This window comes from Nansenia antarctica (assembly GCF_963989245.1).
Source record: "Nansenia antarctica genome assembly, chromosome: 9".
Taxonomy (NCBI): domain Eukaryota; kingdom Metazoa; phylum Chordata; class Actinopteri; order Argentiniformes; family Microstomatidae; genus Nansenia; species Nansenia antarctica.
The window spans coordinates 11,676,833-11,748,921 of NC_137679.1; the positions used below are offsets into that span (position 1 = coordinate 11,676,833).

Here is a 72,089-nt window from a genome sequence, read left to right on the forward strand (position 1 = left end):
TCTGCTCCGGGCCAGGGGCAGTCATAATGCTAGAAGAAGAATGAGGTTTTTCTTTGCAGTAGAGAAACTGTACAGGGGGGGTAGAGGGGACGGAGAGGTTTCAGGAGGGACAGTTAAGGTGTAGCCTGAAGAGATGGAGGTCTTCAGTCTACGGTGGAAGATAGGGAGTGACTCTGCAGCCCTGACAGCAGTGTGAAACTCGTTTCACCAGCGGGGTGCCAGTTTGTAATAGTTTGCAATCGGGCCATTTGTAATAGCCATTAGTTTCACCATGTTGCTAGGTAATTTGCTGTGCCTCTTCCGTTGAGAAATGTGCTGCCTGAACATCTGCACTGGCTTTGATGAGCTCTTTAGTTCGCTTCAGGATCCGGCAGATGCAACCACCCATACCCCCCCCCCCCCCCCCCTCACCCTCACCACCACCCCTACCCCCCACCCTCATCCTCACCACCACCCTCCACAGCCTGTGGCTCAGAACAGAAGTACGAGGGGGAAAAAAAGAAAAGAAAAAAGATAATTGGTGCTAATTTAATTTTAATCGCATGCATGCCTCTTGTTAACTTTCACATACACGTATGTCCCTGACTAGAGCCAGGGCTAAATTCAGCGTTACGATCAGATTAAGTTTAAGTTTCTGTCACGTGACCTGGTGTGGGCTCATCCGGTGCTGTGAGCCTGTTATGGCGCTCTCATGTCTATAATATGGGCCAAAGGGAACAGATTGAGAGCTTGTTAATGAGTAGTGGGCTGCGTACTTAAAACTCCCAGCAGAGTTAGGGAAACAATAGATTCACTATAGGTTGATCATGACAAACATTCTACACTATTTCCAGTACTCAAGTTGTAAAAGAAAAATCAGGGGGGATGGTGGATTTTAGCATATGGGGACAATTTTAGCATCCCCACAGCGTCAGTGACTTCAGTGTCAGTGACTTGGTAAAAATGTAATTGCATGTGTGCGTGCCCCCTCGCCCACAGTATTTTACTCAATATGCTAAATGTTGAAATAGCAGTAATACCTCGTTCATTGATAAAATGACAGGTGCACAAAGTCCGACCATTTTGGGCCTTTTTTCTCGACAGCTGTCCCCACAGACTGTGGTACTAACAATGTACCACTTCACTACTCTATATCAGTTTTTCGGGAGGTGTGCAAAGCAAGTCTGTTGTCTTTGAACCCAGCGGGGTTTAAGACCCACTCCACAAACTGAGCACCTCTCTCTCCCGTGACCAAGACTACCAGCTAACTCAAATCTGGTGGCTGCTCTCAAATAATGCTACGAAATAATGATCAGACAGGCCTTACCCAGATGTGATCACTGTATTATTGCAGAATTGTATTCATCAGAATTCTCTATTAAGTCATGTTAGGTACACGTGAGACAAGTGGTCATGACCGAAATTCAGAATAGTGGAGGAGGGAAGGTTTATTTGTTTGAGTTAGCTCCATCTGTGACCAGGATTATATTTATATTGAGCCCCCCATGCTGCAGTCAGACAAGAAGCTGCTCTTCTTGTTGCTGTTTACCTCGGACGACAAGAAGCTGCTCTGTCGCTGTTCATTGTTCTGAGGCGGGGTCTTACAGGAATGGCCTCTGTCTTGCATATTCATTAGAGCAGGGGTGGCCAACCAGTTGCAGACTAAGAGCCCCCAAAAATTGTTGGGGTACCAGAAAGAGCCACATCATACATGCGGGCTCACAAAAGCTCTCACTCTCACTCTCACACACACACACACACACACACACACACACACACACACACACACACACACACACACACACACACGCACACGCAATACAGGAGTGAAAACCGCTGTTTGTCACGTGGTACAGGAGTATACCTGGCAACCTGAAAAAAATGTTTCTGGGGACTTGACACTCTAATGATTAGAGAGTGTCAAGTCCCCAGATTTTTTTTTTCCGGGTTGCCAGGTATACTGTACCATGTGACAAACAGCGGGTTTCACTCCTCTGGAGGGCATTTACATTAAAAAGAATGTTATTATATAATATAATATATATTATTAGTGTGCCACATTTTCCTATCAGGATTTGAATACATGGATTAGAAAAAAAAACAAAAATACATTCTCTTACATAATGGGTTTTATTCATGGGTTTATCTCCTATCCATACCATCGGTGGACATCATGTATTCCTTTGGTGAGTGTTTGAGCTATTTGGGTGAGGGGTCACATTTACAATCAGTCAGAACAATATTGTAGTAAGAGAGCTTAGAATGTCTTCTCTACTCGCTAAGACTGCGTCTGGAAAGCTTGTGGAAGCAGGGATATGAGTCAGTAAATAAGGTCATTAACAAGGTTGTTCTATATCTACAATTTCTTTAATGTTTTTCGTAAACATTTTCTTATTTTCTTGTCAAGAAAGTCTATAGGTGGAAATATGATGCTGCCATTCCCTTAATCAATTTGATACACCAGGATGACAGATCTAACTCAGTTAACAGCGACTATACACTGTCTGAGCAACTCTGGTCATTACTCAAACAGCTAATTAGTAACATGCCATGCTGCCATATTCGGGCTACAACAATCAGAATGGAATCAGTGGAGTGTTTTCATGCCTGTTTTCAAGCATTATATCTGGCATGAGTTACTATCTTCTATCTTCTGAGACGATAACACCTTGGTATCATGGAACCCTATTGTATAGGCTTTTAGGTTGTAAAAAAAAGAAGAAAAAAAAGGCTGTATTTCTGCCTATAGGTCACTTCTATTGTCATGTTTTAAGACAGCGTTGAGTTCATTATTCCTGGGAGGTAATGGAGTTTACGGTAGTTGTTGTTCTTCTAGAAACTGTTACACAAACTGTTTGAAAATATCCTGGAGAAGTGAGAAGAATCACATGAGTATTTATATAAATACTCCCCCTCTGTGATAATACACCAGTCCTCTGTATAGTGCCTCACATGTTGATACACCCTCTCATCTCAAAGATGTCTCCAATAATATATACAGTGCCTTCAGGAAGTATTCATCCCCCTGGACTTGTTCCACATTTTGGTGTGTTACAACTAGACTTTAAAATAGATTTAATTTAGATTTTTTTTTGTCACTGATCTCCATAACATACCCCATATCAAAGTGAAAATAACTTTTTTTGAAATATTCACAAATTAAGAAAAATTAAAGACTGAAATGTCTTGAGTCAATAAGTATTCACCCCTTTGCAAGTTACAAGACAACACCTCTACAGACCTCTTTGCAAGTCAATAAGTTGAATTGAGTCCATCTGAGTGCAAGCGTAATTACATTTACATTTTTGGCATTTAGCAGACGCCTTATTCCAAAGCGACTTACAATCAATACATTTGAATACTAAGCATGTGAATCATCAATCCACCATTCGTTGCAGGAAGAGTAATCTAGCTCAGGCCCGGGGCCATTGATAGAAGGAAAAACCTTCTCCCTATCACCTTCTTCTAAAACCTAGTTTGTTAGTTTTTTTTACACTGGAGAAACAGAGAAACAGTACAAGGGGGGCAATAGAAGTTCTTAGGGACACAGTAGAGGGGAAAGCGGGTGTCTTTAGGAGACGTAGTGGTGAGGGACAGAAGATGTCTCAGGAGGAGCAGTTAAGATGTAACCTGAAGAGATGGGTCTTCAATTAATAGTTCATTAATATCTTTTTAAATTAATATCTTTTTATAGGGTATCTGATTTGCATAGGAATCAATTACACACTGTGTGGGTTTCACTGCCAACTCAGCAAATTTCATAATTTTCTCTTGACAAATTCCCCTGCTGGTGACTATCCATAACATGATGCAGCCACCACTATTCTTACATGAGGAATGATGCGGAAACGGCATTGTGTGCAAATGTGCTGGATTTGCACTAAACGTAATGCTTTGTAGTAAACCCAAATAAACACATTTTCAGCCACTTTCTTTGCTCTATCACTTCAATTCATTGTTGCGAACACAACTATGGAAGTGAAATATTGAACAGTGCTGCTTGAAAGTGTATGAACCCCTTGTGCAATCATAGAGTTTTGTAGTTTTTACCATGAAATCTTTATTTAATCAGAACCAGTCTTTTTTATCTGACATAATAGGTTTATATTTACCAATTCCATATGTTGGTTTAGAGGGAATTATGCGTGTAGTAGGAAAACTAAATGATAAAGAAATTAGTGCATGTGCAAAAATAAGTGAACTTCTTCAGTCAATAGCTTGTGGCACCTCCATTAGCAGTGATAACAAGACCAAACTTGAGTGCTGATGCAGAGTCGTTCTGTTTATTTTGCAGACTTCCTTAGCAGGGTCTTGTGGTGTTATGTCAGAGCGGTGTACAGTAGTGATGACCTCTTTCTTGTAGCTGCTCCTAGTCTTTAAGAGCTCCTCTTTTAACCCGGAGATCTGATTTGTAGAGAGTTTAAGCTCATTTGTGTTGTTGGTCACCTGGTTCAAGGCACTCATCCTGTGAGGACACACGCAATTCAAATGTTGTGTAAATGTGAACAAAATTGACAATGATAAAACGAGTGACACTAATGATAACCCATTCACTTACCAGGGTGAAAACCGTCGGGTAGTAGAGACTCTCTGTTAGGCTTAGCTACTCTTTTATATGTAGATTGTCTTTCTTTAGACATTGCACTGTGAGAAAAGAAACAGTCACAAGTTCAGAGTGAGAAACAATCAAATCAAAGCTGGTTGATGGGAAATGTTTGTAACATACCCTTGAGAGCTGTCACCTCTTTCTCCTGAGATGTAGTTTTGACCTGTGGAAAATTATGCATTCTTTACTTTTCAAAAGCTAGCAACAGACTGATTCGAACATATTGGTGTTTTAAGGGAAACTGAGGGTCTGAAGGTCATTGAACTGAAGGTCCTTCCTGCAATCCACATCACATTTTTAATTTAGAAGAACTTCTTTCGAGTAATATCTCACACTGTGGCTTGACACTACAGTTACTTACGTCATCCAATATCTCATTACTATGGTCCTCCTTCTTAACATCTGCAACAAAGTTGATGGTTTGATAAACAGCAACAGAGAACGTAATGGTCAATCATGGTTGGGAGCTTCTACCCTCAATCCTGACAATATGTAATATATATCTTTAAGGTAAATAGTTAGCATGTTTTTTGCACACTAACAATATTGTGGGGTTGACTCACCGGTGGTCTTAAGCCCAATGCACACGGCGTGCGATTTTGTCGCACGACAACATTCGATTCTCAATTCTTTGAATTATTTCAATTGGTGTGAATGGAGAATCGAATGTTGTCGTGCGATAATATCGCATCGCACGCCGTGTGCATTGTCTCATTCAAAACAATGGAATCGAATTCGGCGGTGCGACAAAATCGGGGCCGTGTGCATTGGCCTTTAGTGTTATTAGGGACCATAGCATCCCCATGACGATGCTGGCCTTCGGCCCCCTTTTCAGTACTTTTATTCCATTCCTATGCAAATCTGAGACCCTATAAAAACAAAGATATTCATTTCGAATCACATTAACTATTATCCTTACAAACATGTTTGCATTTGATTTTAGGAGCGTCATAGCAAATGGGGTGAATACTTACAGTACTGACTCTACAGTATGTTCACTTAGAAATGATATGGTATTTTGTGTAGATCAGTGACAACAATAGTAGTATTGGAAAGAGGAAGCATTTCGTCTTCATTTAGCTCTATGCTCCAGTTTGGATTTGAAAACCAAACCATTACTATGAGGTTAAAGTAGAGATTCTCAGTTTTAATTCAGTGTTTTCTTATTTCTGATTGGTTTCACCACTTTTTATACATAGTCCCCTGTGTATAAAGGGTTAGGACATTCCAACCCTTTTTATACATAGTCCCCCTATTTCAGGGCACCAAAAATATTGGAAAATTGGCTTGACTGGTGTTTCTGGTTAGTCAGGTGTGTCACATAATTTGTGGAGGCAAAAGAGAGCTGCCAATGTCTAGTATTGATTGTAGACTTTGCATTTGCCTTTAGAGTGTTATTGGTGTCTGTCGACACGAGGACCAAAGAGACGTCAATGAAAGTCAAGGAAGCCATTAAGAGGCTGAAATATCAGATAAATCAATAAATCAATAAATCTATTAATCGTTCATACCACCCACAGATTAATCGACCATACCACCCACTGATTAATCGACCATTCCACCCACTGATTAATCGACCATTCCACCCACTGATTAGTCGACCATGAACATTCGAACATCGAAATATAGCCAAATAAATAAAAATAAGACTTTAAAAAAATCAACAGTTTCTAACATCATTAAAAAAAAGAAAGAAAGCACTGGTGAGCTCAGCAACCACAAACGGGTTGGAGGTAGGTGTGAATGCGCCAGACATCATCCACAGAATACGTCACCAGCCGTCACCAGCCAAACTGAACGGTGCTTCATCACACAGTAAGACAACGATCCCAAACATACTGCCATTGCAGCTGGGGAGGTTTTTAATGCCAATAATCTGAAAGTTCTTGATTGGTCAATTGGCTACAGTAGGCCTGGCAGAGCATCACCAGAGAATACACCCAGCGTCTGGTGGGGTCGATGGTCGCATACTTCAGGCAGTTATTGCGTGCAGGATTTGTCGACCAATACTAAACATGAGTGCCTTTTAGGATTAACATAACATGATATGATTTGAAAATTAAAATGTCGTTCTTCCTAAACGGGGAAACCGATCTAAAATAAAACAAACCATTGAGTTAAATGCTGAGAATCTCTACGTGACCCCAGGGTAATTGTTGGAATATAGAGCTAAAAGAAGTGCTTAACGATGCTTAATCTAATCAGTACTTCTACTGTATTTTAAAGTATTATTTTGAAGTCAAGTTCTAACACTACAAAATGTGGAAGTCCAGGGAGCTGAATAATACTTACCAAAGACAGTGTCGGCCTGCGCTCCTCCTCTAAGCTAGACTACATTACGTTTACCCTTGGGGGGAGAGGTTATTCATCTAATACACGCAGAGTCGCTGACACAGATCCAGTTATGTGCAATTTGATAACGTTTGTTACATTACCCTGTTGGTTCCCGAAATCTAATCACTGCAATGATGTTAGAATGTATTATTTATCAACCAACCAGCTGTGTGAGATGATGTCAGAGAGCTCTGAATTTGAAGAAACTTGTTCTCGTGGCCAAACTGTTTATGCAGATGAGCCCCATACTGTCCACTGTATATAACACTCCTGACTGTCCATGCCATTGCAGGGGTGCAGGCTGAGGTGCAAAGGCTTCACAGTCAGCTGTCCATCAAGTACAAGACTATTCACAGAATCTACCCCCAACATGACCTCAGCATTGTGGAGCGGTTTTACTGCAGTCCTCCCTAGAGCATATTTGCATTGTGTGGTTGCTTTGTGTTTAATGGTTTGAGGCATTCCATCTGCCATGCTGCATTGAACTTTACATGTTTAAATTGGATGTAAATATACACTCACCGGCCACTTCATTAGGTACACCTGGCTAGTACCGGGTTGGACCCCCTTTTGCCTTCAGAACTGCCGTAATTCTTCGTGGCATAGATTCAACAAGGTGCTGGAAACATTCCTCCGAGATTTTTGGTCCAAATTGACATTATAGCATCACACAGTTGCTGCAGATTTGTCGACTGCACATCCATGATGCAAATCTCCCATTCCACCACATCCCAAAGGTGCTCTATTGGATTGAGATCCGGTGACTGGGGATGCCATTTGAGTACAGTGAACTCATTGAAGAAGAAACCAGTTTGAGATGATGTGAGCTTTGTGACATGGCGTGTTATCCTGCTGGAAATAAAGGGATGGACATAAACGGATGGACATGGTCAGCAAGAATACTCAGGTAGGCTGTGGCGTTTAAACGATGCTCATTTCAAGCCTGCAAACTGTGACACTTTAAATAAATGTGAAACAATACTATTGTGCAATATGACAACCCTAGTCGTCCATCTGTACAGTATAGTACAGTGGATAGTGTACATAGCCTTTATTTATGTAAACCAGCTCCTTCCCTTCTTGTGAATTTTTTTTTTTACGTTTTTTTTTTTCTTCCCTTTCCTAACACCAGGGGAGCCACCCCTCCTAAATTTCGTTGTTTGGTACCTGTACTGTAGCAATGACAATAAAGTCCATTCATTCATTCATTCATTCATTCATTCATTCATTCAATTGGTACTAAGGGGTCCAAAGTGTTCCAAGAATATCCCCCACACCATTACACCACCACCACCAGCCTGAACTGTTGATACAAGGCAGGATGGATGTTGTTTACGCCACATTCTGACCCTACCGTCTGAATGTCACAGCAGAAATCGAGACTCATCAGACCCGGGCAACGTTTTTCCAATCTTGTTGGGCCCAATCTTGTTGACCCTGACCCTGAGCAAAATTGTAGCCTCAGTTTCCTGTTCTTAGCTGACAGGAGAGGTACCCAGTGCGGTCGTCTTCTGCTGTAACCCCGTCTGCTTCAAGGTTCGACACGAGTGTACTGTGAATGTTTCTGTCAGTGGAAGTCAGTGGTTTGTTTGTCATTACACTGTATTGTTAGTGCTTTGTAGAGTTCTGTGTGCAGTACAAGCAGGGAGGCCATTTCCAAACTTTTTCTGTCTCACTGTTCAGATGAATAATTCAGTTTACTTCCTCTGTCGTACAATTGTAACGCTACATTCATCATGACACTGGTTCAGTGTTGACCACAGTAACATTGAAGAGTTGTGTTTGAAGAGTTTTGTTTTAAGAAAAAGAACTCAGAAGAAAGAAACACAGTGCATTACCTGAAAGCAAATTCGAGGTTCTCCAGACAGGAGGATGCAATAGCATGCAAATGCTAGATACAATTACTCAGCATTATGCATTTCATTTTAGTGGATCAAATAAAATGACTCCTTCATTGAAATAAGACAGAGGGAGACACAGTCTAAAAAAGATGTACACTGTAGTGTGTAGTCTATTGACAGACAACAGATTCCACAAACTTTTCTTGAAACAGTGGACATTTAACCCGCCTTTGTTTGGGTTCCGGGACGAGACACTTTTTAAAGTGTGTTTCATTTCATTAACCCAGCGTCTGGCTTCCTGTGGCATTTCAGCCCCATGGAACCAACAGCTCTTTAATTGATAGGACCCCCAGAGAGGACGATTCCACCTGTCAAACGCAGTTCAGGGCCAATTCAGAAAATGCCTTGTGTCAGTACAGTAAGCTGCGATGTTCTCCTTATATGGGACTTCGGCATCACTGCACACTGAGCCACTAGGATATGACAGGTGTATTGTAACCAAATTAGGATCTATCCATGGGGGCTGGGGGGGGGTTGTAGCCGTTTTGGGGAAATTGCGTGACATCAACTGTAAACATTTCCATTCCTGATTGTATGATTGGAGCAGTAGCAGACTTGCGTCAGCGTCCTCTCTGTGCCTGCTCATGCAGAGAGAACAGTGTATGTGTTTCTGTCTCCGTTTGCTTTTGTTTCAACACAGCAGGTCACCTCCGGCTTCGGAGTAGCGCTTTTGTCACTTCAGCTTAATTATAATTGGTCCTTTTGTTCAATTTACACCGTGTCAGAGGAATGAATGAAATGATGATGATGATGATGATGATACATAGTTGAAATATTGCAGTTTTGCTAGAGTATGGTGCAATGTACAATCTCTGACATGAAAAATAGCATATCATTAGTGGTAGCAGCAGAAAGCAAGGTTAAATGCACAGACCACTCTAGAGTGGTCTGTGCATTTAACCTGGCTTTCTGCTGCTACCACTAATGATATGCTATTTTTCAAACGCAGTTTTCAGTCCTTAGAAGTGGTGTACGTTTGAGATAAAGTCATAAAGTGTACTGTCCCTTTAAGATTGTTTACCCAAATAAGTGACGTTCTCAAGATCTCAATTTGCCATTTTTGTTCACTTTTGGTGTCTAGTATATCACACCATTTTCAGTTTGGCAGGTGTTTCTACTTGGTGTTTCAGTTTGGCAGGTGTTTCTACTTGGTGTTTCAGTTTGGCAGGTGTTTCTACTTGGTGTTTCAGTTTGGCAGGTGTTTCTACTTGGTGTTTCAGTTTGGCAGGTGTTTCTACTTGAGGTTCTTCCTCTCATCTTAGTCTGCAAAGATGAGATTCCAAGTTGTACTTATGTTCATGCTAAGAGAGAGGATGGAGAATCTTTGTGTATAGTAGGCCTGGAGATTAACAATGATAGAGTGCAAAAACCCCAGACTATATCATAGTCTCAAATGGGGAATTCATCTGCATACAGTGGATGGGATGATATCATTAACACTAGAAGAGCCGTGAGGGGTCACGGTGACCCCTGTGAGTAAAATAAATAAATCTTTGTACTCGATGACATTTCAGGACCCTCCTTTCATGACTTTTCCTAGATATGTGCGTTCTACCACCCAGTATCCTTACATTTTCTAAATCACTTCAGGATAAGATAGTATAAAGCTGTTTTGCAGTTCTTCTGTGTAGATGGCAGGCTATCTAGTGATCTCTGTGTGTAAATAGCAGATTTACATTCTAAAAAGGGGGTCTATTTGACCCCCAAGGCGGCTCTACTATTAGGTCAAATAGGCACAGCTGTTGTAGTTGGCTACAACAACCATTGGCTGAAGTCAGGTTTTTAGACAGCGTTGGGGCGGTCACCCTCCACCTCCCCCTTTCCCTCCTCATCGACACTACCCACACATCTCATTAGATAGTTGGAGTGATCCACCATCTTCCTCTCTCCAGGGCAGGGTCTCCATGGACAGGCCTCATTGCTACTCTGCTCTTCAAGGTCATTTGTGGGTGTGAGAAGACAGATGGCCGCAGTTAGTTGGGTGGGAGTAGTGAGAGACAGTGATTGGGGAAGCTTCGGGTGTTATCTCGCAGTATAAAGTCAAGGGCACGCTCACTTTTCCCTCTGCCTTCTTGGGGATGAATTGTGAGAGGGCTTTATGAAAAATAAGGGAGGAAGAGATATGGGTGAAAGAGGGCCTTGAGTTTCACAGCTGAATTTTTTTTTGCCAAAATGGTATCAAAAGGCTTCTCCCCTCTTGCCTTTCACAGTGACAGTAAAAGGCAACAAACCAGAGACACATCAATAGAATAGAAAGAATCAATATAAGATCAGGTAGCTTGGCATCGATACCCGGACCCAAATAAAGCTGTGAAACGTGAGCGTCCGTTCCATTTCAGTGTTGAGAGGTCCTCTTTACGCTGCTAGCTGTACAGATGGTTCATTCTACAGTTTCAGATGCTCTAATTGGCTTGCTCTGCCGTGCCTTCTATTACCGGGATTGATTTGGTCCCATTGTGAGGTCACATCAGTGCAGTCGGCACCCACTTCCAATGCAATTTAGCAGAATATTGGCGCCAGGAGAATCTGGGCAACACCATATGGAGCCAGCCTGCCGTGGTGGGTCGTTTGTCACAAGGACGGCACCGATGTCGCTCTGCTTTCATTTCGCTCATTTTCCAATGTTGTGCTTTTTGCCTACCTGTTATTTGGTATCAAAGGGCACGAACTGAGTGTTCCTTCCTACTGTAAAATGGTTGTCCATGGCCCTTTATTGTCTCTTGTTAATTCTGTTGAGTCTGGGTTGTGTTCGCTGTGGAAAATGTGCATATGTATTGCTAGGGCGATATAAATGTTGGGTTTGAAAGATAACTTTACTTTGTATTCATGTATTCATCCTATATCTATACAAGCAGCACAATTGAGATTACAAATCACCTTTGCAGGGGAGACCTGTTTAAAAAGGCAGCAATCATTTTGCCCTAACCAATATTTTCCGGGTTCAGCTCCCCAAATTCCAAATGTTTCCTCTGACCACTAATGCCAGGAAGGGGAGGTGGCATGACCTAGTATATAATATCTAAGTTAGCAAGCTAGGTCATTTAGAGCACCTAGTGCTAACCCTAACACCTACTGTAAATATAAATAGCTAGCAAGCAAGCTACTTTACCCTAGTAAATCTAGGTTAGGGATACCAAGTAAGATACCTTACCTCATAAATCTGGCCATGTCTTGAGCAATTCAGAGATGTTTTATTGAAGGTATGAGGTGACGTCAGTATTGGAGGCTATTACTGTATCTTTCCAACCATATCTATCTTACCTTTTAACTACCTAACATCATTCTTTCTTCCTTTCACCAGTCACTACTGTTTCACTCAATGTAGTACATACTGATTAACCCAGTAAGACCCAGGTATAGAAGAAACCTCTTAATTGTTTTGATCTTTCTAGACCTCTCTCTATCAATCCTCTCATCTATCAATCCTCTCTTTCATACAGTATATTCATTCATCCATCCATCCAATCAAGCAACCTATCTCCCTTTCTTACAACTACCCAGAAAATCATCATCAACCCTGATAAAAGCTTTCTGATACCCATTAAACTTTTAAAACTATTACGCTTTTTGTAACTCGCAAAAATACTCATCTGGTTAACCAACCAACTCTACCACTCTCAACCACTGAACCAACTCCCTACCCTCTCCACAAGTACCCCTGGTTCATGCTGAGCAAAGTGGTATCACAACTTAAGTCCTCGACATGCCCTTTCTTCCTATTCCCACCAAGTTTTTCAAGAATTTTTTTTATTCTGTTCCTGAGGACTAGCTATCGTTAACTGCTGCCTCAGTACAGGCCTTTTCTCATCGGCACTTAAACCTGCCCTGGTAAAACCCCTTCTGAAGAAAAATAACTTTTCAGTCCTCAATTTTAGACCGATTTTGAAGTAAAATTATATTTTATTTTATTTTATTTATACAGTTAAATGACTTTCTAGATGCAAATTGTATCCTTGATACTTTTCAGTCTGGTTTTCGCCCTCATCATAGCACAGAGACAACACTGGTCAAGGTGGTAAACGACCTATGAATCAACACTGACTCCAAAAAGCTCTCTGTCCTTGTCCTACTGGACCCGAGGGACATCAAACACTCAGGGACATCTAAACCACTCCTCTCCTCATTACCCGTCTCTCCCCTCACCCCCCCTCCCTGCCCTCAACCCCCCAGTCCACTCTACCCCTAACTCCCCAAGACACTCCTCCAGCGAGTCACTCTCCCCTCTCTTCTCCCCAATCACACCATGCCTGCCATTCTCAGCTGATTTGAAGAACATGGAGAAGAGAGAGAGGTGTGACAAATATTTGGGTGATAGCGATTAAGCCGATGCCCCATGCCGGCTGCGAGGTCAGCCACAGTGCCTGACGATGGCCCCACACCACGTGGTAGATGAGCAGGGATGCGCCATCAACGAGTACAACGTCTGGTGGGTGGGGATTGGGGACAACGATTCCAAGACGCTGGACGATCACAGACTTGTTACCCTTCCTGAGGCATCCATACTCATCGATGATGGATGCAGAGACCGGGCCGAGCTCATAGTCAAAGAGGGCAGAGAGCTCCATTCTTCTCTTGGTCCCCACCACCAGCAGCCAGGTAAACAACGCCTCAAGGTTGCATATGATCTTCCCATTGACCTTTTGACCTTCACTCTTTTTGTGTTGAATTTCATTGTCACCACCTTATTTGAGATGGGCGCATGAAAACCCTCAGGTTGAAGCGATGAAGAGAAAAATGTGCTCATGTCCTGTCCGATCAATGCATCAATGAGATGCCCTTCATGCCTCCTACTCCCTTCCCTTGCTTGATGCTCCCAGAATATATCTCCACTGCACCATCTGACACATTGCTTCCGGCGAAGAGGTCATCCTTGGCAGTAACAGGAAGGTGCTGCATGTCGCGCAGATGCCATGTGATCCATCTTGAGTAGTGGTGATGACCGGCGGCAAAGAAATAGGGCAGCATCTCTTCAAGGCATCTCTTCAAGCCAGTCACCTGTGAGCTATTAGGGTTGGGGTGATGAAGCAATCCACCCATAGCTGGCCAGTGGGGTGCTCTCTGTCTTTCTCCTTATTCCGCCGGCAGCAGTAACCACAGTGGCAATGACACAGGTAAATCGAACAATGTTGCACAGCAAAAAACTGCAAGTAAAACTGAAGAAATTTGAAGAAATATTATGGCTCAACATTCACACCGATGACATTGCGCTCTCTTGATTCGAAATGCAGGTCCAATGTATTAAGCTTATATATAACCTCAAAATCGACTCAAAATCGTCCCACTTGACATTTAAATATGGTCACTTCTGGTTTAAATGGCCATTTTCAATTTTGAAAATATCAGAAATGGATTCTGCATCCTCAATAACCCCCGAAACCACTCCAACATTATCAAAATCGGCCAAGCAGTTGCTGAAATATTGTCCATATAGGCGATTCTGCTAATTAATACTCATTTTGCCTGAGAAACATTGCTACGGTGACACCTTTTCATTCCCAGGCTGACACTGAAAGACTAATGCATGCTTTAATTACTAGCAGGCTAGATTACTGTAACGCTATCCTTTCTGGCCTACCAAAGAAAGCTATTAGTAAACTTCAAATCATACAAAATGCTGCAGCAATGACAATAAAGACCATTCATTCATTCAGCATGAGTCCTCACTAAGACCAGAAGGAGGGCACACATCACACCAACATCAGGGCACACATCACACCAATGGGGAGGCCCTCAGGACTAGAGACATGGGGAGGCCCTCAGGACTAGAGACATGGGGAGGCCCTCAGGACTAGAGACATGGGGAGGCCCTCAGGACTAGAGACATGGGGAGGCCCTCAGGACTAGAGACATGGGGAGGCCTTCAGGACTAGAGACATGGGGAGGCAGCCCTCAGGACTAGAGACATGGGGAGGCAGCCCTCAGGACTAGAGACATGGGGAGGCAGCCCTCAGGACTAGAGACATGGGGAGGCCTTCAGGACTAGAGACATGGGGAGGCCTTCAGGACTAGAGACATGGGGAGGCCCTCAGGACTAGAGACATGGGGAGGCAGCCCTCAGGACTAGAGACATGGGGAGGCCCTCAGGACTAGAGACATGGGGAGGCCCTCAGGACTAGAGACATGGGGAGGCCTTCAGGACTAGAGACATGGGGAGACTCTCAGGACTAGAGACATGGGGAGGCCCTCAGGACTAGAGACATGGGGAGGCAGCCCTCAGGACTAGAGACATGGGGAGGCCTTCAGGACTAGAGACATGGGGAGGCCCTCAGGACTAGAGACATGGGGAGGCAGCCCTCAGGACTAGAGACATGGGGAGGCTCTCAGGACTAGAGACATGGGGAGGCCCTCAGGACTAGAGACATGGGGAGGCAGCCCTAGAGACATGGGGAGGCCCTCAGGACTAGAGACATGGGGAGGCAGCCCTCAGGACTAGAGACATGGGGAGGCCCTCAGGACTAGAGACATGGGGAGGCAGCTCTCAGGACTAGAGACATGGGGAGACCCTCAGGACTAGAGACATGGGGAGGCCCTCAGGACTAGAGACATGGGGAGGCCCTCAGGACTAGAGACATGGGGAGGCCCTCAGGACTAGAGACATGGGTAGGCCTTCAGGACTAGAGACATGGGGAGGCAGCCCTAGAGACATGGGGAGGCAGCCCTCAGTTTTTATGCCGCCAGCCTCTGGAATACCTTGCCAGAAAACCTAAGAATGGCTGAAACTGTGGGAACTTTTAAGCGAGATCTTAAGACATACCTATTTAATCGTATAGCTTTCATCATGTAGCTGTACTTAATTAAATCTTCTTGATCTTATATTTTTTGCCTGTCTCTTAAACTTTTATTCTCTTTTTTTCACATCATCTGTCTTGCTTTGTTTTGTGTACAATTATGAACCATGTTTTTATTTATCTTTCCTGGGATTCCTTTCTGTAAAGCACTGTGTGCTACATGTGCTATATAAATAAACTTGATTTTGACTTTGACTCATCCTACGCATACCCTTCTCTCTATCTAACTATCTATACAACCAACCAACAGACCACCCAACAATTCATCCCTCCATCAAACCAACCAAACCATTGGTAACTTCACCATCTACCATAATAAGACTCACTTTCTTTCAAAACGACTTACCATGTCTTCAAAATGACGTTGCAAGCTCACAGAGTTCCTTCTGGAACTTATTTTCTAGTTTGAGTGAACTATCCAATTAAAACTATGGTTTTCAGTACACAGATACTTTAAGGTAACATTTGTGATTCAATCTGCTGTTTTGTTTTTTAATGTCCTTTACTGAAGGAACCTTTGTCACAGTCACCACATCTTAAACGTGACCTCTTCCACTCTTCCACTCTCTCACTCTAGCTGACACAGAAACGGATGGGGCATTTGGTTAGTTCATGCAGCTAGGCTGTATTAGAATTCAAAAGTACTTTGCAGGGCTCAGAGGATGTGAAGGAACTGCCAGAGCCCATTTCATCAGAACACACACACACACACACACACACACACACACATACACACACACACACACACACACACACACACGCGCGCGCGCGCACACACACACACACACACACGCGCGCGCACACACACACACACACACACACACACACACGCACACATTACTCAGTTTCCGGCTGCTCCTTCCTACTTATGCTTGCTCAAACATACTTGGGAGTCTGGGACACTCTCTCCTAGCTCATAAGCTGCTGGGTGCCAGCAGTACAAATGCCTTTAATAAACTCCATCATGACAGGGTGTTTTATTTGTGTCATTATTTTCTCATCATTTGCGAAATGCAGCTTATTGAAGCATCAAATTAGGAACAAGGAAAGAAAGATCTCCTTATTCAAAATCACAGCCAAGTGTCTCTATAGTCTTAAAGTACAGACTGTACTGTACCGTATTAATGTTTTGTAATCAAATTGTAAACTTATAGGCCATTTTAATAGGCCAGAATTGCTTTTGCGATAGCGATTGTCTATGTTTGCGAAAGATCTCGGAGAGTTCCATAATAGTGCAGTGGGATTGAACTTATCTTCATGGTATGCTAGTATTTGCATTTACCACATAACCTGAAGAAACGTACTGTACCTTGGTAGGTATCAGGCTTCTTGAGGGATCTGTAGTGTGAATTAAACCTGAATAGATTTTCTTGTTTTTTGTATTGTTTCCTTTGAAGCCTTCCTGGTCTTGCTCCTATGCGGTGTATAAGCCATGAAGTCAGCAATGGAATGTGGAAGTTCTTGAGGATATCAAATATGGTTATATCAATCTTAAAGGTCCAGTATAGATATGAGCTTTAACATAATACTAAATGCCTGTGATGAATCAGTAGTGATCAAGGAATGACATCACATGATAAAGAACATTCAGTAGAGTGGTGTTTTTGTCACACACACAGAAAGAGAGAGAGAGAGAGAACTTCAATATCTACTGTAACTGAATTTCAACATATTTAACTGTAAACCATAGAGAAACGTAAACCTTCTTACTGTATGAGTAGAGATGAGACGCCACCGTGTGTAATTCTACACGATTAAGACAACTGAGTGCCAGCCTGGAAATATTACCTAGAGGCAGTTCTAAATACCTTTTTATCACACTGCTCTGAATGGTCATGGATGTAATAACACTTAACAGTAACACACCAGGTTCAGTAGATAGGTCATGAGTTCAGCCATTGAGTTTAATCCACATTGATCATTGTGGCTATGGTGGCTCCATACTGCCATCTACAGTGGTTTTGGTGTTCAACAGTACACTACTGCAAAATACAAAGTCGAATATATTATGGGGGACATATTGAGATATATGTACCCTGTCATACAATGACACACTCATTAATATCTGCTATTGAGTCCCTCATGGCGTTCAACGCTGACTTGACCGAACCTTATCCGACTAGCGACAGATAGGGCCACACCTGCCACAGTATTACAGTATACTCATTTTCAGAGCCACTGATGCAGACTCAGGGTAAATATTGATCTAGGATTCACTCTTAGGTGTCATGCAATTCTCTTTCAAGACATCGATTCTTTTTTACGATTTCATCTCTACAAAGACCCAAATGGGGCTATCTCTCTGGCAGTTGAAAACCGATTAAGGAAGTGAAGACCGGTAATGTCATTAGGCTTTATTAATACTAAGTACACAGACGGGACCATCACACCACGATTGGAAAACCAATAACAAATAGATATTAATACATGTGCAAATAAGCATGCCAATAAAACCATGTGTCACACAGCTAAGGGGGTCTGAATGCGAAGGGGGCCACTGACATCACGGTACGTCTGTTCCCACGAAGGGGTCAATACCGGCACTGCTACATAAGGCGACGGCAGAAAGGGGCATACAGTACACACTGTCTCTGAGTTCTCTCCTTTGATCCATACAGTTCCAGACAAGGGTGAGTAGTCTTTGTTCCTCTCTCAGATTTAGCGTGTCACCACTTAAGATTAAATGGAGGATACAGCTGGATATCTTGGGATTTCAGATGTCACTCTGGCTGCTTGGAACCAAGTAGAATCACATCTGGGACTGTCTGTTTGTTTTCATCAGATTCGGCTGCAGTAGACTAGCAAAGTAGCTAGTTTTTGACTGTTCTTAACTAATGAAAGGCTTTCTCTCTCCAGGGTAACGTCATGACCTTTCTTAGTAGTTTGAGGCAGATGGTGCTGCTTACAACTGTTCTCTTCCACTACACAGCATCCCTCCCTCTGTGGGAGAGGTAAGATGGCTTATTCAATGCGTTTTCCGAGGTCATCTTGTCTGATCCGGTTTCATCCCGTGTGCTCGTCTGCAATTACTCCTAAAAGTACCCCTCTCTGCCCTGTTCTATGTGTTGCTTTCCTGCCTTTCCTGCCTTCCCTGCCTTTAACACGTCACAACTCTTTCTGACATGGAATCCTAGAATCCAAGGAATCCTAAACTATAAAAACATGGTTCACATTAACACGTGATGCCGTTCATTCTACCTGGGAACCCAAGGCTGAGATTTTGCTCCTTTCTCATCTTCCCTAACCCTGTCCAGCTATGTTCTCAAATGCAATCTGAACTATTTTCGTCCTTGTTTCCAAAAAATACTATTTCAAATGACCAATCTCCAAGTCAAAAACAAAATGACTGTGTATGGTGTGTTCCATCACATTTCCTTGCAGGAATCAGGGGGAACTGGAGGGGATGATCAGGAGTGAGATCATCCATTTAAACACTCAGTCCCTATTGGCCAGGAACTGTCTGGATGCACTTGTTGAGGCCAGACTGAGGTAGGTCATGTAGCAGTCAGACGCATGCTCCTATCAGCTAGTTCTTCTCTCTTGCTATGAGAAGAATAATCATGGGCTTGTACCCCCAAGTACCACTTCATTAACCGGGCTGTTATTTCAGCCAATCCGGGAGATCCGAACCACAGAAGAGACAGTTGGGGGACATTGAGTTCTCCAACAGGTATGCAGAGTACCTGAGGTCCAAAGCCAAGCACAGCTCGATCTGTGCCTTCCTCCGACGCGTACAGAGCGTTAAAAAAAGGTAATATATGGAAACCATGGAAACCATGGAACAGGGAAATGGAATGAGAACCTTCATGACCGTGATGTGTCTGTGTCTTCAGAACATAATGCTATGTCCCTCTGCTTGTCCTACAGCGCGTTAGGTGGAGACACAGAGAAGGTGAACGTACTTTTGAAGCAATACAAGTGTCCCAATGTGCACCACTGGGGGGCTGATTTGTAGCTAGAGGAGAACAGAAACTAGACGTGTGGGAAACGGCTAAGATGTCAACAGGATGACCACTCAAGTGTGAATATTATAACGTTGAAGACAATTGATAGTAAGCAGTGGGTAGTGTTCAATGATTAAAATACTGTTTTTTTGGATAAGCAAGCACTGATAAGTATGAGTATTCGGAAGCACTGGAGTGTTATGGATAGCGTTGTCTCGTTCCATGACTATCAAGTGATCTGTCTATAAACTGGTCATACTGATATTTACAGCACAGTACCTGTACTGTATCTATATGAACATGTCCGCGAATGATGACATATCAAGGTTGTCAAATACTTCCCTTTTTCTTTGTACATTTAGCCTATCTGATAACATTATAAACATGTAATGTGCTCCCTGCTTTGTGTCTAAAATGTTTCTTCAGTGACCTGCAGGTTCTATTTCTTGTAGTGAATAAAATCCATTGATTGTCAGACTGATGTCATTGTTTTTAATTGCCGTCCATGACATTGCACTATTGAAAGCAGCAGACAACGTATCCTTAAGCCAAGAGCCCCTAACCTAACAAACTGCATGTAAAGTGTCTTGCTACTGCCTCAAACAGGGTAGACTCACACGGGCTAACTGTTGTTATGATTCCAGCATGTTTGTTTTTTGCGTGAGGCCATAGTAAAATCATTTTGTGTTGTCTAATCATTCCATATGCTGTCCCTTTCCTCACTGTCCTAGTAAAGCTTAAGCCCTGAAGTTCACTCATAACCACTGTTATTTGATGTCCTCATGTGGCTATTGTTGTACATTTCAAGCCTGCAAACTGCGACACTTTAAATGAATGTGCAATAACACTATGTGCTATATGACAACCCTAGTCGTCTATCTGTACAGTATAGTATAGTGGATAGTGTACATAGCCTTTATTTATGTAAACCAGCTCCTTTCCCTTCTTGTTTTTTTAGTTTTTTTTTCTTTCCTAGCACCAGGGGAGCCACCCCTCCTAAATTTCGTTGTTTGGTACCTGTACTATAGCAATGACAATAAAGACCATTCATTCATTCATTCATTCATTCATTCATTCATTCATATGCTGTCCCTTTCCTCACTGTCCTAGTGAAGCTTAAGCCCTGAAGTTCACTCATAACCACTGTTATTTTATGTCCTCATGTGGCTATTGTTAATTTACAACACAGTCATGAAGGTTATAGCCACTGACAAAATGTCTCAGTAGCATGTTCCTGTTTTCATTATCCTTCAGGACTCGTGGCCTGATTATAGTGCCCTTTTTCTCATATGACCTTACATCTTTTTTTAACAGTTTATAATTTATTCGCTACATTTGAACATCTTTGACCATCTCTGGATACTCTGGCAAAAAAATGGCTGTATAAAATCCCATACATATCCTCAAAACAGATAATACACTGTGTTGATTGAAACATATCAAATGTTTTATTAATGCTTATCTCAACCCTGAAAAGGGAATGTAACCTCCTTAACGTATTTGTAAAGGGAATGTGGGGGGTTACTGTAAGACTTCTCGACAACAGATGTGGGTATGTTTATGAGGGGGGAAAGTCCACCATAGACAGGCTCCTCTGGACATATACCATCAGATAAGCTCTTGTCACAAAGGTTGGGACTGAAGTCAGTTTTTCTCCACCAGGCAAGACAGCCACTGTTTTATGTAGACAAGTACCAGCTGGTACAAAGAGCCACTATTCCTCCATATTTCATTAGCATTGATCTGACGACTGAACGGGGCAATGGATCCAAATTATCCACACTTCTCGTTGAGAACTGTGCTTAACGTTCTGCTTGTGTTTTCGCTTCACAAATCTGCTCAAGCTCAACAGAGTAAGTATTGTTTTTAGACTATATGCTTATTGAACGTAGACAGTGGCACAACTTTGAGGTCAGCAGCTTTTGAAATGTGTTTCAGATTGGTTTTGTTACTCATTGAAGACAAGGAAATATGTATTTTTGTAGACTGAACATCACCGTCTTTTGTTGTTTAAAGATAGACATGTGAAGGACCTATGCTAGGCTGTGTAGGAGCTGATGGAGGCGCGTTCTGGCTCCCTATTTTTCTGTATTAGTTTATATATATTTTTGTAAGCTACCTAGGTGTTGTTATCCCTGTCCAACATGAACCAGCTCACTCGATCATTCCAACTGTCAATGTGTATTGTTTATGTTCTTGTGTAAAATCAATAAAAAGAATTAAGAAAGAAAGAAAGATAGGCATGTAACTATGCCCTTTACAATTTCACAAACATGTAGCATATCCATGTAGCGCAAATATTATGCTTAAATTCTATTCTGACATCCTTCTCCTTTTTTCCCTCACCATCTCAGTATGCACTGTCCCAAGGAGTGCTTCTATACCTGAGCGTGATTATACCCCTGGTTTTAAAATAGCCGATATCACCACAATCGCACCAGACGTGACCCTTCAAATTACTCAAAACCCTTACAATTTGTTCTATCTGAATGGAAATGAACTAATAGTGGAAGGGGTTGTGGACTATGAGGTAGGCCTATGTTTAATCATTCAGCGTTACAGTTTTGGATCTCTGCCGTCATGTGGTCTAAGTGGAATTATATTACATCTTTAGCTCATTTAGAAAAATAACATTACAGTATCAAAGCAAATGGTTGACAGACTGAGTGAGGCCTTTATTTTGAATCCTGCCTCAAAGGTCTCTATAGCAACAACCCTGCCATATACTTTAATTGTAATTGGTTGTGTTGTGTCTCTTTTTGGTCATGGGTTTTTGATGTTTGGGAAGCAAACCCTTTATTTATTACCCTTTATTTGCATACTGTGCTTAAACATGTAAGCATAATGCAAATGACACACAGTCACTGTCACACATTTTGTTTTCAGATTCAATCTACTCACACAGTTGTAATTCAGTGCAAAGAAGGTGCTGTACTGGTAAGTACATTTTCTCAAATATGTATATGAATTTTGGGAGTAGTAAATGGTACTATGAATTGTTTTATATTATATATATTATATATATATGAGATTTATGTAATGAGATTTATTTGCCAATGCCACATTTCATGATTTAAAACAAAATCCACTATGGCCTACTTTAAGTGCTTAAATATTGTTGCTGATTCAATTAATTTAATGTGGTGCCTGTCATGGTCCCTCCCCCCCTCCAATTTATATTTTTTTCACGTGTCAAACTTGAGTAATGCGATGTCCTTTCTTTGTTTCAGTTATCTGAAAGTCTGTTCGTAATTGTCACGAACGTCAATGATAACGCTCCAGTATTTAAAGAGAGTCAGTACACTTTAAATGTTGATGAGGTGAGTACTGTCTCTCATGCTTCTTCCTCTAGTCTGTTTACATCACATTGTACTTTTCATCATTATCAGTTCACAAGACGGGGGATCGGGTTCTTCTGCAGTCATTCAAACTGTGGAACAATCAGTATGTCAGCACATAATATGCTGTTAACATTTTCATAATGTGCCTGATTCAATTAAGTACCACAAGTCTACAGTAGACTTTATGTTTTTCAAAAGACAAAACTGCCGATGTTGATTCATTCATACGACAGTGACGGTAGCGACTACTTGTTATCTCTTTTTAATAGTTGACACCTGTCGGCACACCCGTAGATGAAGGTGTCATTGAGGCCTCAGACGCAGACGGTGGTGAACTCTTTTACACCCTGGACCCCGAGACAGTAAGATCCCCCTTTGTGTCTATTACAAGTTTACAACATATACAGTGACTTCAGAAAGTATTCAGACCCCTTAACTTTTTTCCACATTTTGTTGTCTTAAAGACTCAATTTAAAATGGGTTGAATGTATTTTCTTTTGCCTTCAATCCACACACAATACCCCATAATGACAAAGCAAAAACACGTTTTCAGAAATGTCTGCAAATTTATTAAAATTGAAATACAGAAATACCTCATTTACATGTATTCAGACCCTTTGCTATGACACTCTTAAAATGTTCTGAAATGCAAAACATTTCTTCAATAAGTCACTCAACAAGTTGAATTGAGTCCATCTGAGTGCAAGGAAAACAGTTAATGTGATTTTGGAATTAATATCTTTTCAAGCCTCTGGCTTGCATCGGAATCAATTACACATTCTGTATTTCAATTTTAATACATTTTCCACTGTAATATAAATATATTACAAAATTAACATAACTGTTATGATAATTTTGTAATATATTACATATAATTTTGTAATGTATTAAAAAAGTATAATTATTATAATAATGATGATTATATTATACTATAATATATTATAATTAATATTTATAATCTACAAAATAATGTTCTACGTTCATTCTCACAGGAGTATTTTACAGTAGTGGGAAATGGAAACCCAAACATACAAGTTCAAAAGCTTCTGGACTATGACACAGTGAAAAAAGTGACATTTACATTGACTGCATGGGTGAGTGCTGTATCTCTGTGTCCAGAAGAGTAAGTGACTCATTCCTTAAGTATTGCTTGGAATCAATATATCTGAATGCATCATACTTAATCGATATTCAATGAACACTTTGTGTTTTAAGGATACCCGTGCTCCTCATGATCCACCCTCATTCAGTGCCACAACAATCATCAATATTAACATCGTGGACATTGACAACCGCCCACCATGGTTCCAGCCCTGCACACCAATCGCTGTTGGCATAGCCAAAGTTTGCCCCAACTCAGGATATACAGGCACGGTCAACTTGACACAGCAAGAGGTGCATCCCATCCCTTCCAAAAATATCAACTTATGACCATCAAAATCTCTTATAGGATGAATAGCCCCAACATACTAAGATGGGTCTGACATCTCAATGTGCTTGCGTGCCATCTGTCTCATTGCAGACTGGAGCTTTACCATTGGACCCAGGCCCGGTGCGTGCCATTGATGGTGACAGCTTAAATGCTGCCATAATGTACGCATTCCTAAGTGGTAAGCATGTTACAGTTCATACGGCAGTCTACAATTCATAGTCAGTGTACCATGTGCTATAATACCAGAGAGCGGATGTTAATGGTTAATGTCAGGTAAATAGATCTAAAATCTAGATGGTTCAGATCAACCTTACTACTAATGGCAGAGAAATGTTGCCAAAAAATACCAGGCCAACAACTACTTTGCTCACCAATAAAAAAGAATTCTACCCAATTTAAATAGAACTTGTAAACTGTTCTCATATCTCTAATTTCCAGGAAATGAAGATGGCATATTTGACATCAATAGTGACACTGGGGATATCACAATGAAAAAAGCAGTTGATGTTGCAGGCCCAATAGTCTTAACAGTTTTGGTAAATAAATCTTTCCTACAATCAATTACTGAATCAGGTTACTGTACCATAAGCCAATTTGCATATTGATATTGTTGCAGACTGTATAGTTAACCTAAAACTGGAATTTACATTAAATGAATGTAGGCATGTTTTGCGTCAACTGCACATGCCTATATGGCTGACTATGGTCACCATCTAAATTTAAATGACAAATAGCCTAACATGAATAATCGGTTAATCAGAAATTAAGTGGGGAATAATTCAGATGTAGCCTACACATACAAAATTACTCACCAGAAGGCAATGCATGGGAGTTGATTTATTTTCAAGAGAAAATCTCTTTTCAGGCCGCACAAAGTGTAAACAACAATCAGTTTGCGACCACAATGGTCACATTCCATGTTGTGAAGATGAGCTCCCACCCACCACGGTTTGAAAAGACGCAGTATGAGGGCTTCATCGCAGCAGACGCGGGACAAGGCAGCATGGTTATGGAGGGAAAATCCTCCAATAAGCCCCTCAGACTCCAAGCCACGGATGCAGACTATGCCAATGTAAGGGCTGTTGGATTTCACTGTGGCAGTGGCACTAGTTAACGGCAAACATACACAGATCAACACAGATCTCCAGGCAAAATTAGGTCTGATGATGGACTTTTCTTTTCTTTTCTTTTTTGTGTATTTGTGTTTTTTAAACTCCCAACTGACCCGTGTTCACTTGTTAGGGCGTGAATCCTGATTTGACGTATGAAATTCAAGGAACCAATGATTTCTCTGTCACCACGGAAGGTTTCATACTCATGACAAGAGACCTGTCACCAGGCAGTGTTTCCTTCAATGTAAGTAGGCCTTCCGCACATGAACGGCCTAGCCTAGTGCTGGCCTAGGCTAGTGCTTTCTGAATTTTCACTGGTAAAGTGAAGAAAACAAAAGTTGTCTTTTATCTTGATGTGTTTCGCCTCTATGTTCTCTTTCTCAGGTGAAGGCGGTTGACCCGTCTTATGGTGAAGCGAGTACAACACTGGTGGTAGAGGTTACACCAGGTAAGTAAAATAAATGTAGCTAATAATATGAAATATACATAATCAGTCATGAATTTAAAGTCATAAATGGATGCCCGACCCTGTCTCCCATTTATTACGGCCAAATTGCATGCTATTACAAACTAATCCAATCAAATTTCACTGATAAGTGCTATATCATGGTGAGGGGGGGGGACAAGCTGAATGTGGGTGTTGCTGCTCTCCTACCAGGGACCCCTACCTCTACAAGCCCCCCTACCACCATAGACATGACCACTGTCACCACAGAAATGACCAGTGTCACCACAGACATGACCAGTGTCACCACAGAAATGACCAGTGAGACACTGGGCCCTACCACTAACCCTAGCGTGACCACTCAAGACGCCCTACCCACATCCTCATCAGGCAATACAGCAGATCCTCATACAGGTATACACACACACACACACACACACACACACACAAAAACACACACACACACACACACACACCCTGCGCTTTCTTGGCTTCTCAATATCCTGCAAAACTGATTCACTGATCGGATATACTGTATCCGTATGCCCACAGCTTGCAAACTCCATTGGCTGACATTTTTTTCACACACAAAGCTCTTGCTTGAGACCACGTTGTGATTATTTTACAGCATAATGATAACACCCCTACCACTTGGTCATTGCTGATACCGTTTTCATGATAAAAGGCTCTCTTTTTTTTTTACAGTATAGGCCTACAATCTCTGTGTGTGGATGTGCTATGCTTGGCATATGCTTGGCCTCTTAAAAACAGTAAACATCATGCTCATGCTGGGAAACGTTAACTTAATGATTAAAGACCCCATTTCATAACTTTGCATAAGAAGAAACACATACTGTACATGACTGAGTTATGCCATACAACTGTCTTCAATTTAATTCCCGACGGAAAGCAGTAAAACAAAAAGTGGATTTCTTCCACTACAATTTCTGAAATGAATGTGACTTGCTCCGTCATTTTCAGTCGCTTGTACCGCTAATCATATTTTACATTTACAATCTCAACTTTCTAACCATACGAAATGTGTGTTTCAACTCCCAATAATGAGTGAGAAAGAGACAGTTGGTTGGAGTCAGAGTAGGGCCTATTACCGGGTGATTACTCTATTTGTAAGGCTATCGCATCTCACACACGGCACCGCAGCTCAAATTAAATCAGAGAGCAACTAAGTAACTAGCTGGCTGTGGTAAAAGTTCAGCTAAGGAGTTTGTCAGCTTGGCTTTAGCTAAACTGTAATGCAAGGCAGCCAGCCAGCTAGCCAGTGAGTTTACAGTTGGTGCAGTTGTTAGGCTCTAGAAAACATCTAGAACTGAAAGCTCTATCCACCTTATCATTCAATGCATTAAAAATACATTATGTATTATGTAAATTATGATTTAGCCTTAAAAACTAAGTGAAAACGGTGAAAAAAACAACATGTTTATTGAAATCTGTTAAGTTTTAGCCTAGCAACAAGAATCACGTATGTTCGTCCGTGCGTGAAGCGCGAACACATAATGTGAGTGGCTACCTTCAAATCTCTCTCAAATCAGATTCTTTTTCAGTTACCTTCATGGTACCTTGGAAGGACAGTAACTTTGGAGACAGAGAGGCAATAGGCAGCTACATTTAGATTGAGACACAGCCTTGGTTATTGTTGCCACCGCACTCACGTGTCATCACACACATGTTTTTACAACAGTTTGCGCCATGGCTTCGGATCGGATTGCAAAAATCTAATCTGTTTTCTTGAGCCCCAAATGCTTCTAACATTGTGCTTGACCTCACTCGGTTCTGAAGAGGGGGGTGTGCCTGGGCCTTCAGGTGACTATCGCCTGGAGGACATGGTCGCTCTGGGAGCCACCATGGCCGTCCTATTGATAATCTGTATGGTGGTCGTTGGCCTGCTGGTCTTCCGCATCCAGAAGGGAAAGGCAGCCTGGAGGAAACTGTCAGAGGCCAGCATCTTCCGTAGCTCGGTGAGTTCCGATTCCAAAGCCTCTAAAAACATTATGCGTGCTAGCATAGTCAGTCAACTGGAGTTGCTAGGGCAATAATCAAATGAAGACGGTGAGTGTTAAAGCTTTTGCTCTACTATCCCTGAATGTTCTCTCACTTGTGTACTCGTTTGTGTCATTCGGCAGCTCGGCCGAGGCCCTGGTGGTCTGAAGGAGGGGGTGCAGTACACCAACGAGGGCTTCCAGAACGACGGGGACACAGGCAGCGTGGGCTCCAAAGGCTTAGGAGACCTGGACATGATGAAGCGAGGCACAGGGGAAGGAACCCGCAGTTCAGTTGAGGAGGCCATTAAAAAAACTCTCCAGTTCTCCAACCTCCTGCCTGACAGCAGCAGCCTGGAAGAGTCCGACAAGGCTGACAGCGAGAAGGAGGTGAAGCCCATTCTCACCAAGGAGAGGCGCGTGGAGGAAGGCTACAAGTCTGTCTGGTTCAAAGAGGACATCGACCCCAACGCCAAGGAGGAGGTGGTCATCATACCTGACAGCAGGGAAGAGGACGGCGAGGATGATGAGGATGAGGAGTCCCTGAGAGATGAAGAGGAGGAATCATTTGACAACTCGTCGTTCGCAATCCCCAAAGTGGCCTTTGCCAGTGGTGATCTGGATAATGGACTCAAACGAAAAGGCAATGAGGAATCTGACGATGAAGACCTTTGAGGAGCAGGGGGGAAGTACTATAGGGCTCTCTTATTCCAAAGTATCCCTGTCTACATAAAATCACATAAATCAACACCAACATGAGGTGACACATACAGTATGAGTTTTTCTGCAGCACAAACCTCAGCTATTCATTTACTTTTGCAAAACAATGACTCTCTGAAAACATTACAGTATATTGACATACCGTGAGCTCAGAATTATAAGGTTCCATCTCCGTTTAGGGTAGTTCAGAGATATTGAGCGTCAAAGTTTTTACATTCCATTATGTTTTGTGAGATGGAACCTTTGTATTTTATTAATTACTAGCAAAAAAAAATAACATTAACATTAAAACACCCAATGGATCAGATTATGTAAAAAACTCAATTTTGACAAAAATGGAGATAGAACCTTATAATTCTAACGTCACGATACAGCACATTGCAATAGCGGCTGTATAAGCTGTATTAGTCAGCCCTTACTAATTGTCTGGAACCTTGACCCGAGCACCCACATCTCGGGATGACAGGACTCATCCTTCCTTATTGTCCACCAACACCCTGCCAGTTTCCATTAATCAATAACTTATTTCAGGCTCATTGCACTCGTGTCTAAATAATATTTCTTGATATAGTAACATACAGTGAGACAATGGATTATCATAAACTACTTGAACAGCAAAAAGTGAAGTGCAGTACTTTACATTCTGATTTAGTTTACCTTGTCAAGGGGTCATCTATCAAAAACGACTTGTATGACACGTAATGATCATTTATAGTAAGCTTAAACGTTTGTATTTTTGTAAATACTGTAAAGATTGGTTATAATAGATGAAGAACTCAAGAACTCATGATTTTAACACACATTGACACATTGTGTCTCTAGTATGTAAAATGGACACCTGAATTTAAAATAGCTGGTGCGCTACAGGTACTACAGTAAAAGCAACTAGTCATCCTTTGTTATTGCTTGTTTATGATAATATCCTTGTTACCAGCACAAGGGTTGTAAAGAGCAATAGACTGACGCAAAGAAGTGCACTTTGTACTTTAATCAAATAACCCATGTGCAATAATCATAAATGTTCTTTCTTTGTGAGGTGGACTAAATGTTAACCCATGAAATACCAGGGCACAAATCCACTTCTCTGTCGATCCTTAGGGACTCATTTCACTGTAACTGAATTTGTACTTCATTAAATGGTTATAATGATGGACACACTAAAATGTACTCTGTAACATTTCTGTTTAGATAAGGCTGCATATCAATTTTAGCAGCATAGTACATATGAGCATAACGAGTGATTAAGTCCTTGTCACAGATGTACTGTAAGTGACCTACTTCTGAGATGGGATGTTGTGCTGATATGGAAGGTTCAGAGAAAGGTCTTATTATGTCCTCATGGCGACAGCAAATCACAATAAACAAACCCTAAGCCGACTGTAGCTGTCAATCACTGTTACACAACTGCCATCACTCTGATAGAAGTGTACATACCAGGGTCAAATCACTTCATTATTCATCTCCACAAAAAAAAAAAAAATCCTAATTTCAATTTAAAAAAATGAATTCTGCCTTAGTTTGACTTTCTGGGCTCTAGTGTATCAGCACATGTATACAGTATTTGTTTTTAGCATTGAAAACTGACATCAAGACACATGCATGTCCTCACTTGTCAATGGGACTTCCTTCCTGGAATTGCCCATCGGGGATAAATACAGTACGGTAATCTGTATCTGTATCTGTATCTGGTAAAATAAGAGTTGAAAACTACATTTAAATACACAGTGTAACTTACTCAACTGTGTTGTATTTCATTCAGTGATATTATTCATCTCACTTTATTTATCGACATTGTCGAAAATAGCTTTGGTTGCCGTAACCATGCCATAACCATTGCACCAACACCATACAGTTGAGACACAACTATTTGACTATTAAACCCACTGTTCAAAATCCTGTTTTGACGATGGCCGCGAAAGTAAAACTAGAATACACAAAGTGCTGAAAATCGAACATTAACAAAACATCTTCTCCCCGCTTATGCTGCCATTACGACAACGAGCTGATCGATTCCCTCGATGTTAGACAGCCAGGCCGTCGAGGCAGCGTATGTGAGGCTGCACCAGGCTGAGGATAGGGCTGCAAGAGGCTCCCGCCAGGCAGAAGGCCTCGTCCACCGTTACACCCCAGCCTCGCAGTGTCTTCAGGGCACTGGCGCACGTGTCCCTGCAGCCCCATTCTGTGATCAGGCTGGTGCAGAGTGGGCTGTCCTCCAGTGTAAACCTCCTCCTCATCTCCCCCATAAGCATGGCAAACTCCTTCATAGAAGCCTGGAGGAGAACAAGACGTTGTTTAGTGAGTGAGAGAGAGAGAGAGGTCAGGTGGTTGTGACACACTAAAGTCTATTAGGAATGGAATCAATTTTTGGTATAGGAAAAAATACAAGGTTAAAAACACTTTATTAGGAACACTATACTAATACTGGGTAGGGCCTCCCTTTGCTGTCAAAACAGCCTCAATTCTTCGTGGCATTGATTCCACAAGATGTTGCAAACATTCCTTTGAGATTCTGGTCCATGATGGCATGATTGCATCACGCAATTCCTGCAGATTTTTCTGGTGCACTTTCAAAGCTGTGAATGTCCCATTCTACCACATCCCAAAGGTGTTCTATTGGATTCAGATCCAGTGACTGGGAAGGACACTGAAGAACACTGTTCATGAAACCAGTTTGAGACTACTTTTGCTTTGTGACATGGTGTATTATCAGGCTGGAAGTAGCCATTAAAAGATGGGTACATTGTGGCCATGGAGGGATGCACGTGGTCAGTAACAATACTCAAATAGGCTGTGGGCATTCAAGCGATGGTTGATTGGTATTAACAGGCCCAAAGTGTGCCAAGAAAACACCCCCCACACCACCTCCACCGTCTTGGACTGCTGACAGGTGTACAGGTGTTCCTAATAAAGTGTTCAGTAAGTGTATGTTGCACTGCACATTACCTTAGCAGCTTGAAAGCTCTGGAGCTGAGGCTCAGTGAAGCCCTGCTCTCTCAGACCGTCCAGAGTGTCCTGGGAACAGCCCAGGGCGTCTCCCGAGAACAGAACCTTGAGCCGGTCCGAGGCTGGCGGCTGGCCAGTGTGACGGTACAGTAGTGCTGAAGGAACACCTGTCAATGATAAATGAGGAAGTAAATGTTATGTTGAAGTATGAGACATAAAATGTCTGACTGACAGCATCTATTCTACAGTATCCAAGTTGGGTTAACATAACAACACAATAATGTTGCAGAACATTTTTGCATAACACTTCGTCTTGCTTGTCAAGACTGATAGTAAGAGACTGTCCAGCAACTTGAGACAAAAACATGATAAAAATACTTAAAGGCGTAAATGTTCTACCACTAATTCCTGACACATACCTTTTTGTAAGGCCTTGCACACGTCCTTTGTGTCTGTGGACAGCAACAGCTTCACATTATTTGATTGCAAGCTCTCAATGCAGTCTTCTTTGTTGCAGAAGCAAAACCTGCCAATATCAAGACCTGTATGGAGGAAATACAGTACCTTTCATAAGTATTGGAAGCATTTTTTTCTTATTTTGGCTCTATACTATATGAAATCAAACAGTGAAGTTAAAGTAGAGATTCTCAGCTAGGTGTCACCATTTATTAAAAAAACTAAAAAAACATTTCAGGGCACCAAAAGTATTGGGGGAAACTTGGCTTGACAGGTGTTTCCGGTAAGTCAGGTGTGTTCCGTCACATTATTCGTGCAGGTATACTGTATTAGAGCTGTCAATGTCTGGTATTGATTCTAGACTTTGCTTTGCCTTTGGAGTCTCAGTCTGCTGTTGGTGTCTGTCAACATGAGGACCGAAGAGTTGAGACTGCAAGTCAAGGAAGCCATTATTAGGCTGCCAAAATCCACAGTTTCAACATCATCCATGGAAAAGAAAGAGAAAAAACACTGGGCTCAGCAATCACATACGCCGGGCTCACCATAGTGAAGGAACCCCCCCCAAGGTACGCTCTCCAGGCGGCGTCACCCACTACCATCCACAGAACACTTCACCAGCAGAACTAGAGGCTACACTGCAACGTGCCAAGTTAGCCATAAAAACAGGATGGCCAGTTTACAGTGTTCTAAAAAGTACCTAAAAGAGCTTTGAAAAAGGTATTATGGACAGATGAGACAAACATTTAAAAAAAACATGTAACAGAGTGATGCCATACCACTTTATCTGATGGCGGAGGGAGTGTTATGGCTTGGGCGTGTATGAAACTGGCTCATATGTCTTCATTTATGATGTAACTGCTGACAGCAAGGCAATGACCAAACATACTGCCATATCAACATAGCTGCCATAGCAATGGGGCCAAAAAGTGGAAAGTTGTACAGTGGCCAAGTCAATCTCCAGATTTAATAATTAATAAAATTCATGCATTTAATTTGCTGAAGAGGGGACTTAAGGCAAAAAGACCTCAAAACAAACAACTGAAGAAGGCAACAAGGCTACAGGCCTGGCAGAGCATCACCAGAGAAGATACCCAGCGTCTGGTGGGGTCAATGGGTTGCAAACTTCAAGCAGCAATTATCGCATGCAAATGATTGTCGACCAAGTACTAAACATGAATGCTCCATTTGGACATTATATGATTATTTTCCCAATACATATGGTGCCCTGAAATAGGGAGAGTATGTTTAAAAAGAGAATTTCTAAATAGTAAAACCAATCTGAACAAAAACAACATTGATGTAAAGCTGAGAATCTATACTTTAGAGTCCTTAAAGATTTACTAAGACAGTGGAACCTAAATTCCTTGTTGCGTCGAGGGGATTCGTGGATTTTTAGAACCTCACTTGTGTGGGGGATTAAGACTGTGTTATTACATGTTTCATCTATTTACTTCTTACATTTGTTTCTCTTCTTTTATTGTATTTTATTTTTACCTTCTTTTTACTGTTTTACTTCCCCTGCTTTTATATTCATTTTATGCTTGTATCTGTTCTTATATTCACTTTATGTTTTTATCTCCTTGTTTTGAAGCACTTTGAGCTGCATTTCTTGTATCAGAGGTGCTATATAAATAAAGCTTTACTTACTTTGACCTGATGTTTTTGTATTATTTAAAATCATAAAATAAGAAAACTTGGTTCATTTTCCCAATACTTGTGGAGGGCACTGTATATAAGATTTAAAGGGGGCTGACACATTACTGCACTGATAAACATATTATGCATTTTATCAGCCCCTCGTAGAAATCTAATGAGTGCTCCTACCACTTTATTACACACTCCACTATTAACCTAACCTTGCTGAGACCAGGCTTCTAGTTCAGAACACCTGGTGAAATCCTTTGCAGAAAGTAGCTACCAAAGAAGGTGTAAACCTGTTTGAAATGAGTGACACCTGACCTTGCCACACGTCAAACCAATACTACTATGCCCAAAGAAAGGTGTTTTCATAATATGTCCATGATTATAGGCCGTACCATAATGTTTGACACTGGCAATTATCCTTGAATTGTTGTCATCGGTGTCACTGGATAATAGAATCACATCAAACAGCAATGTCTCATCAGGATTCTTATCCAACAGTCTTTCATTCACTGCTTGCATTGCCTGAGGAAGGGAAAACATGCAAAGAATGAATCTTTGAAACAATTTGGATTGCTACATTGTAAGAATTGCAATTGTGGGCTACTGTATATTATGCACTAATAGCTTGGCAGTCTAGCTGTTCACCTTGATGAAGGAGAAAGCTGTTCCCTTTCCCAAAGCTGTTTCAGTTTCCACGGCTTCCTCATGTTCCTCTGGTCCTGGGTCGAACAGCGCGGCGGCGAACACGGCCACTGCGACAGCGCGAGCGGCATCCTTCTGGACACCGAGACAAGTGTTGCAGCTATATATTATATATATTATATTATATTGATCTGAGACATTCCTATTGACAAACCAACAGCAATAACCAGACATTTAACCGACATACACTTTAGTCTCTCTCACCTGTTTGACATCGGTGTTACGCACCACTGAAACCATTCTGTATAAACACGGAAGACAGAACAAGAGACGCTGGAAAATGACAGAAATACGTTTTCGAATAAATAACTTCTCAAACAATCTATCCAACTGAAGTTTGTGAAACGTCAAAAGAGAAAATATAGCCTAGAATTTCAAGTGACATTAATGCACTTGCGAAAGAAAAACTGTTGGTCAAACAAGCTATTGATGAAAGCAATATGTTTGTATTATGAATTAATGTCAGCAGTGAACCCTAACCCGTATACTTTTACTTGATACTGTATTTCCGTGCTTGGACCATTGGCCTGGACAACGAAAATTAAAGTAATACTGCCCTCTACTGAGCAGGAGTTGTAAAGAAAAAACACATTTCTACCTTCTATTCCGTCCCTTCAAATCCACAATAGCCACAATCCTCAATACCTTCCTTGATCTATGAGGTGAAGTTTTGATTTGATTTGTTTTGTTGATGTTTGAATGTTTTGTTGATGTTTGAATGTTTTGTCGCATTCATTCGTAATTTACAGTGGAATGCTTTGGGACCGTGCTCCTCGCTCATAATGCATTATGCAGTATACAGCATAAACAAGTCCCAACACAAATGTAGCCTAGTAAAAAAGTAGAATATATTTATTTTCATTTTAATGTGATTTTACCAGCACTAGAGACTGACTGACTCACTGTAGACAAATCTGAAGCAGTTTTTTTAGTGTAATTCCTTTGCAAATCCAAATAGTTGTATTATCACTCCTGAGATTAGATATAATGTGATACTCCATTGTATGTTTTTGTTATCAATGTGTTCATCATCTATCCACACTACTATTTCACAAAGAACCTTGGATGACACACACACACACACACACACACACACACACACGCACACACACACACACACACACACACACACACACACACACACACACACACACACACACACACACACACACACACACAGGTGCCACTGTGTATGCATTAGGGGTGTTACTCACTGCCTCGTTAGTTAATCAATGTCCTGAAGAAAGACCTATTGAAGCCTACAGTAGTTGCTAAAACTCCACTATGCTCATTCATTGAATAGAATTATATTTGATCTGTTTATACCTTAATGGGATGTAAATCTAATACTTTAACCGTGTCAAGAAAGGGAATGTTTCAGAAAGGACCCTAGCCTAACCTAACCTTTCATCATCAGAGTGCAGGTACAGTATGAATCTCTTTTAATTTCTCACATTCTTCCCCCATTTGACAATTAACTGACAAACCAAACATGTATTTAAAGGTGGGTGATAGTGGAGAGTGTTAAACATACAGGGTAGCCTATTATTGCCAAATAATAGTCAGTGTCATCTTGAGAACATCTAGACACATGTTTCCACACAATTATAACAACATAAGATTATTTTACATGCATGTGTGTCATTGTGGAAAATGTCTTGTTGTGTTACTCAAACAAACATGGAGAGATCACCAACGTTTGTTTGTCAAGTGTAAATACTGACTGAATATTGAGCACTTGAGCGAAAGCCAAGCACATGATACACACAGTACCTGAGCCAGGATAGACTTCCTACTAGGCTGCGTGTTGAGAACAAGTATGATGGGTGATGCACGGGTGTGGAATTCAACCATGACATTCTCAGTGAAAATCTGGCAATGGGTGGAACAAACTGTCCCTTAAGACTGTTTCCCCCTCTCTGATCAAACATGTTATACACTATACTAATGGGCTGATCCAGACACATTCAGAGGGAAGTAACTTCCTTCCCCTCACTTGTTATCCTGGAATTCCTTCTTGCCAGGGGAACTGCATGGATCAAGGATATACAGTAATACAGGCTTTAAAGAAGGATAATAACTACCCTAGCTCTGAAAAAGTGAGTGTTACGTCTGTATTCATACTGGTGTTGTAAGTAAAAACTTCCTCCTCTCAGCGTACAGGCATACAGTCCGATACAGTATACTACATGACATATCTGTTGATGAAACCATTTCGTCTGTTGTAAGCTTTGTTGTTTGTATTAATTTGAACAAAGCTGTGAAACTCTACACAGTGCTGGGGTACATTGGAACTCCAAATTCTTACCTTGAAACACTTTTGCTCTTGTCTACATGTATGTATTGTATTAGGCTTTAGGGCTTTAGGGCTTTAGTCCAGTATTTGTTTGTCATGCCTGTTTTTTAGTGTTGACACATTCAAATGTAGCTCCCTGTTGTTCTGTATTACTGTAATTACAGAAAGTAAAGACAAGTAATCCTCTATGCTATGGTCATTATTTTGTTACACAGTTTGAAATACCATAGGAACATAATGTTATCTGAGTAAGAATCACACCCTGTTTTAATGGGCTACTGCTAGCTGTCATCACTCCCTACAGTTGTTTAACAATGGTGGTGGCTAAGTATCTGCTCTGCCATGCAGGGAAGGCTGGTGGAGGTAGAAATCAGAGGAAGGGTTCAGTGTAATGCATGTAATGAGTAATTTTATCAAACAATGAGCCGATACAATGAGCCCGTCCTCCAATATCTACCTCCACCAGCCTCCAGTAACCAGAGAATGTACAGGTGCATCTCAAAAAAATTAGAATATCGTGGAAAAGTTCATTATCTTTCGTAATTTAATTCAAAAACTGAAACTTTTATATATTCTAGATTCATTACACATAAAGTGAAATGTAAAAAAGAAAGAATTTGAAATAGGATTTATAAAACAGAAGTGCTGACCTTCTGAAAAGTATGTTAATTTATGCACTCAGTACTTGGTCTGGGATCCTTTTGCATGAATTACTGCATCAATGCGGCGTGGCATGGAGGCAATCAGCCTGAGGCACTGCTGAGGTGTATGGAAGCCCAGGTTGCTTTGTTAGCGGTCTTCAGCTCGTCTGCATATCCATGGAAAGTTGACTGGAAGGGAAAAGTGTGGTAAGAAAAGGTGCACAAGCAACAGGGATGACCGCGTCTTTCCGAGGACTGTCAAGCAAGGCCGATTCAAGAACTTGGGGGAGCTTCACAAGGAGTGTACTGAGGCTGGAGTCAGTGCATCAAGAGCCGCCACGCACATATGTATCCAGGAACTGGGCTACAACAAGTGTTGCATTCCTAGTGTCAAGCCACTCCTGAACCAGAGACAACGTCAGAAGCGTCTTACCTGGGCTAAGGAGAAAAGTCAGTTGTTCAAAGTCCTCTTCCCAGGTGAAAGTAAATGTTGCATTTCATTTGTAAATCAAGGTCCCAGAGTCTGGAGGAAGACTGGAGAGGCACAGAATCCAAGGTGCTTGAAGTCCAGTGTGAAGTTTCCACAGTCAGTGGTGATTTGGGGTGCCATGTCATCTGCTGGTGTTGGTCAACTGTGTTTTTATCAAGCCCAGAGTCAACGCAGCCAACCAGGAGATTTTAGAGCACTTCATGCTTCCATCTGCTGACAAGCTTTATGGAGATGCTGATTTCATTTTCCAGCAGGACTTGGCACCTGTTAATTACCATGGCATTACTGTGCTTGATTGGCCAGCCAACTTGCCTGACCTGAAGCCCATAGAGAATCTATGGGGTATTGTCAAGAGGAAGATGAGAGACACCAGACCCAACAATGCAGATGAGCTGAAGGCCGCTATCAAAGCAACCTGGGCTTCCCTAACACCTCAGCAGTGCCACAGGCTGATTGCCTCCATGCCACGCCGCATTGATGCAGTAATTTGTGCAAAAGGAGCCCAGACCAAGTATTGAGTGCATAAATGAACATACTTTTCAGAAGGTCAACATTTTTGTATTATAAATACTTTTTTTGATTGCTCTTATGCAATATTCAAATATTTTGAGATACTGGATTTTTGATTTTCATGAGCTGTAAGCCATAATCATCTTGTCTTGAAATATTTCACTATTATTTATGTGTAATTAATCTAGAATATATAAAAGTTTCACTTTTTGAATTAAATTACGGAAAATAATGAACTTTTCCACGATATATCCACTCGCAAGAAACATTACATTTTGTACCAGCAGGGGGTGCTAAAGAGAGTAAAAGAAAATACATGAGCTCCAGTAGAGATTTTTCCAAAAATGTAAAAGGCAATCTGACTTATTTCCAAGGACAGTATATACGACCAATACATTTTGGAGATGCATTACATCAATGTCAACTGTCCTATCTGAGGTGCACCCTGTGCTGCCACTGCAACGTTTGGCAACGTTTAGGAACGTTTTAATCACTTGAATAGGAAAGATAGGGAGTGGAATAGCTGTCCTTAGAAGGGCTGCGCTGTAACTTGACCATAACAAATTGTCTAGCCTGGATCACGGTGTTCTCTCACCAGCAGAGACTGCTGTGGAGCAACATTAGCTAACAACAGAACTGCTGTCAGCAATGTGACAGAAGATCCCTGAGCTATGAATGACACACATTGCTTTTCCTTCATGCCTGTGTTTGCTGTTTTGCTCTCATTTTTAGGACTCATCTATACATCCGATAGACCATCATGCCTTCCAAACCCCCATTAGCTAACACCACCAGCATAACCACTACTGCTTCTAGCTCCACATATAACAGCACTGCTGCTAGCCCTAGCCCCACCAGCGCCCCTGACTTCCTGACCCAACTGCTGAACAAGATTCCCTGTGAGTAATCCTCCCCCCTCAACACCATGCCGCCTCCCCCCCCTCCCACCCCCTCCACTCACGACCCCCCTCGCCTGGTCTCTCCTCTTCCTCCTGTCTTCCTCTGTCCAACTTTCCCCAGATGGAGTACTGCCTGGGCACCTGTCCCGTCCATCATATCTAATTCCATACCCGGGCGCACATTTCTTAGCTCTCAATTTCCACTTGTTACATGTTTATATCTCCTTAATCCTCCTGGCTGCGCTCTTGCCTCATACTTTACATGTGCGCCATAGTGCGACTACTTCTAAACTGGCTGCCTCAAAGTCTCTCAGCTCTCAAGTATAAACGCAAGGCAAACGTTATTTTTCTTTTTTTGTGCCCCCCCCCCCCCCCCCCCCCAGTGCCAAGATGGGCTGTCTACACAATATTTGCCCTCATATGCCTGGTAGTGTTGGTGTGTGTTCTGTGCATCTTGGTCAAATGCTGCTGCAAGGGGAAGAAAAAGAAGAAGAAGCAGGATCAGCAGATCAACTTGAAAGGGTTGAACGGATCCACAACTACTGCACTGGTCAGTGTGGAGGTGCAGTGTTGACCTCTTTATATACTGTATATATATATTAAGATGAGCTGCTGCAGAGGGATTGGTTGGCTGGGACCCTGGGGCAGTGAATGTTATTGGTCGGCTCTATATCTCTGACACTGTTATTGGTGGGCAGGTTCAGCCTAACACAGACGATGTGGAGTATGGCACAGCAGACAACCCAAGGGGAAGACTACTCTACTCTCTGGAATACTCTGCTCCTTCGTCAGAGGTACGGGTTACACTGAATAATGACGACATCATTTTCTGCACTTATTAGTAGGTTTGCATCAGCAAGTGGAACTCTTGATATTCCAATTACTTCTTTTACTTTCACTTCTTAGCACCCAAGTCCACAATGTGGGCATCGCCCTATTGTAACTGTTAGTTTTCATGAAAAACTCCCACACATATTGGTAACCTTTTTTGCTTTTTGGCAGGCACATAGTAGAGGACCCCATTCCACACCCTCACAACAATGTTGACAACAACATTCCAGAAGGGGGCGCTATAGCAACACATTGAATTGTTCAACTTTTGGACCGTTTGTCCTAGATACAACAAATCAACACTGGCAGATCCGTCTCGTCAAGACAAACAATAAAGCTAGTAGGACCCAAGCGTCCCAATAGATAATAAAATCTTCTTCAAATATACTGTACGTCCGATCGACATAACACTTGGCAGTGAGGTCGTTAGGCCTGGGCTTCCGGGGCTCGAGCGCATCACCATCCTTTAGCGCATGGCTGTCGATTTAACGCAAGCCCCCACCCCTCATCCAAAACCCCCACCCCTCATCCAAAACCCCCGCTAAAACAGCACTATGACATGTGTACCAAATTACAACATGATTGGATGAAAAACATGGCTGCCACATGCCACTCAATATTCTGCATTTCCAGCCATTTGTAAATATAAACAAATAACACCTACAAATATTATTCTTTTTTTTATTTATTTATTTTAATTTTAGATTTTATCCCTTTTTCACCCAATTTAGTATCCAATTATACCCAACCTAGTGTCCAATTATCCCCTGTCGCCTATTGCGTAGGATCGGCCGCACGCGCACCCCGTGGCCGGCAGCCCAGATGAGAGAGCCGATAGACTAGCTACCGGCCCCTCGAGCCCAACACTGTTATTCCGGCACCAGACGGGGGCGGTGTTGCGTGACGGATCCTTATCCGGAAATAGCCTATACCACCCTCGGGAGCGGCCGTCCAATATGCTGCTCCCCGTGGGCCCCGGCCATATCCGGGTCTGGCGAGACCGGGTTTCGATCCCAGTCCCCAGTGGGCAGCTTGCACCAGAGACTGATGCTTAGACCGCTGCACCACCGCGGGGCACTAAAAAGATTATTCTAATGAACCGAGAAGTAAGTCCGAACTTACTTCTTACAGTAAAAACAGTCCAGTACAATTTAACATCCCTCTGCCTGACTCTGATCACCCCGACCAAGCCAGTCGGAAGAGGAGTTGTACAGTCGGCAGGCAGAAAAGATCTCCTATAGTGCTCCTTAGTGCAGCGTGGTTGTAATAGTCTGTTGCTAAAGGAGCTTCTCTGCTTCTCTGAGTTTTGTCCTCATCCTCCTCCTGTCCTTATCCTCAGTGGTCGCCTCCTCCACAGTGTCCAAGGTGACACAGAGGACAGAACCAGCTTTCTTAATAAGCTTGTTCAGCCTGTGTCCCCCTCCTTGATGCTGCCCCCCCGGCATACCACCCCATACAGCACTGCGCTGACCACCACTGACCGGTAGAACAGGTTCAGCAGAGTTTAGACTGACGTTAATTCCGAAATTACATAAACTATTATCCTTATTATTAAGGTGGACTCAATTCAACTTACTGGGTGATTGTTAATGACATTTTTGCATTTTAGCTAATTTTAAGATATCATGAGGGTCTGAATACTTATGTACCTGAGATATTTCTGTATTTCAATTGTAATAACTTGACATTTCAAAAAACTCGCTTTGTCATTGTTTTCGCTTTGTCATTCCGGGTGTGTGTGGATTGTGTGTGGATTGATGGCATTTCAGTCATCTGTGTCCCTAGGGCTGCCCCTACTATATTTGACCATCATATTATCTATCGTCCTTTCAGCTGACAGTAGGGATAAAAGAGGCAGCTGCCTTGAAGGCCATGGACATAGGAGGAACCTCAGACCCATATGTGAAAGTCTACATCTTACCCAGTAAATCTAAAACATGCGAGACCAAGGTCTTCAGGAAAACCATCAACCCAGGTTTCAATGAACATTTCAAATATCAGGTATGAGAAGGGTTCTCGGGCTCTACGTGATATTAACAATGTCTGATGTCAGCTTGCGTGCTCGGAAATGTTGTTTTTTCTCACTGTAAATAGAGGTAAGCGAGTCTGTGTTTCACCACCATATCATTTAATTATTTACCGTACCTTATTTCCAGATTTCCCAGGCTGATCTAAAAGAGTCAACAGTAGTGATGCAGGTGTTTGACTTCAATCGATTCTCCAAACATGATATCATTGGAGAGCTGAGGCTGCAGCTCAACACTGTCGACTGGCATCATGTGATTGAGGAGTGGCGAGACTTGAGCGAGCCCTCCAAGTTTGCGGTTAGAAAGATTACTGTACTACACCTAATTACTCTATCATACTCATCATATCATACTAGCATCATCAAAGACCTCAGCCATCCCAACCACAGCCTGTTCGAACCGATGCCATCCAAAAGACGAGGCCTCTTCCGGAGCCTCAGGGGCCAGGGCCAAAACTCAGAGGCTAACAAACAGCTACTTCCCCCAGGCGATCAGGCTCTTGAACAAGCCCACTGTAGACCCTAGTTCACCCCATGTAAATGGACTACAGTAACCCTAAGCTCAAGCCACTTTACTACTGAACTCTCTATGGCACCACTAGTGTAACCTGTCTTGTCTTACCTGTATTTATCTTGTATTATGCCTATTATTTTTTGCCACTTATGTCCTGTACTACTGACACTCTTTTATCGTTATGAATCATGCTTGAATTATTACGCCCTGTCTTGTGCTACAATGCAATGTCAGTACCCGAAGCCTAAGAATTTTAGTAAGTAAGTAAGTAAAGCTTTATTTATATAGCGCCTTTCGTACATGAAATGCAACTCAAAGCGCTTTTACTGTTTCACTTGTGTAATGTGACCTAACAATAACCTTGAAATTGAAATACGCTGAGCATTAAGCAAAATCTGCTTACAAATACCACACAACCCTAGCTCATTACTGTAGCTCTACTTTCTATTGATATACTGGAATATTTACATTTTTAATTGGTTCACTTTAGTTCATGTTGCCTTTTGTTATCTAACATAATTACAGGACGAAGAACTGGGGGAGATCTGCTTCTCTTTGCGCTACGTTCCAACTACGAGCAAACTCACTGTTGTTATCCTGGAAGGCAAAAACCTAAAGAGTATGGACCCTGGAGGATCATCAGGTAAGCCTTCCTGAGGAAAAGACAGATATGTTGTTCTGCTGCAGTAGAGGTGACGTATGACCAATCAATGAGACATCGACGTCAGTGAGACACTGGACGCTTGAATTGTTCTATTTGTCAAACAATCTTACATTGTATTTCTATAGATCCCTATGTAAAAGTACAGTTAGTTTTGGACAAGAAAAAGTGGAAGAAAAAGAAGACATCTGTTAAAAAGAGAACACTGAGTCCCTACTTCAACGAATCCTTCACATTTGAGGTGTCATTTGATCAAGTTCAAGTAAGTATTGTTGTATACAGTATTTAACATAATTCGTTTTTTTGTTCAGAATAGCAGGAAATCTGTCCTTCTTTACGTGGCTGTTAAGTATTAGTATTATGCTCTCACTCCCTGCAGAAGGTTCAGCTGGTGATTTCGGTGTGGGACCATGACAAAGTGAGCAGGAACGACGCCATCGGGAAGATCTTCCTGGGCTGCGACGCCACTGGTAACCAGTTGAGGCACTGGGCGGACATGCTGTCCAACCCCCGCAGACCCATGGCCCAGTGGCACAACCTGCTCTCAGCCGAACAGGTGGACTCCACCTTGGCTCTCAAACACACACTCAAGATTCCCTTCACCAATAAGACTTTCTGAGAAACCCCCCCCCCCTCTCCCACCCCCCCAACCCCAGCAGTGGCCAACATGATAATAACCTGGTCGTTTATAGACATATTCCGAAATCTTGTATTGATTGTAGCATAAGCATTTCTTTGTTGTAGCATGTACTGGTTTTCTACTCAGGTTGACACACATTAAATACTATATAGGATTGCTTTGATTGCTCCTTTTTCAGTGTGTGTGAGTCTCAATCTCACCTGTAGAAAAGGTGTTGGTGCACATCAATGGCACTCCTCACTTGGATAATAGACATACTCCAAAATGGAAAAATCTGCAATAAATGTATATGTTTACGGTACATGTGGGAATACGGTACATGTGAGAAAACTAGTGTTAGGGTTAGGTGCTAGGGTGACTTGGTACATGCTGGCATGTCTAACCCTAACCTTAACCCTAACCCTAACCCTACCCCTAATCCTAACCCTAACCCTAACCGTAGCACCCTAGCACCTAACCCTAACCCTAGTTTTCCCACATGTACCGTTATCCCACATGTACCGTAACATATATATATATAGTTTATTCACTCCCAAAAGCATGTGATGTAGTGATTCCAAAACTCAGGTGACGGTATAATGTGCCCTCGGCTCAATCAAGATGAGCACAGCATTCCTCTCTCTCTCCCTTATGACACTCGAAAGGGATAAAGGGAAATCAGCGGAGCCACAGCAGTGTCAGCTGGGGACAACTGGCTCCCAATTAGTCTAGATCCCTATGGTAGTGAGAACAACAGGGAGAAACAGGGCCTCGTTTACTAGCGTCAGCACCTACGCAACCTCATTAAAGCTACATAATTAGGATTTCGTTTTTTACTGATCACTGGAAACATAAGAACAGGAGGGGATGTTGCTAACAGCTCACAATTGGTCAGCTGGTCATACTACAGTACATTATATAGCATGACACATACTGTAAGTAAAGCCACTTGTTTTTATAACTCTTCAACTTTTTTGTCAGATACAGTATTGTGGAGTGTTGTAAAAATTGTACTTTGCTTGAACTGTGTAATAATAAAGCCCCACTGCAGCTTGTTTGACCAACAGAATTAAGAAGTAACACTTCAGGAGGAAAAAGAAATACAGTCACCGGCCACTTTATTAGGTACACCTGGCTAGTACCGGGTTGGACCCCCTCTTTTGCCTTCAAAACTGCCTTAATTCTTCGTGGCATAGATTCAACAAAGTACTGGAAACATTCCTCAGATATGTGGTTCATATTGACATTATATTTATAGCATCACACAGTTGCTGAAGATTTGTGACAAGAAAATATCCCCCACACCGTTACACCACCACCACCATTTTTCGCCCAGAGAACGGCCGCTCACTGGATATTTTCTCTTTTTCTGACCATTCTCTGTAAACCCTAGAGATGATTGTGCGCACTTTCTGAAATACTCAAACCAGCCCGTCTGGCACCAACAACCATGCCACGTTCAAAGTCACTTAAATCACCTTTCTTTCCCATTCTGATGCTTGGTTTGAACTTCAGCAGATCATCTTGACCATGTCTACATGCCTAAAAGCATTGAGTTGCTGCCACGTGATTGGCTGATTAGATATTTGCTTTAACAAGCAGTTGAAAAGGTGTACCTAATGAAGTGCCTGTGAGTGTCCATTTCATTTCAAATTTAGGGTGACAGATTTGGGGACAGAGATATACATGGATGGCCAGTGTGCACTGCAGATGTGTTCCCTGAACCTGGGGGGTTGAGAGATCCAGCAAGGGCCCACGCGCCACATACTGTAGTCAGCAGTCATGACTCAGCACGCTCTGATCCTCCCTGTGACGCCAGTCCTCACACAGCAACCGCTGTGTGACCTGCAGTGAGTCACCTCCATGCTGAGCACAAACAGTAGCCTCAAAGAACCCCTGGGGGGAAAGGAACCTTCCCTGTCTGATTCAGCAAGTGGGCCTCATCAATAAACCACTACGGCTCACGTTGGGTACACCAGTGATCGTTTGGCTTGAGGAAAATGATCCATTAGTGGGATTAATCTTCTTTTTAATTGTCGGTCTCAATCATACATTTCTAAATTCCTAAATTTCGTTGTTTGGTACCTGTACTGTAGCAATGACAAATAAAGTCCATTCCATTCCAAAGCTCTAAATCTCCCTCTCTCTCTGTGCTCATTATCTTATTTGGAGTAGGTAGGCCTATATCGGTCTGGCATCAATGTTGATGAACCCAAGTTGCTCAAACAGGTGTTGAACAATGGTGAGGGAGGGGGGGAGAGAAAAACCAACAGACCAATGTCTTGGCAACCGGCAGACCAGGTTATCACTAGCTGCTGCTCAGCAGACTTATCATTATTGTACCTGAAAATTAAAAGCCGAGGAGCCCTTTGAAATGCAAACGACACAACGCACCCAACCTGTACTGCGTCGGAAGTGACCACTATTATACAGACACAACAATGTATTCACCCCTCAAATGCCTGAGATTGCATAATGTTGCCCCTCATGATGTTTGTCAGTGAGTGTTATATAGAGTAGACCTATTATGTTGCTGTTGACTATGATACTAGGCTAACAATATGAAAATTAACCCTTCACGTTACCAATTATATGATGTGTGTACTACTGTACAATATGGGGCTTGTGCTGCTGGGGATGTTTTTGTGCTGACATTGAAATGGTTGTCTTTTCTCTAACCCTGTCCACTGTGGGAGTTTCTCTTCTCTTCTGTCCTTGACAGGCCCTAGATGTTTCACAGCTTGTCTGTGTGCAGATGCTTGACGTCATCTGACCAGTGTTTCCAGGATACCTAGTCCAATTAAAGCCCGCCTTGAAATCAACCTCATAAGTGATTGCTCCCAAGGAGGGTTTACATCTTGCAGATTGCAACTAGCAATAGGGAGCTTTGAGAGAAAGAAAGAAACAGCTCACCCAACAAATCGACATTCAACATTGTGCAATAGGTAAGTGTCTATATAAATGGTCTGTTGACAAGATTTCATCACAATGCGATATATGGACATATATATGCTATGATGTAATTTCTGTAATTTTATATAGAAGTACAGTAGGGTATGATGACATGTCTTTAGGCCCATAGTTCTTTACTTGTTGTTTTTTAAAAACTTGTTTTTCATGATATAATAATTACATGTTTTTCTGAATTTCATGTGGAATTAAACCAAGCAAGAATCAAACATGTCAAAGATCCATTTTGGTTAAGGATCTATAGAGGCTGTGTAAACACTGTAATATTTCCAGGTAACACTTTACTTTAAGTTGCTTGTGTTGAAAAATTAGTTCCGAATAACATACTTAGTAACAGCAGTAATGTGGCTTTGTGTGCTTACCTTACCTTACAGTCCATTTGTGTTGGCTGCAATAAACCGATCAACTGCAATCCGTACATTATACAGGCCTAATGCAAACAGTATGTCATTAATAATGCATGCAGTATGTTGATACAATGTTGTTACTATTGTAATAGTACAATAGTACAAATGGTCAAATAGTCAAAAGACCTGCCTGCGCTTCATCCAGAACAGGGATCATCAGTCGACAGGTACCGGTCGTGATAAACACGCACAGTGCAGAAGGGAACACTGGGGGACCACAGAAGAACCACATTGACCAGAATCCCATTCCTGTCGCTTTCACTGAGGTAGCTGAACCTCTGTCCACGTGAGCTTTGCTTCTCCTCATTCAGCCCAGTGCTGTCTGTTATAAAGGGCGAGTGGATGGCGAGGGTTTGTGCATACTGGAATTCTACTCACTTTTAATTGTGTGGTCATTTATGCGATCTTTTTACTGTTTGTGTACAATGTTACATGTGCATTTGTGGTGTGTGTGTGTCTGTTTGGCGGAGTGTTGCACAGTAACAAAACAGCGAGAATACGTTGTTCAGGTGGTGGTATATAGACGCAATAGCTACAGCTAGCTAGTTAGCTAGATTGTAATGTAATGCGTCTGCGGAACACAGTGATAGTTATTTTTGCATATCCAGCCTCTCGTTATGCTTAATAAAACACGTACATTCGACTAGGGTTGCATTGTTTTAACCCCAGCAAGCGCTGTAGAGAATCCTCCATGTAGAACGTTAAACGCTGGCGCGAGCGACCACCACTACACCATGAGTCAGAGTAGTGTCTGCCTCCTTCACTGTGCTGTGCCTTTCTGCAGGTAGCAAGTCATCTTTCCTTGTAGCCTTTCCTATGTTTGTCCAGTAAACGAGGCTCAATGGAGAATGTCAAGGCTACACTGCACGCGCACATCCTATTATGCAGTTTTTTAATCGGAATGGCTTTGGAAAATATCTTGCTTGAGTGAGACGCTTGCATGGTACAGTGACACAGTTAGATCTATAATAGCCTCTTCAATGGATATGCATGTGTATCAGCAGGGTGCAGACAATGGAAACCGTGGAAAGATGGAGCAAAGACGTCAGTTCACCCAAGCTGTTGGATAGAAATGTGTTTTCCAAACAGAATGGCAGGACAGGTAATGCTTATTGTGTTGTTTTTAAAACACTGATGTACTAAAATGGTTTATTGTTGAAGCACCACTGAAAAGTTGATGTTCTTTTTTTATCCACAGGCATGATTGCTAAGCATCTACCCAATACATTCAAAATCCCCATCAGTTTGCAGATACAGTCCGTCCCTCGCTCAGAATGTGCCACTGGTAAGTACAGTATATAGAGTCCAAATATTTGACCTAAAGAAACCTAGACCTTAAACTGTTCTAATCATTATTGTATCACCAACACGTGACTGTTTTACTGTATAAACACGTTGGGCATTACGTGCACATATGGTGGCGTTTGGTCATTCAGGGATAGGGTGGCGCTGGCGAGAATTAAGAATGAATTAATTAATTGTTTCTTCATATCCTACAGTTAGCAATGGAATAACACATCCACTGGCTGGGCCAGTCCTGTTCTGGCCCCACCACCGTAAGTGGTAGTGAAGCCAGGGGGGTATTCCATCAACGTCACTCGCCTCGTCTCGTCATCTCGCAAGACTTCAAAAATAAACCTGGGAAGACTTGCGGGATTTACCAAAATAAGCCTAGATTTTTTGTTGCGACATTGATGGAATGCCCCCCAGGCTCGTAGTACGCCTCTGCGCTGAGTCCACAGCAAGTGCATCTTTGAGACAATGTGAGGGAGATTCTAGACTCCACGATGAGCTGCCCATATTTAAGGATACATCCGCAATTATACAGAACGAACTACACTCTTGCAGAGCCAACTTGTTGACGAGTTACACTGTCACGCGAGGCGGCTTGTTTATTGTTTATATGTGACATGTTCCAGTGTTTTTGGTCCGCATGTCGGCAACCAATCAAAATGTTCGGACTTTCATTTTGAAACGCGGAACTAGGTTTCAACGTTCTTGAGAATCACAACACAAACTCGCTAGTCAAGCCACAATACTGCAACGCAATGGATTCGCTGAGTAATCCTCACTGCTACCTAGTTAACTGCGTTCATCGCAGGTGATGTGTTTCGTTTGTCTGTTGTTCCGCTGGCAGGCATCTGAGCATTTGTGGCTGCACCAAAAATGTTGGAGTTACGCACAACACATCGTACATTGGGTTATTATGGTTTAGTGAGAATCTGATCTGGAAGTAAGTGTGAGCGTAAGCGGCAACCCGTGTCTAAAAAAAGGTTTGACTCTTATCATAACTAATCACATTTAGTGGCAAGTAAATATTGACTCTTCCCCATGTCCTTTATGTTGGTAGGACCTCCCTTTTTGAATCAGAGATACAGTATGTGTTAATGTTTAGCCCAACAGCAAGAGACATTCAGCCTGATAGGAGGTTGCCTCTAGTCACTTCTCCTTGATGATGTCTCTCATGGTCTGAGTGCATCATTAGTGACAATGTTTGAAGATCATACGTAGGAACAGCAGTTAACGAAAGTACTGTAGTCAAGCTATTGAAGGTGTTGGTGTCACTTTTTTTTTGTGTAACTAGAAAAAGGTCAACTAGATAAAGATTGCTTGCAAGAGCCACTATCCCTTTGAGTCCTTCTTTCCTATGTTTTTAAAGTTGGTATTAATACTGAAAAAGTTACAGTAGGGTCCTCACTCTGGATTTCCTTCTCTTTATGTATTGCAGTGGTGCACACTTGTCACCTTTCTGCTAAATTAGCCGTTTTTACCTCAAAATAGGTCATCCACATGAATCGTGTAGATCTGTAGATCAGTTTCTTCGGGGGGGGGGTCGTCTAAGTCTTATCCAAGTCACATGATGCGCAAGCTAACTAATCTTCCTGTCTGCTAAACTCTGCTGCTGTTGAAATAGCTTTTAGCTTCAGCCAGCTAGGTACAATTCCAGACAGCGTGGAAAATACAGTCATGGTAAACAGTTTTTGAAGTAATGATGCAGGTGTCAAGGTCAGGGCTGCCGCTACTTACACTCGCATCATTGTTAGACCACCGTTAGTACTAGTAATATCCATTTAGCACCGTTAGTGCTAGCGCTATCCCCCCTGTCCCCCCCCCCCGTATTTTTTTTCTTTCTCCTCTAAGGTTAGCTGTGCATTAATAATTTTCTTCGTTTTGAGGCAAATGCAAATGTTGTCACCTTTTTGGGCCATCACCAGTTTGTGCTTCAGGCTCCTAAAGATTGCTTGCAAGAGCCACACTATCCCTTTGAGTCAGAGGTCCCCAAACTTTTTTCTGTGAGGGCCACATTATTTTTCCTTTCTGTGATGGGGGGCCTGGGTCGGTCACTAACATAAAATAATATGGAACGGAGTGGAATGGAGGCGGTTGCGCAAAGCAATTGCGCGCAGGAGAGCACTGGTGGATGCAAACAAAGTCTAAACAGTTGAATTTGGATGGAATTTATACCTATAGTGATACGTCAATGAAATATAATCAGTTTTACAGTCTGATACTTGAGGGAGGACCCTCATCATACACGGGGGGGACCCATGAAGCAGGGCTGTCTGGGGGTCCTTAAACGAGCATCAAACACTTAATTTCTTGCATTCTGGTGAATTTAGATGCAATTTGTGCCCTTTCTGCATCAATTTATGGTGGAAATGTCATTATTTATGTAAAGGAAAACACAATATTCAGGCACCAGATGACCATTCAAAATGTAATGTAATATAATGCAATATAATGCTCTCAGGCATTCTGTACTTTCAAATATGTATTCTCCTTGAGCAGTCAACATCAACTATCAGCTATTTCGCTAGCAAACACGAACGCTAACTTATTTGCGAAACAGCGCCCCCGCCACCACGTCGGCGCAATGCCGCAATTGCAGTTAGAAATGTTGTTGTTCAAAGGGCCGGTCCAAGTGTGGGGGTGGGCCGTGTGCCGTAGTTTGGGGGCCCCTGCTTTGAGTCCTTCTTTCCTATGTTTTTGAAGTTGGTATTAATACTAAAAAAAAGTCCCAGTAGGTTCCTCACTCTGGATTCCCTTCTCTCTATGTGTTGTCTGTTTGTGCTTCAGGCTCCTGTCCAGATCTGATGATGAGTAGGAACGAGCAGCATGAGCCCCCCCGGCCTGTTCCCATGGCCCTCACCCCCCAGCTGCCCCCCAGGGCCCACCGGCCCCTCTGCCTCTCCGTCTCCTCCGACAGCAATGGCCGCTTCAAGGCTCTGGAGACCCAGGAGTGGAAGAATAACCTCAAAGCTCAGGTATGCTGCTCACCTAACGCACACCTATCGGTCGGTTCTCAACTCAACGTGACTCTCTGTTAGGGCTTTCACACCGGCAAAGAACCGTGCCGGTTCGCGTTCGGAAACCTCTGAACCTTGGTGCTGTCTGGCGAACGAGCCCGCGTTCATACCAGTGTAACCTGAACCATCCGCGTCATCAACGCTGGGTGATGAAGGGGCGGGATAAACAAAACAATTCACAACTAGATGGCAGCTACTTCACTGGAAAAGAGGATAATATCTTCCACTACTACAGTATCTGAAATAAACACAATTTTCTGTGAAACAAAACAAAAGACACTTTCTATATGCGTTCTTTTACTAATCAGCTGCTCCATTACTGGAATAGAAATGGCTTACGAAATTCGCGTTCGCGCATGTCCGCGCGCGTGTGCGTGTGTGTGTTTGCTGAGCATGTGAGGAAGATAGAGAGAATAATGACACTTTTGATATTGTTTTTGATCACTAATGATTAGATTTAGATTAGATTACATTTTGTCTACTTCCTCCTTGCTGGTCTCTGCAGCCTAGAATAGGACACACCCACTGACGACGTGACTGTTCTACGTTTTGGTTCGCGCTTGAGAACTTGGTTCGCGAATGCAAACCGGCACGGCTCTTTGCCGGTGTGAAAGCCCTATGAGTGATGTGAGTGGTTGTGGCACTCCTGTGTTCTGTGTCTGTCTGTCTGTCTCTGCAGATGGAGCAGGCTCACAGTGCAGGAGCAGCCAGCAGCACCGGCTCCCTGGAGAGAGCTTCCCTGTTCTGCGCCTCCGGCTCCACCAACACCTCCAGCTCCGGTCTGTCCAGCCCCGTGGAGAGCCTCACCAAGAGCAAGTCCTCCAGCCGCTTCTCTCTCTTCTCCCCGCCCTGGAACAGCAGCTCCGAGTCGGACTCTAACCCCCCCTCCCGCTCGGGCTCCAAGAAACTGCGTAACTACAGCAGGCGGGCGGCCACGGGTCCCGCCGGTATTGGGGGCAGGGGGGGCCCGACGCCCGACACCCCGGAGCCCCCCAAGCACACTGGCCCTGAGCACTTCCAGTACTCAGAGCCCGTCATCTCCAAGGTGACGGACTACATCTACGTGGGGAACCTCAACGCGGCGTACAGCGGGCGCACGCTGTGCCGCAACAACATCGACAGCATCATCGACATGAGCAGCCTGCCGGGGGAGCCAGGCCCCAGCCTCAGCCTCATCCCCTGCACCTGCTCCCGGGGCGCCCGGCACAGCTGGTCCCGCCTCAAGGTGGACATCGGCGACGTGCCGGACGCGCTGGGCGAGGGCCCCGCCCTGAAGCAGCGCTGCTTCGAGGACATCAACGAGTGCATCGACGCCTCCACGGAGAAGAGGAAGCGCGTGCTGGTCCACTGCCGCGACGGCTTCTCCCTGGCGCCCACCTGCATCATCCAGTACCTCATGGTGAGGCAGAACATGAGGCTGATCGCCGCCTACGAGCTGCTGAGGGCCAAGTACCCGGTGAACATCAGGGAGTGCCACCAGAACGTCCTGGTGAGCCTGGAGAGAGCCCTGCGGCCCGGGGGCAACGTGGACCCGGAGTGTTTCAAACAGGCCATCTCACGGAAAATGGCCTGGACCTGACTCCCCCACCCTCCCTCCCCCCTCTCCCCCTCACCTCCTCTCATTTAGTTATATTTATTCTTTACAATCTAATTGTGGCATTGGATATTTTTCATGGACTACTAACGGCAGCTTTACTTTTTGTTTGTTTCAGTCAACTGGATATAGTCCTTTTTTCCCCACTTGCGACGTATCAAAGTTGATTGCGAGTCATTTGTAATTGCAAGTTGATGTATCATTTGCCACTTCGAGCCTGTGAATTTCACCTGTGATGTTGTTCCAGAAGAGGGATGGATGTACTGTGTACACTGTAGGGGTGGGCATCGACGATCGATAATTGATCGATAAGGATCTTGGTCGATCACAAAATAAAACATTTGGTCGATCACAAAAAAACAAAAACAATTTATTTTATTTTTTTGTGATCGACCAAATGTTTTATTTTGTGATCGACCAAGATCCTTATCGATCAATTATCGATCGTCGATGCCCACCCCTAGATGTACTGTGTACAGCTGCTAAATGTGGATAGTTTTTGTTCTCGAACCACACTTTTAAAATATGATTTCCGGCTGACGCTCTGTGCCATTCGGTTTACAGCCAGGCCGATTTAGTTGTGTTTCATTTCAGGGGAATATGAATGGGAGATCTCAGGAGACCTTATGATGTCATTCCGATATAGCTGCACAACGCTGCTGAAAGCTCTGAATAACGGAGGACTGAACTGCTTACTATTGGATCTGCGGCCAGTAACCGGGCCAGATGGTAAGTGTTTATCAGTGACATGCAGGGGACTTTGCACATGGATACCTGTTGTACCTCCCTCGTCTGTGGCCCTGACACTGACATGACAATGTGGTATCCTCAGACATTTTCTACGGTTGTACCGACCATGGGGAAGATTCGTATCATGGATGTCCTCTGTGAGGAAAACTGTTTTAATCAAAAGTGACGTTCCCTATCACTTTTAATCACCATTTTTTTCAATAACTTGCTGTGGTGCTTGGAAACAGTGGCTTTGTGATTTCAGCTTGTGTGTTTGCAGTGCATCTGGATGAGCAGTAACATTATGGAATATCAGTATTAGTATATGAACCAGGCTGAATCATGATTCAGTGTTATACTGCAAGAAGTCTATTGCACTATTGACACTGTTCTCGTTCTCTGTTTAATGAGTGGTAGTAGTGAGCTGTCGTAACATGAATTTAGAAAAACTGAAATGTTTTGGTCTGATATTGAAATGTCCTGTTACTTGACAACTCTTTCACAGACAAAGGCTTGTGCTCTGAGGTTTTGAGTCAGTTTGTATGTCTTTAAAGGGATAGTTCACTGAAATGTCATAATCGGGTTTAATACACAATGAAAACCCATACATCACACGTTGCAGAATGTTAACAAAACTGGAGACACATGTCAACTTTGGAGATGGACGCCACCGTTATGGTTGTTACCATAGAGGTAGCGAATGAACGGTAAATATACTCAGATTTGGCCCATGGCTTAATAAGCTTGCAGTAAGGTATTTGAGAAATGTACTGGAATTGACAATTTGCTACCACACTAACTCCTTTTAGCTAACATTCATAATGCTGATTGCCTTTCTCTCTCTACATTTTGCCGTTTGTGATGTATGGGCTTCAAAAAAGTATTTTCTTTGAATCAGTTCTTAGGCCAGTAGTTACTGCAGTCCACAGGCTAACTGTTAGCATCATCTAGGGTCTAACTCTAGGGTTGAATGTTTGAATGGTCTAAATCCACTCAATTGTGTGTAATTTCAGCAATTTATCAAACAGGCTTTTGTTGCCCTCTTTCTGCAGGCTCCTACAGCTACTATGTAGCTCTATGTATCTGTACCATTTGGGCATGCAGTTTGAAACATGCTACCAGAGATCATACCCCTGTTTGTTTGGACAGCACAATTGTGCTAATGCTAACAATGGGATGAGCAAACTAAGCTATACTTTTGTTCACTGAATCTCAAGGTTACTAGCTAGTTATGAAATTAGGTAAATTGATACAGAGGGTGAATTTTCCTTTTAAACGGTTGAAAATCTATCATCGTGGAGAGGAGGTGTGATAATATCCTCTGTTTTCGACACAAACTAAGATAACCTATGTCATTTAACATAACCCAAAGAGGTTGTGATTTATCGTCAATATGGTGACAGTTAGGAGCAGTTGGTAGACACAACGAGCAGCGGCGTGCTGGCTAACCCATACCACGTCACAATACTGATGATAAACCATGGCCTCAAGGGCATTATTGCTTTTATAAAGCGGTTACACAACAAATCAGAAAATTGAGTATTTGTTTTGATAGATTGTGGCGTTTTCTGCCGTGCGCTGAGAAATATAGTTCCCGAAACTACAAACATTGTCAAGGGAATGTGTTACAAAGATCTATTGTGGCGTAGGAATATCATAACAGGTGATTTAACTGTGACATTATTGCAATTATATCACAGCTTTGAATACCTCTCGGCCAATCACAATGCTTGTTTTCATCAACCAGTTGTATAAAGGATAAATAATCAACGCTGTAAAACAGCCCCGAAGCACAGCCAAGGTTGTAAAGGAGTTGTCAAGGAAATTGTACTTATTCAGATTATAAATCGTCATCCTCTTCTTTTTCCATTATTTTCCAAAGACGGCCATGATACCCAAACTCCTAATATTGGCAGAAACCTGACCAAGTGTGTCGACTAGAGGATAATTTCCTGCAGTATCACAGCTGCTGTATGACGTAGCTTAGCTACCCAGGGGATTATATGAAGGTTTGTGACTGGAAGACGGGTGCATAGCTGCGGTCCTGAAGAACAGCGTCACTGCTGTGCTGGTTCTTGTTCATGTCTTTTGACCTGATTTCTACTTGGGATACCAAGTGTGTGTGCTCTCTCCAAGCCAACCACTAATGTTAACATAATTGATGAATGAAGTGCCAACCGTCAAAAGACAAAACATAATCGGTCAGTATTGTGGAATACAAGGGCCTCAGCTGTGTACCCTCACTCCAGAGTGTGTTTCAGGAAGTATGACCAGACTCTACATTACTACCAAGTCCCTAACAGGCTTCCTTTATTATGTAGGGAAAAAAAATAATTTTCATTTTTTTTTTTAATCAAAGTTAGCTGGCTAATTGATTTTATTTGGTGAAACGCTACCCTGGTCAGCCATAATTGTCATTGTTAATGGAATCAACATAAACTGCTATTTTCTCTTATGACAGAGAAGGACCCATTAAACTCCTTAGTAATGATGATATAGCGATTATATAATAGCGCTTATTTTTGTCAGCAGTGGTAATATGTTTTTATTATTGTCACCTGTATGGTTGGAATGGAAGCTATAAGTATGGTGCCTTTGTTTGAATCTGTCTTGTGTGACTGTACAGTGACACTTGCACACATTGTATGCAGTTATCAGCATTGACACGTTTTTATGCTGTAATAATATGTTGCCTATTGTTGATGCTATCAATGTTTTAATTGGGATACATGATGTAATGATGTTATGAGAGAATATAATTATGTGAATTGGTTAGCTATTGCTGTACGATTTTTGTTTTGGTGGACAGTCAGTGCACAGTGCCAGTATTTTTACCAATGCAAAAATGTGGTGGTGACCATCATCCGTTGTGATCATCAGACATTTTGCGCATCCCCTACCTACAACTATGGCCATTGTATACCTAGACCGATGTTTATATATTTTTTCAAGGTAAACACTGTAGATGAAGCTGTTTGAAATAAAGCTCATGTTGTTGGAGGTGGATACAGTACAGGCCCGTGAGATGAGTGTTTGGGTCGCCTCAACTTTTTTATAACTTGTTCTCTCAGGTGAACTCTTAAATGGCCCAGAATGTTCTGATTGAATATGAAACCAGAATATGTGAAGCAATGTATTTCTTGTCAAGTTTATGAGTGAAATGCATTCATATGTGTACATATTAAAGGACCCATATTATGAAAAACTCACTTTTTCAAGTGCTTGTGCTATATATTTGCCAATCCCAAAGTTTGCTTAAAAATGGCGTACGCCTTCTTTTGTGCGTACGCAACATTTATACATGTGGGCCCAGGTCTGCGGCTGAGCAGATACAAGTGCAGTTTCATGTCATCACATGTTCTTTGTGCAGAATTTCACTGGTTGTTTTTTTGCCTTTCTGTTTAGATTTGCCTTAATTGTTGTCATGCAGTCATCATGGATGAATATGAATTAGGTGAGTTTCGCTGACCACTTATAGACAACTATGGGCGTTAAAAGGGTGGGACAAGATACTCGCTCACGTGTGCAAAATTTAGACTTAATTGTGATTTATAAAAGGCAACCGGCGTGGGACTTGTGTACATACTGTTATCAGAATATTTCGGTACGTACCGTAAGCACTTTCTGTGCTTCGTCCATACACAACCTTCACGTCAATCCTCTGCACAGTTTTATAACTGAGGCCCCAGCCGTTCATGAGGTGTTGATATCATATAAACTTTCACAATGCATTGCATGACGTCTCACAGTATTTCTGCGATGCATTTCTGGTAATGGTAGAGGGGTGTGGTGGGGGATCCCTGACCCTGTCACATACTGTATTATTAGCCCCATTTCCCTCACACATTATTGGGCTACCAGCCTCTGCTGTGGCCCGTCTGTCACCAGCCTCAACGGCGTCTTTGACCACTACCTCAGCTTTTCTTTTTCTCACCCTTTCCCATGATCCCCCTCCCTTTCTAGCTTCCACTGGTCCCTGAGTTAGCAGGTCTCTCCTCCCCGCCCATCACCACCACAACGCAGGTTTTTGCCGAGGGTGCCGTTTCCACTTCACCCATCTGTCAAACCCATTAGTGACGTCCGCACAGAGCGATGTTACACGCAATCGGACATTCAATATTTTATTTATCCCTCTGGCCACAGTACAGTGTAATATCCGTGTGATGAGTCTGAAGGAAGGGTTCTTTAACTAATGTTGTACTGCGTCACGCTATTCAAATGTATCCTCTGTTTCGAAATCAGAATCACTGAAAGTAGCTGTTGTTGTAAACATCATCCCCGAAAATGTACTTTCTCAAGTCCTAACAGTAAAGTCAACATATCCATCCTCTGGCCACTTTTCTCTAATGTAATGATTGCATCAACAGCCCCCTGAATAGTTCCCTTCACTCTGCAGCCAAACCAAATTCTGTGCACGTTTTTTTTTTCCTCATGCCACTCTCGCACTTGCCATCCCTTGACTTTAATCACTCAACAGTCCCTCCTTTTCTCCTGCTGCTCAGACTGCTAGTGTGTAACAAGAACATGACACTGCCACTCCTTAGAAGAACTCTTTTTAACTTAGTGAACATCTCTTCCTCGTCTTCAAGACACTCAGTTTATCTACCCCTTTGTCCAGTGTCTGTCAGTGCCCAGTGAAACGAGTTACTCAGCTGTATCAGAAAGAATGTGCCAGGCCACCACCGGCTGCTGAATGTCGATGTTGTCTTAAACTAATTAAGAATCAAAATCTTGAAGGAAGGGTTATTTATAATGGAGGAGGATGGAAGGAGGTGGGGGGTCGGATATAGGATTTCAGGTGCTTGCCAGCCTATTGGTCTGCTGGATGAATCTACTTCCATAAAGAGAAAGATGGGATTTCCTTGGCCATAGGGGAATGCAATATATACCTTGTTATAATCCCATCAGCCAGCCTGTACGCAGTCTCACCAATCCCTTCGCCAAAATCTGTCGCTCCCTTCTTCCTACTTCACTAATAGGTGAGAACTGCTGTTTTGTCAGTCTGTTTTTGTTTTTAGCTGTCTCATAAGACTTGAATGTTCCATGTTGGTGAATTTGTTGGACTTTAAAAATTATTTTGCTTATCAGTCTTGTTTCATACATTTTAAAGCAGTTCAACAAGAACCTCCTTTTGTAACTTGCAAAAAGTTGTTTACAGTTGTGCTGCTTTTTTAGGGTTTGTCAGTGTGTGGAGTTTCAAGCAGATTATTTGCTAAACTAAATGTTCATTGTCGATCTTAGTTACCCAGATATCCATGTTTTTCTACTTTTATATTGTATCAGTTTTCCCAGATGTTTTTTTTTTTTACGAGAGACGCTTGACATAGATGAGACCCAAGACAATATAGATTTATTTTTGTTAAACAAATGAATATCCAGTTACAGTGTTACCAAGTAGTTCCACTAGATGTAGTTTAACTACCTCAGTTTATCATCAATTTAACTACATTTTGCAGTAGCTTGGTGGTAGTTCAACTAAATTCAAATCCTAGTGGTGTTTCCTGTAGTTAACTATGTATTTTTTCCATGTAGTGATGTAGTAATATACTGTCACTACATCTTTCCTAAAAACCATTGCAATTAAACTATTATTCCAGCCCTCGAACTTAATGTCCCTACTTTTTCTTCCCTCACTGCCTCCTGTCTCCCCACTTTGCTCCATCTTTCTGTCACACGGACTGGTCATCTTTCCGTAACTAACTGTTGTGTGTTGGATGGCGTAGTTTCAATGTAGTGAGTAGTATTAGTAGTTTGACAAACTATGGGCCGTTTCAGACAAGGCTTAAGCCTCACACACTTTCAATGTAAAATCGCATTTGAGATGTTTTTTAGTCTAGGATTAGGCTTCAGCCATGTCTGTGAAACAGGCCCTATATTTCTCTCAAGGGTAGCTTTAGTGTCGTTCAACTTCTTGTAATTTAATTGGTAATCTAGCTAAATACATTGTGGATTGAGTGGCTCTCTTAGCCCTGTCCAGTCAGTTAATATAATGGATATGATGTTACAGTCAACCTCCTGACCTGTAAATGAGACCCCCTGTAGTGATGAAAGCAATATCCACGTGTTTATCTTGGTGTCACCACAACCCTATTTGCAAGTGAATAATATGTACACAGTTAGAGGGCTCAGGTTGAATATCTCCGATTCAGTAGACAACCTGTAGTCCAGTTGTGGTTCTCATGGTGGATGTATGCATTATAGCTTGATGCAGAGTCATACGTTGAGGAATGCGATAGGATAATAAATGAGATTACAGGTGATAACACTCATGAAATCAAGATGGGTTTTCTTTTCAAAGCCATACATCTCTTCAATGCCGTTTTTGTCCTGATAAGCCCCTTTGATTTTGCGGCTTTTCAACGTACCGTTGGCCAATGAAGAGTCAAAGACACGCTTATCCCATAGGAAAACACTAGGGGATTATCAACTTAACAATATATTTTCATAGTATGTCTGGCAAATGTATCCAAGAGTTTTTATTCTAGTACGTGGGCCGGAGAGTAGGGGGGTTCAGCCCTTTATTTCAGATGTAGTGTCATGTCTCTGTGCCATCTGAGGGATCCTTTTATGGGGGTGCTGGGCACTAACAGAGGTATCAGGTTTTTGATAGTCTTCCAGAGAGACAAGCCTTCCATAACAGAACCAACCAAGAAGAGCAGCTGGGCCTCTTATCCTTATCTTAATTTAGCCACTGCTTTTCCATGGCCAAAACGCCCTAGCTGGTGTTGGTGTAGGGTTTCCCTCTCAGTGGGACAATTATGCCTGAATGGACTGTATAGGGACATTCCATGCTAATTCGACCCAACTTGACATCTCTGTGACCGGTTTCTGTGTTGTTGAAAGATACACTGGTTCATCGTCATTGTTAGGTGATCACCATCTTACAGTACATACTGTACTGTAGTTATCTTTTGGTTATATCAAGAAATATCAATATTTTATCTTCAGATTCATTCAAATTTCCCAATAGTACATTTGCATTCTTGTCATCGAGTATTTTGTTTTCACAGGGTGTGAAATTAAAGAAACGCCAAGATGTCGGAGTGAGTAACATGATTCTGTCAAATATGGACTTACGTTATCATATAAGTCCATATAGATTTGTATAATACAAATACAATGTGTTTCTTCATCCAATATTTACTTTATAAGAGTATCAATGGGAGTGACCAAGTTTGGTCAAATTTAATTTTCTTTTGTATTTCTTCCTCTCATAATATTAATTATCTCCTCCATCCTACAGGAAAAAGATGTCATCGAGTCGTAAGCACCATCTGAAGGTAAACAACATCAGTCTATTTACTCAACAGTGTGAACCATTTCATGAAAGAGGTGCTTTTTGGAACATTTTCATGAAATAGGTGATATTTGGAGCATCTTTGCCTCTCATTACAATCAGCACATCTGTTTGAAGTTGGGATGTCACATGAACATGAGCACAGATGTAATACAGTAAAACTCAAACAAGAACTAACCTCACAGGAATATCGGTTAGAGAGATATAACAACATAACAACAACAATTCACAATTACCCAGAAATCCCCAGCAAACTGTATTGCTCCTTTCTGTTGCTAAGGAATTGTGGGTAATTGTGAATGATCTCACTAACCGATGTACCGGTTCAGGTTACACCTTAACTGCTCCTCCTGAGACATCTCATTTACTGTGTCTCTGTTTCTCCAGTGTCTATAAAAAATAAATAAAAATAAAAATAAAAAGTCTAGGTTTAGAAGAAGGTCTTTCCTTCTGTCACAGAGACTGCCAATGGCCCCGGGCTTGAGCTGGATTACTCTTCCTGCTACGACTGGTGGATTGATGATTCACTTGCTTAGTCAAATGTATCGATTGTAAGTCACTCTGGAATAAGGCGTCTGCTAAATGCCAAAAATGTAAATGTAAACCTGTGATTTTGATTCTTGTTTGATTATAACTGTATGACATCTGTGCTCATGTTCATGCATGTGATTTGTTGGGGTGGTTTCATTTGGCACACACTGGCTTGAAGTGTGTGCAAGTCTGTCACTGTGGCCCATTCACCTTTGAGGTATTTTGAAGTTTATAAAAAACCCTTTCACCCATACGAGCCTTCCCAGTAGATTCTATGGAGTTTCCCGTGTCGGCTTATGTGTGAACGCGACTGACCAGGGAAATTCGACCAGGCAATTACCTGGGTCGGGACCATGTATTTTTCCATGCAATCTACCGGGTCAGCTTAATGTGCGAACAGAAGCCTGAACATTCCCTGGTCCGTCTCCTTTCACAGCTGTCCTGCATCGCGCAGTCAGGAGGGCAGAGCGCATAAGAACTGCCCCAGACTCTGAATATCGCTAAATATACTACTAAATATAATTCCACAACTGGACACTACTTCATTTCCAATCATAGTGGAGGTATGATATATGGCAGATATATATATATATGGTATATGGTATATGGCAGTCTCACGCGCCTGTCTCGTTCGAATAATGTCTACTATGTTCCAGTTCTGCATCCAGTTGAATGTGTGATTCAACTAGCTTGTGTAAGCCCGGGGCAGCCAATATAATTCCACAACTGGATAGTACGTAGTTTCCAATCATAGTCAGCTAGATTACTTACTTAGCTAGCTTATTTACTTATGAAATGTACATTTTGTGATATAGATGCGTTATGATCAGTGCACACACACTATCTCCTCCCAGCAGCTGTCCTGCATCGTGCAGTCAGCAGGGAGAGCCTGCAGCGCAGAGTGCATAGCTATATGTCTAATTCAGTTAACTCGTATTATGCTTACCATCAACAAGTTCTCCCATACCATGCTTTTGGACTAGTATAGTATGTTTATATCAACGGTAATGAAGTGCTTTAGTTGGCGAGCGAACTTGGTGATGGTAAGCATAATACGAGTTGACTCGTTGTTAAATTAGTGTGAAAAATATGATGATAAATACATATAAAACAGAGGTATGATATATGGCATATATGGTATATGGCAGTCTCACGCGCCTGTCTCGTTCCAGTTCTGCATCCAGTTGAATGCATGATTCATGTAGATTGCGCAACCCGGGAATTGCCGACATGTGTGAAAGGGGGCAACACGGTAATCTACAGGGATTTGGCTCAAGTGTGAACGGCGAAAATCACTGGCAGACTCGGGTCGGGATTCTATGCAATTTACAGGGAACTATGTGGGAAAGGGGCTTAACTTTGAGATGCTGTGGTCTGGAAATGTGAAAATGCTCTTCCTAAAGCGAGGCTACTACTAGTTACAAATAAAATAGCTCCAAAATGTTTAAGGTTCCTTATACTAATAGTCTAATTTAAGGTTATTTAGACTATCAGATAGAATCATCTAAGGTTCTTTAGACATAAAAAAAAGTTATACCATGATTCATAAATGTATTTATTTATTTCTATTTAAAATTATTTAAGTAACCGCCTATGGTTGTTTCACAAGAACCATTTAATCTATATATAGATTACATAGTTCTATATATAACATTTAGGGGTGCCTTGTATCAAAGCATAGAACCTTTTTCTGGTTCGATAGCGTGCAGGATCTGACTAGACTGGACTGTAAATAAATATATCAACAAACTGTTGCTGTCTTTCAGAGCTTGATGCTCTCCATCGCTAAAGGTTTACTGGAGGCAGAAGTCAAAGAGAAAGTGGATGAGAGAATTAGGTATATGGAAGAGAACTGCCCTCCCCTGTCCTTGCCCAGAAGTACGCAAGAATTACAGGTAAAACAAACCCCAAAAATATAATCTAACCTTGCCCCCCATGTATGACATCATCGGTTTTTATAACATACATTTATGTTTTTATTACCATTACCAATACTTCATATTTGTTGATGTCACATCTCAGGACCTCATCAAAGAGATGCACCATAAGATTGATGCAATAGACGAGGAGAGGTATGACCTGGAGAACAAAGTCGGCAAATGTAACAAGGAGGTATATGTCCTTCGACCACTGTGATCTCCTAAAACTTAAATTCCATCCCATTATTATACTCTACTTGGCTGCCAACTGGATTCATATGTGTTTTCCCTCTTCTACTATTGTCCAGATTGAAGACCTGAACATAAAAGTAATTGACCTGAAGGGCAAGTTCAAGAAGCCAGTTTTGAGGAAAGTGCGCATGTCTGCTGATGCTATGCTCCAGGCTCTGCTGGGCTCCAAGCACAAGGTGTCCATGGATCTGAGAGCCAACCTGAAACAAGTGAAGAAGGAGGTCAAAGAGGAGGTGGGTATCTCTCCAGGTTGTTTCTTGATATTTATAGATATCTCACAATATTAGACCTATAGACTGAGGTCAGTCATACAGAATGAAGTACATCTTGAATACATGCAGTACGTATACATGCTCAGTATTGGGCAACCGTGCTATAAGGGCTTATTGATGTGAGTCTCTCCCTGCAAAGGCTATTTGCCAAGCTCTTTTCATGTATACAACTGACCTAAGCTGCTCTGAAATGACAAACCGTCAAATCACCAAGGAGATAGCATGTTGTATGCCTCTCAGCACCCAGCCAAGCCTCATGCCAGGGTCTTGTGGACACTAATCAGTCAATCTGCTGCTGTTGCAGGATAAGGAGTTGCGTGACGTTGGTGACTGGCGTAAGAACATTGAGGACAAGTCCGGCATGGACGGCAGGAAGAAGATGTTTGAGGCTGAGGCTTAAGTATTCTGCCTCAATTCCCAATATTAGTACCCCCTTGAATGTATTTCTTGATATCAGACACAGAGCTATCACTTTTGATTCACTCTTTGTCTTGACGACCCGTGTATTTCAACCAGTGTATATTTCTGTAAACAAAAATATTACATTTTACTCCTACGGAACAGAAACTTGCATAATAAATGATTTTAAGTTTGGCACCAACTGTGTGATCCCATTTATGTTTTGCTTACATAAATGTTGGCAAGTATTTACAATAGCTTTGAAATACTCCCATGTTGAAAACACTGAACTCCTAAAGTGAACAATTTCATCTGTAAATAGGGTTGTAACGATAAATGGATTAACAAATATATACTGTAAAGAAAAGAATACATATAACATTAAAGCATCTGTCCCTTTATGTATTATGTGGTACATCAGTCTATTACTTCACAATTACAATTTGTCACTGTGTTGCAACATATTGATGTAATGTTGTTACAAGAGTAATTACAATGTTACTATACTGGTGTAAGATCGACTTTGATTTGAAGTGTGGTAGGATTTCACTATCATACTGTTATCATGCTGCCACGTGGATACAATGTAAACCTAACAGTAGTCCAGACTAGGCAGGGTTAGGATTAGGGACGTATTTGTTTATTTTTGTTTATTTAAAGGATCCCTATTAGTTTATGCCGTAACAGTTTGCTAATCTTCCTGGGGTCCACACACAATCAACATTACAACAAATAATACATTTATACAGTAAATAACAAAAAATATATATAACAAAAAAATTAACTGAAGAACATTGATACAGTAAAAATATAAAAACAAAGTTAAACCCAAAGAGTCATTGTCATCCTATACAAACATGAACCAACAGCAAACATCTCTATACGCGTCCAATCAACCCAACTAAACAAACAAACAAAATGAAACAACCTGTCATCAAACACTAATATTCTGCGAGAGGTGTTGCCTAAAATACTGCGAGGGAAAAGTTGGAAACAAGCAATTCTGGTGACTTTTGATGGGAGAATAATGTAATGATTAGTGTGAGTGAAAAGCATGAAATGATCGGGTCTCAAGTAAATGATACAAGGCCTTTGGCTGGTTCACCTGAGGGCACCCTCAGGTCTGGACCCCATAAACAGCTTTGATCATTACAGTGTTGCATATAATATAATATTTGTCAGTATGTCAATCCCAACTCATCCAAACCTGCAGTAAAATCTAACAGGGGGGCCGATGTCAAAACGCACCACCACACAAAGTTATCGCATATAAAGAAAGAGCTGTGTAATGTGAGATGGAGTAAGGTGGACAACCTTGCATTTTGGATATTTGTCCCGATTCCAACTATGGCAAACCTTGCCTTAAGTTAAATCCTCTGTGATAGCACACACTGCTACAGGCATACTGGAGTACATAACTGTTACGGCTCTTGTCCCAGTTGGCACGAGTCAAAATATGACTTGACTATTGTTGTTGAGAGGTCATGTGACCTCCGAGCGAGTATGTGGAGCAGGTGTTGGTAGGTCCTCTCACCAGGGTGAGACGCTCTTTGGTGGTGCGACTGAGTGTTGTTGAGGAAAGGAACAATGCCGTGGAATAATGTGGTAAGTATCCACATGCTTTGTAGTTTTTGTTGGTTTTTATTCACCCCCTAAATAATTTTTTGGGGGGTGTTTTGATCCACACTTTTGCAGATCCTGCTCATATCTTATGTTATACTAGTGACATCTGAATTCCAAATAAATGGGAAAGATTTACTATTCTATATTCAATCTATATTTATATTCATCTATATGGTGATTGTATTGTGTCCAATCATTTTGGAGGTCTGCAGAATTCTAATGCATATTGTGGGATCTACCCAACAAATTGCATGGGATAAAGCGTAAACTAGAGGTATCGTAACATGGACTACGCTTCCCTTGTCTATCTATCTCTTACAGGGAGATACTGTCTGTGTCTATGCTATAATAAGAAAACATCATCATTATCAAAAGTCTACTGCGTGCCATGGAATCCACTGACATCACTCACTCACAGACATCCAGTATGACGCATCTAAGGTATGATTTAATGTTTGATGTTTAATAGCTTGGAATCTTTTTGCAATAAACAACATGCATGCCAATTGCATGAACTTCTCTCTGAAAATGTATGTAAACGATGGCATGCTCTAGTACTGTTGACGATAGGTCTTTGAAGTGCTGTTGGAGGGCTGTTCTCGATATTCCATACTGCATGGGGGATGGCAACGGCTATATAAAAGATAATGAAATAAGAATAAGAATCTCGAAGGACAGGTTATTTATAATGGAAGAGCTGGGGAAAAGGGGCGTGGGGGGGGGATGGGGGGGGACTGTACTGTATTTCATGACCTTGTCAGCCCATTGGTTTGAAGTAATCCGCTTCCATAAAGAGAAAGTAAGGATTTAGATAGTGATCAAAGAATGCAATATATACCTTCTTAACACATCACTGTCTGTGGTCAGTCTCTCTCCATCCTTTAACACGGCTGTACGACTCTCCACAGCCTTTAACACGCCTGTTACAACTCTCCACAGCCTGTAAGGTGAGAATCTATTCTATTCTGAATCTATCTGTCTGTTTGTCTTTCTGCGCTGTTTCTCCATTTTAGATACTGGGGCATAGAGAGAATTTTTTACTCAGATTTAATAAGTTAAGTTAATGAACATCATCATATGAGATATGGCAAAGTGATTTCATGTAATTATCTTATTGGTAGAGAATGATATGTTTCTGTAGTTAATGTTTTTGTAATTTAAGAGGATTTACGAAAGAGAAATGTGTAATGCATTTTAGTCGGAGAAAGGTTCAATGTATATGATGCTTTGTATTTGGTTGCTCACTCGGCTAATAGTCCAAAGAAGTCTTGATTTGTCTCCGAAGGAAGATAAAAGTGTTTTGACTGTTGAGTCAGACAGTTATGGTACACATTTTCATAGTCAGCTGAATATCATTAAATTTTTAAATTAAGCGTTGAAAAGTCTCAATAGAAATTCTTGTACAAATACATGATTGGGTATACTTGATTTTTTTCTGGCAATATTCATAGTCATATTTCATTTTGTTGATGTTCTAACTATTGTTCTAACTCCAATAGTTTTTGTATAGAGAAGAAAATAGGCGATGTGTGGTTCTGTGACTACAAACCTCCAGTGTGTCCCAGGATTAGTACAGTTTGATAGATGGACTGGTGATGGCATGCCGAAAGGGAACACCACTACCAGTCATACATTTGAAAGCGATCCTCAAATGTTTTCCTTCCTGTCAACACCAACTCTTTTAGACATAAATATTACCTAATTATCTATGTGTGGACATAGATCTTTTCTGCCCCACTGTGCTACAATTTCTTGTCTACAAATGTTGCTGTTTTCCTATTGATACTATTCAACTACTGGTTCAGTTCATTTGCATAGTGAGGATACGACTTTAAATGATACAAGCGCAAGTTTGACCATGACAGCTGACATCCAAGCACACAAGCGTCTCTGTAAATACCTTTGGCTGTTAGGAAGGACTCAGTACAACAAAAGGAAGGACAGCAGTACAACAAAACATTCTGAGGATAGTGTGCCCACTCATGTAAAGATCAGCCATGTACTACTCTAGCTTTGAAGTTTTCAGAACTGCTTTACTTAACTTGTTGGAATACAGTACATGTATGACTTTTTTGTTGCACAGCAAGACGCCTACATATTGATTAACAAGCAACAGATTATAGTTACACTACTTTTAAATCAGAAATGTCTCTGGGTAATCGTAGCACTACGACTGCCAATGGCCCCTGGCCCAAGCATAGATTACTTTTTCCTGCTATGACTGGTGGATAGATGATGACTTACTTAGTCAAATGTATTTGTAGTAAGTCGCTTTGGATAAAGGCGTTTGCTAAATGCCTAAAATGTAAATGTGTTCAGGGAGAACAGAGACAGTGAACTGACAGAGCGGCAGTTATTTTTGAGATGTGCCCTAATGTCTAAGGGATGTTCTAAAGGGCAAGGCCGGCACCACCAGCTGTGGTGTTGTGTTTCCAATGCCCTCTATGAGACAAGCCTACCATAACACAGCCACTTAAGACAAAATCTAGGCCCAAATTTAGATCAGCACTACTCAGATAATATTTCATCTCTGGGGAAACAGCGCGTCAAGTCATGATTTGAGTTGAAGTGATTCACAGTGTATTCTTATCCATAAAGATCACTCACCAAAGTGTGACCACTCACAAAAAGAGACCTGAAAATTCAAGTCTGTCCCCACGGGTGGTAGTGTTTCATGTGGACTAAAAAGTAGATATACAGTAAAACTGTCATTTGAGTTTGTTAATTGTACAGAGAAATCAAACACTTACTATAAGGTTAAAGTCGTGTTTCTCAGCTTTTATTTGATGGTCTTTGTGTACATATTGGTTTCACCATTCAGAGGAGACACCACTTTTTATGTATCGTCCATCTAATTCATGGTACCAAAAGTAATGGGACAGATTTATGAAATGTCCAAATGAAGCACTCATGTTTAGTATTTGTTTAACAATCCTTTGCATGCAATAATAACTGCCTGAAAACTGTGTCTTCTCGGATGATGCTGCCATCTTGTTTTGAGGTGCCTAAAATCTTATCATCAGGAAATGAAATGCATGCTAAATTGGATTTAAAAAGAAGATTGACTCGGCCAGTCAAGACCTTTCCACTTGTTGTCCCTGAAAAGAAATCCTAGATATGGCAATATGTTTTGGGTCCTGGATTGGGACATGGATTACACTCGAGCAGACAAGATGTTTCTATACAGTATACTTCAGAATTAATTCTGCTGCCATCATCAGCAGTTACAATCATCGATAAAGAGGAGTCAACTACTTCCAGTGGGAGCTATACATGCCCAAACCTAACACCCCCTGCACCATGTTTCACAGATAAGGTGGTATGTAAATCTTCGGCAGAATGCTTTTTTCTTGAAACTTTCCTCTTGCGATCACTCTGGTACATGATAATATTCATCTCAACTTTGGTGCCCCCCCCTGCCCCCACGTTTCGTCGACGGGGTGTGTGTGTGGGGTTAGCTGAGTTTTTGATTGACGGGTGTTTCGTCAACGGGGGGGGGGGGGGGGGGGACCCAGTGTTTCTGCCAGCAGCCAGCCCTCATTCATCTGATGTGTCCACAAGACCTTTTTCCAGACCTCTGGAGGCTTTTTTAGCAAACTGTAACCTGACCATCTTTCACCTTTCTGAGGATAACTGGTTTGTACGTTGCAGTGAAGCCTCCTGGAGAGTGTTCCTGATCTGTTGGACAGTTGTTGTTGTTGTTGTTTTTTTCCTTAATTATGGTGAGAATTCTTTGGTCATCCTCTGTAGAAGTCTGCCTTGGCCTACAAGACGTTTGCGGTTGCTGAGATCACCAGTGCATTTTTTTGATCATGATGTTCCAAATTGTTGATTTTGGCATGCCTAAGGATGATTTTTTTTCTTCTGATTTTTCTGCCTAATAATTACTTTCTTGACTTCCTTGACACACCTCCTTGGTTCTCAGGTTGACAGACACCAATAGCAAACTCCAAAGGCAAATGCAAAGCCTACAATTAATACTAGACATTGACAGCTGTCTTAAGCCCAATGCACACGGCGTGCGATTTTGTCGCACGACAACATTCGATTCTCAACCCACACCAATGAATGAATGAATGTGAATGGAGAATCGAATGTTGTCATGCGACAATATCGCATCGCACGCCGTGTGCATTGTCTCATTCAAAACAATGGAATCGAATTCGGCGGTGCAACAAAATCGGGGCCGTGTGCATTGGCCTTTATGCTTGCACAAATTATGTGACACACCTGAAACACCAAGCCAATTGTCAAGCCAATTGTTCCATTATTTTTGGGTACCCTGAAATAGGGGAATTATGCATAAAAAGTGTTGACATTTCTGAATAGTGAAACCAATATGTACACAAATACCATCATATCAAATCTGAGAATCTCTACTTTAACCTCATAGATGTGTAGAGCCAAAAGAAGAAAACATGCTTCACTGTCCCATTACTTATGCAGGGCACGGTATATAGAGTGCATTCAGAAAGTATTCAGACCCCTTCACTTTTTCCACATTTTGTTGTGTTATAGACTCAATTTAACACTAGAAGAGCCGTGAGGGGTCCCCTGTGAGTAAAAAGAAATTCTATCTTTGCACTCGATCAAATTTCAGGACCCTCCTTTCATGACTTTTCCTAGATATGTGCGTTCTACCACCCAGTATCCTTACATTTTCAAAATCACTTCAGGATAAGATAGTATAAAGCTGTTTTGTAGTTTTTCTGTGTAGGCGGCAGGCTAAAAAAAGAAGCGCCCTCTAGTGATCTCTGTCTGTAAATAGCAGATTTACATTCTAAAAAGGGGGTCTATTTGACCCCCAAGGTGGCTCTACTAGTAGGTAAAATAGGCACGGCTGTTGTAGTGTTAAAATGGATTCAATTAAAAGAATGTGCCATAAATCCACACAATACCCCAGAATGACAAAGTGAAAACACGTTTTTAACAATTTCTGTAGATTTATTACAATTTAAATACAAGAAATAACCCATGTATGTAAGTATTCAGACCCTTTGCAAAAATGTCATCAACAAATGACTCAATAAGTTGAATTGATTATAAAATTACATAAACTATTATCCTTGCATTAAGGCCTGGACTACACGTACAGTATATGGATATTTTTTAAAGCAGATATTTTCGTCCTCATTTTAAAACAAAACTCTGTCCACACCACAAAAATATCTCTGTCCATACGAAAAGCCAAAACTGAACACGATCTGTCAAATACCATAGATAGAAGAACGTTATGGGCATGCGCAGTCAGTTGTAATCAAACAGCGACAGTGACTCAAAACGTAAACAGACTCAACTCTTTGAAACAGACAGAAAAGAAAAGTACAAAACAGACAGAAAAGCAAGTTATGGCGACCAAGAAGAAAGCAAAAACTGATTCTTTTGTGTGGACCGATGATGAAGTTGCTGTTTGTTGCTGTTGACAAACGTTTTGCTTCAATGCGCATGTGTGAACAGCTTGATGCTTGACGTCATTGCATCAACACCAGCTCCGTTTAACATAACCACACTGATCCACTCAATCGGATAGTTTTTGATTTCTTCACTTTTTTATCCGTTTAGAGAAATCTCTGTTTATGTGATTGAAAACGCCGTTTTCGTATGGTTGAGAGGCTCAATTGTACAAAAAAATCGGTGTTTAGAAAAATATCCATATACGTGTAGTCCAGGCCTAAGATGGACTCTTGATTGATTGATTGAAAACTTTATTAGAAGATTTGCAGAAGTAGGTACATGAAAGTACATATTACATACAAGGTCAACTAACAGGATAAAAACCCAAGAAAGCCACTGGCTTATTTCAATTGGGGTCCTTGAGCTTATGAGTGATTTGTTGCATTCTCATTGCAAAGGGTCTGAATGCTTATGTTCATGAGGTATTTCTGTATTTCAATTGGAATACATTTACTGAAATAAAAGAAAAAGTGGTTTCGCTTTGTCATTCTGAGGTATTGTGTG

The 72,089-nt window shown here is 41.9% G+C and overlaps 4 protein-coding genes across 4 annotated transcripts in view; 3 read left to right on the forward strand and 1 right to left on the reverse strand.

Annotated features, from left to right (window-relative positions):
* Positions 1-18,473: 18,473 nt before the first annotated feature.
* On the forward strand, positions 18,474-28,554 carry LOC308165318 (uncharacterized protein; the record flags this gene model as incomplete). Its single annotated transcript, XM_080539477.1, has 14 exons — positions 18,474-18,559; positions 18,990-19,097; positions 19,219-19,359; positions 19,476-19,506; positions 23,163-23,255; positions 24,109-24,288; positions 24,416-24,503; positions 24,764-24,861; positions 25,191-25,397; positions 25,568-25,681; positions 25,822-25,885; positions 26,096-26,296; positions 27,680-27,858; positions 28,024-28,554. 14 exons carry the CDS (start codon positions 18,474-18,476, stop codon positions 28,552-28,554), a joined length of 2,121 nt encoding a protein of 706 aa, XP_080395603.1.
* A 1,025-nt stretch (positions 28,555-29,579) lies between these two features.
* Positions 29,580-34,800, reverse strand: LOC308164750 (cytosolic 5'-nucleotidase 1B). The gene is made up of 6 exons (XM_080538770.1): positions 34,549-34,800; positions 34,288-34,419; positions 34,035-34,164; positions 31,962-32,084; positions 31,543-31,709; positions 29,580-30,869 (listed from the first exon to the last, which is right to left on the reverse strand). Exons 1-6 carry the CDS (start codon positions 34,582-34,584, stop codon positions 30,621-30,623), a joined length of 837 nt encoding a protein of 278 aa, XP_080394896.1. The 5' UTR covers positions 34,585-34,800; the 3' UTR covers positions 29,580-30,620.
* A 4,241-nt stretch (positions 34,801-39,041) lies between these two features.
* Positions 39,042-43,831, forward strand: syt8 (synaptotagmin VIII; the record flags this gene model as incomplete). Its single annotated transcript, XM_080539478.1, has 8 exons — positions 39,042-39,180; positions 39,564-39,736; positions 39,885-39,974; positions 41,845-42,012; positions 42,168-42,335; positions 43,077-43,194; positions 43,341-43,474; positions 43,592-43,831. 8 exons carry the CDS (start codon positions 39,042-39,044, stop codon positions 43,829-43,831), a joined length of 1,230 nt encoding a protein of 409 aa, XP_080395604.1.
* Positions 43,832-61,085: 17,254 nt separating this feature from the next.
* LOC308165320 (uncharacterized protein) overlaps positions 61,086-72,089 on the forward strand; it is a gene marked incomplete at its 3' end in the record, with an annotated part of 12,945 nt that continues 1,941 nt past the window's right edge. Inside the window, exons 1-6 of the mRNA XM_080539479.1 lie at positions 61,086-61,118; positions 63,433-63,561; positions 63,689-63,778; positions 63,894-64,070; positions 64,414-64,497; positions 67,071-67,078. Coding sequence (XP_080395605.1) covers positions 61,089-61,118; positions 63,433-63,561; positions 63,689-63,778; positions 63,894-64,070; positions 64,414-64,497; positions 67,071-67,078 — 518 coding nt within the window. The 5' untranslated portion in view covers positions 61,086-61,088. The remainder of the gene's footprint in view (positions 61,119-63,432; positions 63,562-63,688; positions 63,779-63,893; positions 64,071-64,413; positions 64,498-67,070; positions 67,079-72,089) is intronic.

Bases quoted from the DNA above. Each gene is read 5' to 3' on its own strand.
- LOC308164750 (XM_080538770.1), bottom strand. From the start codon at position 34,584: ATGGTTTCAGTGGTGCGTAACACCGATGTCAAACAG. The intron at 34,165-34,287 runs GTGAACAGCTAG...TCCCTTCCTCAG, and splicing joins CAGCTTTCTCCTTCATCAAG to GCAATGCAAGCAGTGAATGA. The intron at 30,870-31,542 runs GTAATGTGCAGT...GTTCTCCTCCAG, and splicing joins AGAGCTTTCAAGCTGCTAAG to GCTTCTATGAAGGAGTTTGC.